The sequence below is a fragment of the Centruroides sculpturatus genome, unplaced genomic scaffold (assembly GCF_000671375.1).
Source record: "Centruroides sculpturatus isolate CEXI.00-Female unplaced genomic scaffold, Cexi_2.0 scaffold2040, whole genome shotgun sequence".
NCBI lineage: Eukaryota > Metazoa > Arthropoda > Arachnida > Scorpiones > Buthidae > Centruroides > Centruroides sculpturatus.
In genome coordinates, this window is record NW_019386188.1 from 15,201 (window position 1) to 82,824 (window position 67,624).

Here is a 67,624-nt window from a genome sequence, read left to right on the forward strand (position 1 = left end):
ATTAAGACTAAAAGTTATTCAAGTATAGCACTAATTTACTTAAAAAAAATGGAAAATATATTTTCGTGATTGGCAAAATTACTTGCAATTGAATGAAGAAATTTACCTGAGCCTTTTATTACTCGTTTCTCCTATCCTATGTGCACCTATTTCTAACAGTTAAAGTGATGAGACCGTGCCTGAACTAAAAATTCATCTGGGTCGGAGCTACAGCCATGATTAAAATGCCAATTAAAAGACCTATTTTGTATTATTACTCAGATGGTTTATATAATACGAACTACACTATTACAACTTCATCCAATAAAAACAATTAACAAACAATTTACATTACTAAAGTTCGTAAATGTTTAGTTTTCTACATAAAAATTACTATTTTATGCAGAAAATAAATAATAAAAAAAACCAGTAAATAGTCATAATTCAATTTTTAATTGAAAATATCCTGGGTTTCTCATGTTATCATGTATGCTGTTATGAAAATAAATAAATATAAACGATGGAATAGAAAAGAAAGGTTGTCTTTCTGAATTTTTCTTCAGTATCCAATTTTTTTTTACCTGCCACACGACTTCTCTATTTAAAATAAAATTTTAAAACGAATGTATATTTTAAAAAAGTTTTGACTCGAGATCATATAAGGAAAAAGAAAACATTATTAAAAGAGAAAAGCCAATGCCTAAGTTAAATATAAACGCTTTAATAAAAAATTTGTTCGACATTTTGACGATAAAATGGCTCTGTAAATGCATAAAAATGCAAAAATTGTTTTGTTGGCTCGCCTACTATTTTCAAATGAAATTGATGTGGAATAAGAATGGCTTTGACGATTTAGCTGGCAAAAGACACGAAAAATCGTCGATTCTTTCGTATTTGAAGCAATTTGGAATAGAATTTAACATTAGTAAATAATATAAAATAAATATTGAAAATTATAACGAGATAGTTACGGTTTATAGATATATTATATCTAAATAAATAGATGTTATATGTTTTTATCAAAGCGAGAATTGGCATTTAGCGGGCATAGGGAATCTATTGAAACTAATAACAGAGGTAATTATATTGAACTTGTTTGTTTATTAAGTACGTCAGATAAATAATCTATTAAAAATACATTTAAAGAAAGAATTAACTGATTGCCCCTGGAAGTCGGCTTCTTATAGAAACACAGCTTCCCTATCATGAAATGTCACGGCACTCCCCTGCTTTCTAGTCACTATTTTTGTCATCAGTTATCGAGTGAATACGATTATTTATAAAAGTTACTTTTAATATCATAAACTGATGTCACTTGATTTACCGATGATATTGATGCAGTCAGGCGTTACTTCAATAAGCGGAAACTCTTAGGGACTCTTAGCTTGGTTCCCAGTTACATGATGATAAGTTAAATTAAACTAGACTAGGGTTGTTAGCTTTAGTCGTCTGGTTAGGTTCGTCCTACGTTATGGTAGGTTAGTTTAGCTATTGAGTAATATAATGTTAAATAAAAAGATAATAAATAAATAAAAAATTGCAGTTTTGCTCGTTTGTCTTGTCTAGTTTGTCGTTGTGTTTGTTTGTTTTCACAGTCTTCCTAGCTGTTATCAATAATAGTATTGAGATTTGCACTCGTGTTCAGTTTTATTAGTATTAAGTAGATATAAGTCTTCCCACTAACAGCCAGTTGGCACTAACTTCTACACTTAACTATTCGTGGCGGCACTCAATGATTGGTGTTCGCTATACTCAGGCTTTCTTTTAGACCAGTGTTTCCCAACGTGGGGCCCACGTTGCCCCACAAGGGGGCAATTTGAAAATGAGTTGTTGACGTTTTTTTTTTCTTTTTAGGCATCAGAATTTTTCATCGAGCTATTCGGACTTCAGTAGCTAATATTGGAAGATTAATCGCGTGCCACATAAATTCATTAGACACGCCGTATGTTGGCCATGCCTGGTATAGCCACTGTATATGTTAGGGGGGCATGAGAATTTTAGAAAGGCTTAGGTGGGGCATAGCACAAAAAAGGTTGGGAAACACCGTTTTAGACCCTTCGGGGACTACGGCCTTGTAGCCTAAAAGCTGCATGCCAACAACAAACGTAGAAAGTACAGTAGATATATGTATGTCGTTCAGAAGAATTTTACTTATCTCTACTCTCTATTTTCTCTTCCTCCTTTTTTCTTTACCTTTCCCTTACCTTCTTTTCCACCGGCTGAACACCTTGTGTATGGCCGTTGTCTTTCATGTATGTATGCATGTTTATTTCGCTATAGCACAATATATATATATATATATCAAATCTTATCTTTCTGAAATAAACGGGTATTTGTTTGTTCAACTGGTATTGAAGTGAGTCACTTCCACCTCGCTGTCTAGCCGACCGCCTCCAATCGGAATCCGATCGCGAAAGCACGCGACCGCTCGCGTGATCCAGTTAGTAACCAAACCCAATTTCCCGTCGCGACTTGTGTGACACAGTGGTGTGATTCTGACGTAGCGTCGAAGAGGTGCCGACCCTCCGATCACAGCTAAATTTTCCTCGGATAAACAACTTCGTTGCTCTTCGTTGCTCAAAGTCGTTTAAAAATCCTTCTATTATCCGCGACTTTTACTTCCGGGATGTTAAAATAGAGGAAAAGTATGGCAATCAGATAAAATTGACACCCAGACTTTTTACATTTTTGGACTTTTTGAACAGCTTGAACGTCGAGTAATGAAAAAAATATTCGGGGGTAATTTCTGAATGTATGGATGTTAGTGCTTGTGTGGCACAATTATGTTCACCCTGTTTGTCTTTGAAAACGAAAAAAAAAAAAATAGAGTCGAAAAATTATATAATGGTTTGTAATCTTCTGAATAAGAATAGTAAATGGAGATTAACAATACATTAAAACAAACAGATTATTCTTATCCAGAAATATTATTGTTGTTGTTGTTTATACGAGAGGCGTACCATATTAATTTACACTTTCGAATATACCGTAAACCACGTCTTGCCATTTGGCTTGTTATAAAGTTCACGGTTAGCTAGGACACAGGTATGCCACCAGTGACAAAACTAGCCATGGGGGTGAAATCCGTGAACGCCACAACACATTTATTCAGCCCATGGAACTATAATATCTAACTGAAGCGGCAATTCTCTGTCGCTACCAGCGGCGTACTCGAAGCCGCAAGTGTTTTCACTGTGGAACAATCCGCCATATTGCGAGGGAAAGACAGTTTGTTTAGTGGGTACTCTCAGACGCCACCATAAACTGGAAACTCAACGACAATATCCCCGACTCTTCCTACTACACTCTGTACCTTTGTCACCATTAACATAGATTTAAATCGAGTGCGAAATCCTGTTTTGAAATTCGATGCAATGTTCATTACTTTGAATGTTAATATTAAAATGTAAACAGGAAACTTTAAGAGTATATTCTTAGAAGAATGACAGAAATGCTGGATTAAATAATTTATTAAAAATATATTAACGATGACACAGAAAAAACTAATAAAGATCACTGTAAATGAAAGCAGTTATATGGTTGTGCAGGCCGTTGTAGTATATGTGGTTTAAAAAATCTCGGGTACATTGAATTGGCTGCATTATTACATGTAATAAGGTTATATATTGTTGGGTAGTATCTTCGTATAAGACCAGATCTTTTTCATTCTGTTGTTGAGTTTAGTCACTGGTTAATAACGTAATTACATACTTTCTAAAAGTCCTGACTTGAAATATTATTTTTATGATGCACATCTACACAACGTGATTTCCGGTTAAAAGTTAATTTTCAAAACCAATTTCCGTGTATAAAACGTAGAGTTATATCATATAAGTATTGTTTAGCCTTTATATCTATACAATATGTACAGACTGCAATAATACTACAGTATTAAAAAATTACTTATGTCCATCGGTGCAACAGAATTCGACTATTATAACCTCTTGCATATGAAGACCTATATACCTGGAGTTATATTCAAGTGTTATAATATGGTAAATCGTTATATGTAAAATTTAAAATCATATTTCAATACATTCGAAGTAAAAAACGAACACTAGCCGATGACTAGGGTCGTACGCGAGTGGGTAGTGGTGGCGGATACAGAGATGACAAGTGTTTTACAAAGAAAATTATTTATTGAGACTGAAGAATGCTTACACTTATGACAAGTACAAAGGTATAGGTATCTGCTCTTGTATGACAAGTGTAGCCCCGGAGCAGGGGAGAAGAGTTCGTCGGTCTTCCGCCTTGGCGTTGACGAGCGGTTGATGGAGGTGCGATATTTGTTCGGATGGAGTTGTATGTGGCGCTACGTATTACCATATTTTGTTATAAAAACTTCATATATTTCATATGTATTTTTTTAAATTTCAAACAGAAAGCTTTATAACTATCTTTTATAACAAAAAAGTCTGTTAAATATAACACTTAGTTGACCCTACGGGTTATTTAAAGTTTTTCGTTTCATAAATAAAAATAAATTTTCTTACAGATAAGTCTTGAAACTTCCTGTTACTTTTGGGACTAAATTTTTTATAGAGCCTAATATATATATACAGTAGACCCCATACAACACGGAATTCATATAACATAAAACGTATCTACCGTGTTATGATGGGGTCTACTGTATATAGGCCTATATAAAAGTTTCTTATTAAAAGAATTTACAACTTGTGATAAACTACTGTAATATTTGACTCCCTTGATGTTATCTAATTTTTTGAGAATACGAGTGTCATTGGGCTTCAATTTGATAAAATTATAGACAAATTCCCACTGTTCGTCATACCTTAATTTCGAGAAGTGTTAGGTAGATAAAAGTCGATTCCAGATGTAAAAACAATTGGGACGAGAGGCCCCAATTAACTATATAAGAACGTCAGATTAAAACCGAAAGTCACGTTTTTTCAATTGATATATTTTTTTCCTTCAAAATGTTACAAAGATCACTGGTCAAAGGAAAAGTCAGTTTATAATTATATATTTAAGAAACAGAAAAAATCTAATTAATATTGCTCTTTATTTATTTATTTTATTTGTAAAAATAAATAGCTATATCACTTCTGCTGCATATAGAATTTAATATCGACCACTTACAGCAATCATACATTGGAGCTCCCTCCTGGTTGGATTGTCCTTTTCTTAATCTTTAAGGAAGCTGTAAGATTTTATATTGTTTTCAAATTAGTTACTCAGTTTTATTACAAAAAACTTTTTACTTGTTACAAAATAGAATACCATATTTACATCACTTTTTTATAGTCTGCAGTCGCCGCTGTATAACATACAGTAAATATAACTTCCATTATTAATATAGAAATATTGATAAGAACAATCATTTTTCTAGTGTATGATAGTTGTGTCGATAACACTTCTGTAAAAAACCTGTACACAAAATTAACATTTCAGCTTGTTTACATCTTATTTACTGTTATCAATTTATATTTTCGCAGAATATTACTAATACACGGAAACAATTAACAGTAAAACCTGTCAGGTATTAAAGTACAGTGTTCTTTTAGAATTACGTAAAACTACTTCCTTTAATATCTGGGTGTAGTATTTTTCTGCTGTCACTGCAGTTAGAACGACGTGATCAGTAGACCCACTTAGTACAATAAATTGACAGGGATAAAGGTAAGACTTTCTAGTCACTATTTATGTCGTCGAATTGGTGTTATAGGTTTTCGAATAGGTAAAATTATTTATGTTGAATATTGTTTTGTGCATGTGACATTTAGCGAATTTCTTTCGGCTTTATTAATGTACCTCGGTTATGTTTCATTCCCATATCAGAGATATGGAATAATCATTTGTATTGGGACTTTTATAAGCATATACCTTTACCTAAAATCTTTTTTAGATCTATACTCGATAGTTCTCGCTTAAATTCATGCTTCGCGCTGGTAAAGAAATCAAAACTTAATACAAATTATGAACAATTTTTGTCTCATTCGAAAGTGATATTTTATTCGTGGAAAGAGAAATAATTTGCACATTGGACATGAGTTTTAATCTGTCATTGCCGCAATACGAGACTTTACGTGTACTTTACGTATCATATTTCAGTCTACGAATAAACAGAATTGAAAATATGTAATTATGTAGAAGGCTTTAAACAGGAATATTAGGTCTTTCTAGGAAACAATATCGTCCGATTTTTATTTACGATAATTACAAGAATTTTTGAGTGACGAAAATCTAATTATTGTAATGGATAAAACGTTACGTAAGACAATATTTGTAGTTATATGCATCAAATACTATAATATAATATAATAGAAGGGTTAAAATTATGAAATAATCTAATAATCGTAACCTTTTCTTGTTATTTTTTGCCCGGGCAACTCCAGGCTTACCTGTTACTTTTTATATATTTATGAAAAGTAACATATTTATAATCATTTATTGTCACATCGTCACAATGCCGGGTTGAAAATTTTAATTATATTTTTAATTTACTTAATTTAAAATATATGCTTTCCATCTGAAATTATTAGTGTCTCCCCCCTGTTCCTCATACTTTTTCTGTTAGCAATAGAGTCACGCCGATCATCTATCTAACTTTATTCAGGGAGAATTTTTTTATGTAAATAACGTGACTTGTATTTCAAACAGGAAGATTGTTTATAGTTAACATTGGAGCCGGCTGTTGCAACTTTTTTCAAATTGCAGCCCAATAATTATTTTAAAGATAAATACATTTTAAAGTTTCGTTTTTGGTGTGACATTCGCGCAGTTTTGACAAAAACTAACGGAAGAATCCCTTTCATTTCTAACTTGTAAGACATAATAAAACTTATCGTAATGTAGAACTATCGATGTATTACAGAATGACGAAACAATCCTTGATTTTTTTCTGCACGTGTTATTTAAATACTATTTGATAAACTTGAACATAGATTAAATTCGAAATTAACACAATTGTGAAATCCTGGAGTTATTTAATAAGGTTAATTATGAAGTTAAAAAACTTCTCTCTTCTCCACCTGGTATTTCTGTTTCCCTCTGGTCAGATAAACAAGAGACGATCAAATATCGTAGCAATGTCAACAATCTCTTCCTTTGTTTTGAGGAAGTTTCGTAGATAAATCCCAACACGTCATTGTTGACACGTGAAAACTTCGACACTGTTTAAATTTTATGGTAATAAGATTTTTGCTTTTTTAAAGACACACTACGGTGACACTATTCAACACTTGGCAGATTATTCATCACTTTATTCAGTTGGATAAAGTGGTAAATAATCTGCCAAGTGTTTAATAATGTCACCGTAGTGTGTCTGTAAAAAAGCAAGGTAAACTACAACACGGTTTCATCAGAATCAAATGGTAATAAGAGTCACCTCACCTGGTGGAGAAATAAACAATCTGCCCGGTTCGTCACAACAGAACACAACGGAACACTTAGGACCACAACAACGGAAGTCATGATTAAATTTCCACACTCAGTGAGAATAAACAGAGCGCTCAACCGATCTTCGAAGACGGACTCACTTGTCAGTCATAGAAACAGGTGACAGAAGACTCCCGCCATTCTCCGGGCCGACTCGTCTCTCCGAACGTCTCTCCTCCGAAGTCCTCTCTGTATGCTTACAGACGGGGACGTTGCTCCAATAGAGGTATTATACTTAAAGATTTATGTAAACTCTCTCTCTCTCTCTCGGTGTTTGAAATATAAGATAGTTTGATAGTTGATATTGTACCCCTTTAGAAGTATTATCAAACGAACACGTTGATTGTAGTTGTATATAGATTAATATGTTAGATCAAAATACACAACTGTTGGTTTGATAGGAAGGCAGTAATTAATACAGATAAACTTTCGTAGTCACTATAATTTTCGAGTACTGTTTCCTGTTATCGAGTAGCTATTATTATTTAATACACTTGGTATATTCTAATGCTGTAGTCTCCAAAGTGGGGTAAGTCAAGTTTCCCTTCAAAATACCGTGTGTGTTCTGTCCGCAGTCTGTCTAATCTTACAGTCATACTCCCGAAGAACTAGGCTCAAGAAATTCAAATTTAGCATGAATTATGTATTTATAGTGAATATATTATATTATATTATATTATAGGGAATACAAATTATAATTATTTTCGTCTTTTTTAAAGTTATCGGTTAAAGCAAATGCGTTACTTTTAAGTACTTATAACATTCCTGGTTGTAATCACTTTGCTTTCACACATTTTCCGAAGATTCAGTATAGTTTAGGAGTATAATTATACAGGAGTACGACAGTTTCTTCTGTAAAATGTGTCCTTATTCTACTAAAATCTTCAATATTTTACAGCTACTAAAATTTACGCTATAACTTCAATGTGATCAAACAATTGCGAAACTTCTATCGCAACAGTTTGTTCACATTATTTTAAAATTGCAAGCATACACGCTGCTTAGCAATCATCTATAGACACATATCATTCATGATACGAAAACCTTCATATTGTCTCACCCCGGAATATTTACTATACCCGGCTTCCTATAAATAGTTCTTTAGAAATAAATGACTAATAAGATTAACAATTAAAGATAAAGAAGCTTTTTGCTCTTTGTTATGAAATATTTCATACTTGTGTAATAAAACATTTAAAAAAATTTCTATTATGTGCAATTACTGGAAAGTGTTGCCGCTCATAATGCGATTAATAATGTTGTCTGGCATCTAAAGGAGTCATAGAAAAGAGAGATACAAAGAAAATAAGAATTACATGACAAGGAAGAACATTATAGAGTAAAGCAGAGAGAAAGTTAGTGAGTGACAGAAGGAGAAGATAGACGACAGGGTGCGAGAAAAACAGAAAGATCTCACTATACAATTGTCTTAAAAATTCTCCACTTACGTGCCATTACTATGCTCGAGAAATGCTTCGATCTGTTTTTACGACTGGAAGCTGAAATAAGAAAACTTCTGTAAGTTTACTTAATGTCATTTGTTACAGTAGATATCAAAAAAATTTGTTTAATTCCTTTGAGACATTTGTTTCGATCCGAATGCCACTCAGAAATCCACAAAGCCTCAGTCTAAAACGATCTGAAAAAGAGCTGAAGTCAAGAATTTTTTGCAGGATATACCGTCTTTGAAACACCAATAACTCATAACGAATATTACAATTGAATAAGCTGGGTCATAATTGTGCAGGATCTCGAAGTGTGCATGTCTGAAAAATCCTGAAAACATCGAATTGGCTGTCTGTTACTCTTATAAGCTCATATATAATGGGACAGTCTACATTCCTGAAAAAAAATCTCGTATAAGACCTAATATTTTTCTCTCTGTTGCTGAGTTTAGTCAATGGTAAATCTAGGATGTAATTACATAATTATAGGAATTTTCGAAAAGGAAAGTCTTGCGCTGGTATGTGCATTATTAAGGTTAATAGTTATATCTTTACTTTAGAATCATATTTCCATAGAATTGAAGTGAAACGAAGAAATCTGTCAAATATTTATATTTTATGCAGAAACTATTTACGTATTGAATTAAGAAAATGGCAGAAGCAGAAGTTTCAAGTGAGGAGGAGAGTGTGGACGTTCGTCCAGTTAAATACAAAGAAGTTGCAAAGGTAAGTTGGCAAAATCCATTTTATTTTAATGTAAACTGTAGATAATTGATTTGTGACACAGCTATTATTTCGTAATGAATGAAAGGTTTTGTTTAATTTCGTCCAAGAAACTGTAATACGTTACTTAGTATCCGTATTGTTTTACGTTAGAAAAATTATTACGTATTGCAAAAGTAGGGTAAATCAGGGTTCGATGTATAAAATATAAAGTATAAATGAAAATTATCGCTACGTATCGGTATACTGTGTTAGTTGAAACCCATGCTTGCTGTGTTTGCTGTTTACGCGCATTTGTTTTAAAAATAAGTTAATATATGAAATGTTTGTCTTTCTGATTTACAGAATTCTTTACATGTGTTTACGTTTACTGTAGCTTCGACTTTGTTTCACGTAGTTGAATAATGATTCTAACTGTAATCGGTGAACAATAACACAGTAGATAGTAATGGAGGGATCACGGACGAACCACAGTTCTGTGGCTGAGATGGGGGTTTAAAGAAATATTTTCTATAAAAGAAAACTGTTATTTTGCTCGTTGTTGTTTGATTTGTTATATAATAAGAAGACACCAGTTGTGTCCGATTTTCTGAATAAAATTTATTTTTATACTTACAGCTTGCGAAACGTTTAGTCATCATCTAACCTTGGTTTATAAATGTTGATACTGTTGTCAATATACCAAACTTTTAATTGTTTATATGGAAAATTAATTGTTGTAATTCCAAACAGTGACAGTTACGAAGTTACGTATTTAACCTTTCTTCGTGCATTATAATAGATATCCCCACAATAGGACAGTGAAGTTACCAGGATTTATTTCAGACCTTCTAACTCAAATCGAGTGTCCTCATAACGTTATATTGATGCATTAATATAAAATACAGTTTATGTTGTTAATTAAGTTTTTATAAACTGTACTGTAGACTAGTTTAAAGAGTATGATAAACATAATACTTTAATTGCAGGCAATGGATGAAATGAGGCAAAATATAGACATGTTTAAGGAACTTTTAAACGGTAAATATTTTTGTGTGTTTTATTTTGTGAAATAAATTTATACTTTATTGTAACGAGAGGAGTTCTTAAAAACTCATTTATTTCTGGATATTTGTTTATCTTTGTGGTCAGTGAAAATGAATTACAGTAGAGAGTCGTTTATCCGAATCAATTGGGGACTGGGATTGTTCGTATAACTTATTTTTCGGATAACCGATCATGTACGAAAAAATATATTAATTTATCCCGTGTTGAAATTTTTCTCCATTGCGTGTCGCTTCGCGTTGAATTTTCGTCGATGTTAAGCCTAACGTAAACATTTTTAAACAATAATTGTGGTTATTGTATCGTTAAAAATGATTTCTTTATGTTTTACAAATGAAATAAATACATTGAAAAATATAAAAACAAATAAAAATTATACTTTAGTCAACTGGAATTCTTTCGGATAACCGACGTTTCGGATAAACGACGCTCTACTGTAGTTGTATTATTGATAAAATAAAAAATATGCTTAATCATTAAACTATCCGAAATGTGAAGAATTCTTTATTTTAGTTTTTTAAGGAGACGTTCCTTAAAATTAAAATAGACAGAAATGAATATTAAACACAAGTGATTATTTCATTTTTAAACACGAGGACAGAGTATTGAGAACAAATATGCAAAAACTGAATACAGAAAATCCAGGAAAATATTTTAAAAATTAAAATATAATAATTTATTGACATTAAATGCTTGTATTTTAATATTTCTAACGCCGATAATCGTTTATCGAAAGTTTTTCAAACACGAAAGTTATTAGTATTATATGTATAGAGATACACGTGCACAATTTTCATTATGATTTAAATGCATTTAATTATACTTAGAAAATAATTTAATAAAAATAAAATATTGATATGATATTAATTAATTTCAGTCGAGAATTGTAATCAATCTCCAACGATGCTGAAGGACTGTGAAAAAGTTCACTTTGGAACAAAAATTGAAATTCATTACGAAAAACCAAAAGCGAGTTTCATAGAGAAAATAGACAAAGAAAAAGACGGTAAGTGCGTGTTTTTACAATAAACGTACAGAGGAAACGTCATTGTAATTGTAATTTTTGTGTTTGTGTGCCGAGAATAAATATTTGGGTTAAAGTCCAGATACGTATACTGTCAATCGGCTCATCTCTGATTCCAGCAAACAGTGGGGACGCACGTTCTAACCTAACCTAACCTAACCTATTCTAATAATTTGGTTGGTAATAATTATGGTAATTTATTAAAATAGGTTAGGTTAGGTTAGAACGTGCGTCCCCACTGTTTCCTTTCTTTTGTTTGCTGGAATCAGAGATGAGTCGCCATGACGGTATAAGTATCTGGACACTAAGCAATATTTGATATTCACTTTTAATTTGTATCGTTTTAAGTTATTTAAAATTAAAATTTATATCTTAAAAATATCATAATATATTTTCATATAAAAATAATAGAATTCAGTTAATTTTTCAGTTTAATTTAATTAGAAAAACCAGCTTGAAAAAAGCATTATAAAGTCTTTTTTTTAATAAAATTTGTTAGAAACCTTTTCATCGATTTTAACAAATTTTTTTCTATTTTGTAAACTAAATTTTAAGTACAAAAATCAGTTACATTTGTATGTTTGTTCCTTATAAACAATAACATATATAATAAACATAGAAAGGGAAAGTCTGTGTTATTTTAATTTTTTAATTCTTTTGTGCCAAGAATCAATATCTTTAATTACTTTACTGTATTAATTAATTACGACATTATTATTTAATTATGTTACCACGTTACGTGAATATTTTTAATTATTTAAAATGCTTTATACAAAACATATATTAAGTAAATAAGTAATTTAGTTAGTTTTAATATATGCCTCAGGACTCTCCGAGTCCGTACCACTGGGTGTCCAGATACTTTTGGCCAGATAGTGTATATCCGGCTATACATTTTGCTCAACATTGTACTATATAATTCTATCTTTTAATTTCGTATAATTGGTATAATTCGTATTTCAAGTGATTTTTAATGTTTGAACGCACACTATGTGTCACTGAAAATTCTGAAGCACAGTTTATATTTTGCTTTGTCAACACAGTCACAACCTTCTTTAGAAAAAGACGATCTTCATTTGATTCATCAGTAAAAATTCAATTTCTTCCTCGCATTTTACAGATTAAATTAATTTAATTTACGGTACAAAATAATTGAAAATGCCATTTTTTGAACTGTACATTCAATTAAAGCAATTTGAACTCGACTAAGATAGGACGTGCTCAACAACGATGTGGCCAACGTAAATTTCAGTCTTGCCAACTCTAATTAAAGCAAAATATCTAAAAAAATGAAGTATAAATATTCGCATCTCATAGGCAACATGCTATTATAAATTCTATGAAAAAATATACGAATGAAAAAAATAAATATCCAAATTCATTAGGCCGCATGCTATAAATTTTGGGGAAAACACGTAGACAACATTAAATGTACTTAGAATAGATACAAGATATTTAGATTGGCAACAGTGAGTGTAACAGAAAGATAATATTTTAGTTAACAAATCACTATTTTACCAGAGGTTACACTATTTTTACTTGTTGTATATTTGGCACTTTTAACATTTTACTAAATCACCGGAACAAAATCACAAACTGGGACAGTCTGGGTTAAAGTGGGGCGTTTAATAAGCCTGTAATTAAGCATAGTTGATGGTCAAGTTTAATTATTTCTAATTTTACCGGTCCTCGATAGAGTAAAAGTTGAAAATAACACTGATATACATCAGAGTAAAATAAGAATTAAAGGAAACTTATTATACCGATAAACAGGAAATAAGCTTTATAATTAAAAATACTAAAATAAAATAAAAAAATTAACAAAATGTTTGATTAATTATAATGTTTTTACTTATAGAAATGTTCGACATGTGCAGCGATAAGATGAAGCAAAAATATGAAACTCATTTTTCCTACATGAGATCTTTCTTGTGGGAAAGTAAGAAAGACGATTTTTCATTAAAGGATTTCTTTGTAGAATTAACTGTAAGGAAAACAAATTTATTTGGAAACAGAATCGGAGAAAAAATAAGTCTAAATGAGATATTTGCCATAGCACAAGATAGACACCAAACTATTTTAGTGACAGGAGATCCTGGTTATGGTAAATCTACTTTATGCAAGAAAATTGCCTACGATTGGGCATCCGAGAATTATCTGCAACACTTCGATTTAACGTTACTTCTAGTTTTAAGAGAATTGAACGATAAAACTGTGAAAGATGCATTACTCGATAATGTTCATGAGTTAACTGATAAAAATTGGAAACTGCAAGATAAAAAACTGAACGTTTTGGTGATTTTGGATGGGTTCGATGAAATGGTAGATAAATCTAAAATTATAAAATTTATAAGGGACGAATCTTTCGACATTTCTCGAAATATGACTATTTTGGTAACGAGTCGACCTCAAGCAGCGGAAGACATCAGAGAGGATATGAAGATGAGAATAGTGATCAAAGGGTTCTCTCCAGAATATCAAGAAAAATATATTCAATTAATTTTTGAAGATGATGAAAGTAAAGCAAACGAACTTATTTCTGCACTGACAAAAAATGACTTTTTCAGAAAAATATCGGAATGTCCTCTGATGCTGCACATGTCGTGTTGCCTTCATCGAGATGGAAAAATGGAAAAGCTTGAAACGATGGCTGATTTATACATCAGAATATTTACTCTTATAACAGAACGTTACGTGAGAAAAACTAATCAAGAAGGTAAATTTAAAAGAGGAAAATATTTTGTGGGAGAAAATTTGCTACTGAAATTAACAAGATTAAACAAGGATATAATCGGTGTCACATCAAAAGATTTAATGGCTTGCTTCCGGAAGGAGGATGAATACAATTTTATTACTGGGCTGGACATTCTTACACTGGGTTCCTTTTATGAATGCGATAATATCATTTGTTACAGATTTGTTCATCAGACATTTGGCGAATTTCTTTCAGCTTTTTCTATATATATCGGTTATATTTCGTTTCCATATTATACTCGTGATATGGAGTTGTTATTTTTAATGGGATTATATAAGGATGAACCTTTATCCAAAAAGTTTTTAACATATGTAAACAAAGAAATGTTCACGCCTCAATTCATGCTCCGCGCTCACAGACAAATCAAACTGAAAAGAAATTGGCAACAATTTTGTTCTCATTCAAAAGTAATATTTCGTTATTGGAAATTACTGATTAAGTTTCCAGAGCTGTTTGACTTGTATGAATTCAAAGAATTGTATTTATATTTCCTCGAGGCCAATAAAGAACAGGAAGGACGGAAGGATTACGAACATTACTTCTCGAAATACAAGGGTTTTATGCAGAATTTTAAGATTTATCTTATTCTTTCACTTCGGGGAGAGTTTTCAAATAACTTATACGATATAAGAGAACCTGTTTCACGCATTATCGATTTCCTTCAAGTAATGAAAGTAATTAACGTAGACATTCATTTTATTGGCGTAAAATATCTTGTGGGTGATTATTTCAATAAGTTCACTAATGTAAAATACAATTTGTATTTGTCTGACATCCGGAAATTATTTAATATAAGTGAAGACGAGAAGTTGGTTACATTGAAAACTATCGACAGTTTCAAACATTCTAAAAGTTGCATTCTGTCATTGGAGCAATACGAAACTTTACGCGATTATATCTTATTATAGTCATCCAGTAAACAGAATTTAAAATGTGTTATGACGTAAAATTCTTTTGAAATATATTATTATTATTATTATTAAACACTGTATTTCGAAATAGATTGTTTTTCAAATTTTGAATTAAATGACAAGTGCGGTGAAATTTGAAAGTGCTCGGGATTTTCTGAATATTTTAGCTTTGAACGAGTCTGACTCGAGTGTGGTCCTTAGCGTTACAAAAAACCGGTCCTTAAGGCTATTTTTGAAAAAAAGTTATTTTTTTGGATGTTTTTTGTCTCCAAATTTTTTCAAAACTTTTTGCCCGCGCGAAAAAATTTTATCGCGATTTTAATGACGCGTGATTAACAATTAATTGTTTTTTAATGGGACTTTTTTATCAAATTTCATTCATGGTTCCTAAGTTGTAGTGCACGGATTTTACTTCGGTAAAGTTATTTAAAGCTAGTTTTTGATGTCAAAAACGACCTCCAATAGTTTCTTAATTTTTTTAATTAATCGTTTTTTTATATATTAATTTAATTAATTAGGGGGGTCGGAAATCGCAATTAAAATTTTAATTTTTTAAAAATATTTAAAAATATAGGCGTCGCTCATATTCACCCTTCTTTAAACCCTTGTCCTCCCGAGACGTCTATGAGAATGCCCCGGGAAATCCGACTCCAACTGTGTTCAAGGTCACCCAGCTGCATAAACAATGACTCATAGGTGTTAAATTTCGCAGAAAGGCGAGACAAAGGAACATAAACATCGCAGCTTTTTCTTCAAAATTAACGCATTTCTTTCGTGTTTTTCAGTTTTAAGTATTTTTTTATGCTTAATTAAAAATTTTATAAAAAGTGCGCGGGTCAAAAGGGGTTAATTAATTAATTAATAGAGTTTTGTTCTTAGTGCAAAAGCCAGAAAAAATTTATAGATTTACGAAAGTATTAAATTTGAGATAAAGATGGTCAATTTGGTCTCGTAATTAAATACAATTAGCAAATACTACTTTAATTGATGTTTCGACAATACGTTAAATATAAGATGATTATCAAATATATACGAAAACAAAGAATAAAATACACCAAATTACCGGTAGAAGAAAGTATAAATTTTACTCAAATCAAGTGTGATAAGTTCAGTCGGTTTCGTTTAATTGGGCCGCCGATTAATTGGGGCAGCTGTTTAATTTAATTGGGCCAAATCTCGAAACCAAACTAATAAACTAGTACATAATTTAAACGCTTAATTGGGCCATGTTTTTGCTTAATTCGGACAGTAGCAGAAAAGAAATTTAGCAAATTGTGACGTATTTTAATGATCTGAAAATATATCAACACTACATACACTAATGTCATGTATGTCTAATGATTAGCGGAGACAAAATGATTTAGTCATTCGCTCGTGTTGTTCGGTTTTTCCGGAGGGGGTAGGCATACAGGAAAATATTACATAGGGGTCCCATCTGAGGCGGATTTGAATGCGAGCTACTGACTCTACTCTGGATTGGAACAGGACAATCTTCTTAAAAGTAAAGAGAGAAAGACTCCTCGAGGTCTCTCGACCAAGCTGGAAGACAGCTAGAGTTTCCTTGGAAGGTCTTGAGTGCATGATGACATCTATACTTGGACAGCAGCCACCTGATCATTGGAACCAGTATCCTGAGCTGGCGAATTCTACGAACGCTGCCGCCGAAGTGGCTCATCTCCAAGTAAAGGAAACTGTCTCGAAGAAAGACCGTAAGGTGACTTTTAGACAAACTGTTCGATGAGAGAGATGACATAGAAATAGTATAGGTTTGAAACACTCTAATCACAAAAATTAATTTTTAAAATAAATTGTGGTGTTTATATAAACTTACTTTTTTACAATACTTGAATTGATTATATAAGAAATGTGAATTGCTGGTTTTTTATATATATATTAAATTTAAGATACTTTAGAATTTATTTTAACGCCAGGATCAGTCATGGAAGCATACGGTTTTATTATTACCTGCGACGGCGACAGAAATTAATAGAGCTGTTGCGGCCGAAGCTTTTATCTCTAAAACGTGAACGTCGAACGTCAAGCGCCACATACAAGATAGCGGCACTCGACGGTCGATGTTCACGTTTTAAAAATTATTCGCCGTAAACTTTATGTAAAATTAAAAAAGAAAGTTTTATGGCGCTATTCTGTATATTTACCATTTTTTCGCGACGTAAAAGATATTACATTCATGTACGACTTACCCAAATCTGTGCAAGGATTGGATTTAATAATAATTGATGATTTAATGCACAAACATAGTTCAAAAACTGCATTTCTGTTTACGATAGAGTCTCATCATTATAGTGTAAGCGTGATCCTGATAATGCGAAGTCTGTTTCCGAAAAATAGAATTATGAGAGATATAACTTTAAAAATAAACAAACTTTCGGTGTGCGATCCGTGTTTTCCGGATAAACAAGGTATTTTTTGGGTATACTTACTAATAAAATGAAGAACGTAAAGAAAAATTACTATATGCTGGCACTTTTAGCAAAAACTACTCCTTCTCATGGAAGAACAATATGGAAAGAAGCTACTCCCGATCAAATTAAAGTTCTGTGCAAAATATGCGATAATTTGCGGAGAGAGGAAATATACCTGCCAATGTTCATAAATTACGAAAATATAAAAATATTATTAGGATATTAAGTGAAAAACACGTTCCTTTAAATACCAGGAAAAAATTTTTGATTAATCAATCTGATAGATTTCTTCCTCTTCTGCTGGCGCCGTTATTGTCGATGGCAGAAGGACTAATTGGTAAAGTAATAGGAAAATGAATTTAATGGCAAACCAAATGGTTCTGGTCGCTCCCGAATTGTTAGCAAGATATCAAAGAAAACCTGAAATAAGAATTGGTAATACAAGGTAATATCGAAGAATTACTCGAGAGTACTGATTTATCGGACGATAGTAAAGTCAATTTATTAAGCCAATTGATTTCGAGATATCAGAGAACAGTTCATAAACCGAAAGAACCGGTCAGAATGTCTGTTGTACCTGACGAAAAAGAAGAAGCATCTGAAGAAAAACCCGACGGCGACGACAAAGGCGAAGATGCATTTATTAAACAAATAATCATATTTGTGCCACAAAAATACAGTCCGCATTTAATCGACAAACTGAGACAAAATCATTACCGATGGGATACGAAGGCAAATTAACAGTCAGCAGTAACCCAGTTGTAGGAAGTCATATGGTGGATTTAATATCTCATTTAATGAGAAATAGAAAAATGCCATTAGCCCCGGTTGATTTTAACGAATTTTGAGAACAATTAAAAAAATATAATAAATACAGTAGAGCGTCGATTATCCGAATCAATTGGGGACTGGGGTTGGTCAGAAAAAAATTCGATATTTCGGATAACCGATTATGCACGAAAACATATATTAACCAATCCTGTGTTGAAATTTTTCTCCGTTGCTTGTCGCTTCGCGTTGAATTTTCGTTGTTGTTGAGACTAAAGAAGACTATTGTATCGCTAAAAATTATTTTTTTATTTTGTACAAACAAAATAAATATATTGAAAAATATAAAAACAATAAAAAATTATACTTCAGAAGTTAATATAGTATCAAAAACGTAAAACATTTGAGTAGCCCAAGACATAGCCAAAGATTGAAGCGCCACAGCACTAGAGAAAATTTAAATTTGCCGACTGGAATTCTTACCGATAATTGACGTTTTGGATGATTGACTTTTGGATAATCGACGCTCTATTGTATTCTCAAAGAGTGGATCGGAAATAAAAGTTTGGCGACTTTATTAGAAATCGGCGAAAAGCCAAAATATCAACGTACACCTGTTGAAAGTCTGGAAGAAATTTTTTCTTCAATTTCTCCAAGAGTATTTTACCAGTGGAAAAAATTTACGAAAAAGAGGAAGACGTGTTCCGAATGGAAAAACTATTGAAATCGATATATTATAACCCTAAATCTTCGACATCGTTTGGAGGAGTGAGTAAACTAGCTAAGGCTTGTAATTTACCGAGATCTGTGTACGAAAAATGGTTGTCTTCTCAACCAGTTTATTTGCTTCATATACTGATAAGAGTTAAATATTCGCGAAGAAAAACTAAAACTTTTTATCCTAACGACTTGTGGCAAGCCTATTTAATTATGTTAAAGCAATTTTCTAGATATAATAATGGTATTAAATATTTATTAACAGTAACTGATGCTTTTGAATTTCTGTCGTATGAATAATTAATTCTGTACAAATTAAAAACAAAGTCGCTCTAAAAATTATTTCAAATCATCATTTTTATTTAGTGTTCTAGAACAAATCATAGACAGCTGGACCTTCCCTTTTAGGCTACATAACTGCTTACATTTAAAAACGTTCCTTAGAAACACAAGAAACCAATAAAGATTAAAATAATTCTTTTTTAAAATAGGAATGGTAGATCTTACAATGTCTTGTTAGTTCATCCTTGTCCGTTCAGGTTTCTGGTTCCTTTTATCTGCTGACAATAGATAAAATATCCTCATTAGATAAAAGGTGTTAACGTCGTTAAGGCGTAGGCTCGTTCATAGCCTATGCCTTAACAACGACCCCTCTCACCTCCTCCCCTCGACCTGACAGAAAAAAAAAATCTCGACCCCTCTGGATTATAAAATGTAAACCAGCCATTTTCTGGCAAGTGGGCGTGTTTAACCAACCTATTGCCGACGAAAAGAGGCTCGTCCTACCTCTGGCAGGCTACGCACAAATTAATTTTTCAGGAGTGGGGTTTGACTTTTTCAACTATCGATAAAGCGAAAAAGGGCTATATTGGAGAAAAAAAAGGTCGATTCGAGTCGAATTAGGGACTTTAAAATTAAAAGAATTGTTAGAGTCTTCATAGGAGGTAGATTTTAATATTAGTAGAAATAATGGAGGATGATCCCCGTCATGCAGCTGGGCCAAGCAATCCAAACCCAAATCCTACTCCAAACCTTATTACGTTGGCAGGATTATTAATCAAAATAAACAACTAAAATTGTTTGTGGCGCCATCTTTTATGAGATTTTGTAATATAAATTTTATATATTTTTTTATTATTATAAAATAGCAGAGACTTAACTGTGAGGTAGAAATGAGTTTAATGAAACAATGTAAATGCTAACAAGTAAAATTTTCATTAAGTGTAACCCCTCGCAACATATGACGCGTGACCACTTTCTATCTTTCTATTCCCTTGACCTTTCACAACCAATATTTAATAGAATCAATGCCCCTTACATACAGGCTACCGTGCAAAATTTCGTTTCTTTATCTTTTCCCCATGCTGAGATATTAAATAATTAATTAAGCTAAGTAGACACCGACACACGCAAACATACATATATATCCACGGAATTTTTTTCTGTTTTGTTACACTTTTTTGGAAGGTTCAAAGGTTCTCAAACTCCACGTTTGAGACATTTGCAAAAACTCGAAGGGTGAAATTTGATACGATTCCAATACTTTATTTATGTATACATAACAGCTGAGAAAGTAAAAATAAAATTGTAGTAATTTATCTGTTACAAATCTAAATTGGCCTGAACCACTTGACAGAAATGTTCTTGCTAATACATTTCACACGTTTAAGTTATTATCAATAATAAATAATTTTATTTTGTTGTATGATATAGAATGACTAGTTTACTAGGATATTTTAAAATTTTATATTAAAAACGTTTGGGTAACGTCAGAAAAATTTGAATAATACTGGCTTAATCACTAAATATGATTAATACTTATAGCCAAATATTTAATATTTGTTTTATTTACTTGACATTTTCACGTGGACAACGTCAAATTGAAAATCCATGTATATTTCTTCGCATAAAAGGTCTTCTAAAAGTCAAAATAACTGCATATTTTCAAAACAATTATTCTAATTTTTAAATTGGCGGTTAATAAAATATACAATAGTCACAAAATCCAGACACTTTGAAATTTAACTGTACCTGTAGCCTATTTCCTATATTAAATTTAGAAGTATTTGGAACAAAATATAGTATTTCCAACAGAAAACGTTCGTGGTTACCGTATTTTTTAAGAAACAATAGAAGATTCATTACCGTTTCAATTATTGAAGAGAAAAAGACTTGAATTTATTATATATTTTGTTATTAAAAAACAAAAAACACGAGGCATTATTTGAGTGGAAAACGACTATATACAACAATATAACACTGCAAAACGTGCATAAATATTTCAAGAAAAATAAATTAATTACATTCGACTTTACCACTGAAACTACACTTTATTTTATAAATAGAGTTTATACTATCTTACATTTATTTTATACTCGTCTACATTACCATACACCTTGAATTCTGTTTACTGACAGATTCAAATATTATATGACGACGTAAAGTTTCGTATTGCTTCAATGTAAGAATGTAACTGAAAAAAACTTTTGAGTCGTCTCTACTTTCCAATGCAACCAGTTTTTCGTCTTTATTTACTTTTAATAATTTCAGCTTATCGTTAGACAAATTTAAATTGACATTTACATTTGTGAATCTTTTTAACCACTTCGGCATACAAGGGACATCCAAAAGCTTCTTAGCACCAACAAGAAAAATGTCGAACTTTCTTGTATTCATTTTATGAAGTAAATAGATAATCCGTGAAACAGGCTCTCTGATGTCGTATTTATTTTCGAAAAGCTCTCTCTCAAGTGTGAGGATGAGATAAATCTTTACTTTCTTCGGAAAACTATAGTCGTTCATGGAAGAAATCACGAAATCCTCTGATCCAACGCACTCATTTATAATCTCATAAAAATATACATATAATTCTTTGAATTCGTACCATTTCCAAAAGTGGTGAATCCGAAAAAGGTAGTCCCAAGTATCACATACCACTCTTAAATGAGAACAAAATTGTTCCCTATTTTTTTTTTACTTTCATATACCGGTAAACGAGCCGCAAAGAATTGGAATCAAAAGTATTTTTCTCTACACATTTTAAGAACTTTTTAGGTAAAGGTTTATCGTTATAAAACCCCAATAAAAATTGTAGTTCCACATCACCAATACGGATAAATGGGAAAAAATTGAAATATCTTAATAAAGCTGTAAGAAATTCGCCAAATGTGCGATGTACAAAATTGTATTCAATTATAATATGATATTGAGAAAAAGAATTCAGAGTAAGAATGTCCAGACCCATAATAAAATTGTATTCATCTTTTTTCGGAAAATAGTATCTCAAGCATTCTGATGTTATAATATAACGCTGTCTACATATTTCTCCTAATTTCAGTAACAAATTTTCTCCCACAAAAAATTTTCCTCTTTTAAACTTATCTTGCTGATTTGTTTTTCTAACATAACGTTCAGTTATCAAAGAGAATATTCGGATGTATAAATCTGTCATCGTATCAAGTTTTTCCATTTCTCCATTCTGACAGAGACAACACAACATACGCAGCATCAGAGGACATTCACCTATTTTTCGGAGAAAGTCGTTTGCTATCAATGCATGGTAAAATAATCTTGCTTTTCTCTCGTCTTCTCTCAACATTAAATAAATGTATTTTTCTTGATATTTTAGAGAAAATCCTTCTATGGAAAACCTCATGTTCATATCTTCCCTGATGTCTTCTGCTGCTTTAGGTCGACTGGTAACCACAATCGTCATTCGACGAGAAATATAAAAAGATTCCTGTCTTATAAATGTTATAATTTTAGATTTTTCTACAATCTCGTCGAAACCATCCAAAATCACTAAAATATTCAGCTGTTTGTCCTGTAGATTCCAATTCTTATTTTTTGGTGAGTATTCGTGTATGTCATCGAGTAATGCATCCTTTACACTTCTATCACTTAATTCTCGTAAAATTACAATAAAAGTTAAATCAAAGTGTTTGAGGTAATTCGTGGTTGCCCAGTCGTACACATTTTTTTTACACAGAGTTGATTTGCCATAACCGGGATCTCCTGTAACTAAAATAGTTTGGTGTCCCTCTTGTTCTATAGAAAATATCTCATTCAAGCTTATTTTCTCTCCTATTTTCTTTCCAAATAAATCTGCCTTTTCTACAGTCAATTCTACGAAATAATCCTTTAATGGAAAATCGTTCCTCTTGCCTTCCCACAAGAAGGACCTCATGTAGGAAAAGTAAGTCTTGTATTTGTTTTTCAACACCTGGCAGCAAGTCTTCAAAATTTCTATAAAAAAAAACAATTAAATAATAATTTACAGGTCTTCAGAAGCCAGTTCTTCGCGACTGTTGAAATAAATTTACTCTTAACGAGCGATTATTTATTGTTCCATCGTCACAGAGCCGGGCTATAATTTTTAATCATGTTTTTAATAATGTTTTTAATTTAAAATATATGCTTTCCACCTCAAATTAATAGCCCCTGTACATCATACTTTTCCGTTAGCAACGGATTCGTACCGGTCATCTAACTCAGTTCTTGAGATTAAGAAAGACATTCAGAAAAACGGCAAGAATGGGAATTTATAGGTGTGCAATTTTTCAAATTTCAGCTCAAAGAACAGCTTTGCTGTATAAAACCGTTATTCGGAAATTTCCTTTCGTGTTGCAGTGTAGCAGCGACCGAGAATGATATATCATGCCATAATGCATTCGAAAGTTAAGGAAAATGCATCTGAAGTCCTTTCGAAGCTATTAAACTTACTGAAAGTATTAATATTAATACTTTAATGGTAATATAGTATTAATGGGCATATTTATGTAAAATTAGGCACAGTTTGTTTCTTCTCTGAACAAGAAGTGAGAATTCAGTCGAAGCGACAGCGATCGCGAAAAGGATTTGCAAATGCTCAGCCTCAATTAATTATAGAATTATTGTTCAGTAATGAACAATATATGTATTTTGTATGTTTATTGTAAAGACAAACACTTACCATTCCTTTTCTTCATCTTCTTTGTTTGAGCAACTTGCGTTCGATTCATCGGAATGAATTTCTATTTTTGGTCCAACGTGAACTTGTGTACAGTTCTTGAGCATCGTCGGATATTGATACAATTCTCAACTAGAATTAATATTTAATATATATTACATTTTTTTATTACAGTATTTGTAAGTTTAAATTAAATGCAGTTAAATAATAACGAAAACTGTGCGCGCGTAACTTTATATAATATAAAAGAATTTTTGTGCTTAAGAAAATCTGTAAAAAGTATTATTAAAAGATAACTTAATGTCAGTAAATTATTGTCTTTTAATATTTAACAAAATGTATTTTATAAGAATATCTTCTATTATAACAACGTATAAATTTCATACTTAAAGTAAGAAATAGAAAAACGTTTACCGTTTAATAGTTTTTTAAACATATTTTCATTTTGTCTCAGTCCATCCATTGCCTGTTAAATAATTTACATGTATACATTATACTCTATAAACTAGTATACATTACACTTTATATACAGTTAAATTAAGAATATAAACTGTATTTAATATTAATGCACCTCTATGATGTTATGAAGGCACTCAATTTCAGTAAGATTGACTGAATTGTTACTACATCGACCTATTCATAAACCATGAAGAGAGGTTAAATATAATTGTTGTTTGTCTTATTATTATGCAGTTAAATAAAACGTAAAAAGTAGCGTTTATCCGGAAACAGATCCGAAATAAACAAATATATTTTTCTGGTAAATAATTATCTCACTCTTAGAAGTGTGAGTCAGTTGGTGAACCTTCTATTAGAGACCACTTTGACCACTCCGCTATTTTAAATTGATTACAGTTAGACTCATTATTCAATTATCTACAGTATTACGTATAGGAAACAAAGTCGTCCTCTGATTCTAAACACAATTATATGTAATTTAAATTAAAATAAAATTCATTTCGTTGACTTACTTTCTCGACTTGTTTGTAATCAACTGGACAAACTGTCGTACTCTCCTCCTCACTTGAAACTTCTGCCTCTGCCATTTCTTTAATTCAACTGTTATAATTTACAAACGAGATAAAACATTGAGAAATTTCTTCGTTTTACTCAAAATTTATTATAAATATAATGTTAAAGTAAACGTATTGCTATTTATTTTACGTGTAACACCTTAATGTAACGATAAGCACACGAGTCTTCACGTGCCAAATGGTGTAGCTGAATTCTTCTGCATTACTAAACAAATAAATTTTAATAAGTACTATATTATTGTAGTCTGCATATAACGCCCCTGCAAAAAAATATAGAATGTACCCAGAGTATGTACATTAAGTAATAATTTAACGTGCATAACTCTGTAATCGTTGGGAGGTAAATCAATAAAATCTTTAAACAATCAATTCCTAGTAAAATTTTAACACTAAATTATGTGTCACATGATTCCCTTCCCATTTACAGTTTCGGAGTTGTCTTCGAAAGGTTACTATATTGATGGCGGCCAGGCGTATAAGACACATCAATCTGCTCACCCCTTGATTTGATGTGTTTATGAAGTACGAAGGATATGACAGTAACTAAAACCCCATATTAACCATGGCCAGAATTGGAACGAGCATTTTCAATTTGCAGGAGCACACCTTTCGCCCACTTCGCATGTGCTACCAATCACCTTGTGAGTAGCAGCAATTTTAAATAATCTAATATAATAGAAAGACTTTTAACTAATTCATTACATAAAAATTTATTACTGTATATCAGACTATTGCGCATAAAGTTCTTTATCTGCGAAATTTTTAACTGATAAGATTATTTTCATTTATTCCTAAAAATCTATTCATGGGGAAGGTCGAGCATATTAAATATGTAGTATGATTTTTGTGAAAACTTTCAGGTATTGCAACAAACTTTTTGTATGCAGCTGTGTGCATGCAATATCAATAGAATGTGATTTGATACCTGCAATGTAACTTTCGTAAAAGTGAGTTAGAAGGTGAATTTGATATTCTGATGTCAGACATTTTTCAGATAAACAGATATATTTTGTATACTTAAAATCCTAAATTGTAGAGAACAATGGAAAACTTATAAGTAATTAAACTTAACATATTTGATATGCCGATATTCCCTTATGTAACAAAAGGAATTTATAATATATAACGAGAGACTTCCTATATATTTTGGCTGTCGTTCCTATAAATATAAGAACATTGTTCTTAAATTAATTTAAAAAGACACAGTTTAATGAATTCATTTAAAAAATATCGAAAAAATCTTACTTTCTTAATGTAAACTGAAGTCGTAAAGTGAAGATTTTTGCCTTGTCCGATTAATGTATAAACTTTTCATACAATAAAAGGCATACAAAATGAACGTCTAAGCTGACTGAAGTGACTGCATCAACGTCATCGCTAAATTCAGTGATATCACTTTATGATATTGAAAGTAACTTTGATTGGAGAATTACAATATTTTTTAAATCCTGTAATCTTATCCACTCGAAAACGATAACACCACTTCGTCGACATAAGGAGTGACTAGAAGGTCTACCTTTGTCCCTGTCAAATAATTTCACTAAGAAAGCGGTTGATCATGTTGTCCTAACTGTGGTAAAAGAAGACAAACACTACACTCACACATTCAACGAAGTTGTTTCACGTAACTCTAAAAAAAACAAAACTATATTTTAACCTTGAGAGATTTTACCATGGTTACTAGATAAACTGGTAGGGATAATGCTATTGTTTTCGCCCTTTGTTTTCCTTCTAGAGATAACTGCTCCCGATCGTCTGATGGGCTAAAATGGCGAGAGTTGCGTTAACACGTGTCTATTTTCAAAGGGATATTTGTATCGATTTTAGTTATTTCAGTTTTATTTTTCGAGTTTTTCTAACATACGGTTATCGATACAACTTCAGATCGTCTGCTTTTGAAGACAGAAAGCCGAATGGCCTCCTCTGTTCAAAAGATTTGTATTTGTTTATTCGATCACTATATATCAATAACACTTATAACCAAATACTTAATACAGTGGTACCTCAGGATACGAAATTAATCCGTTCCGAAACTGAGATCGTATCATGAAAATGTCGTAAGGTGGATCATCTTTTCCCATACGATTACATGTAAAACCAAATAATTCGTTCCAACGCGAAAAACATACTCAAAAACAGATTGGATAAAACAACATACATTTATTTGCTAAGTCATAAATAATCTCACCCTTAAAATTGTTGGTTAGTTGGTAAACAGGGCCTGACTGGATTCACTATTAGAACCTAAACTCTTATTTTTAACCGATTACAGTTAAACTTATTATTAAAATACATTAAGTATTACACGAAAAAAACATAATTTTTCTGCTGGTTTTAAGTTAAGATGTTTGCGGCTACAATAGACGTAAATATGTGTAAAGAATTTTGCAAGTCAATAAAGAAACATTGCATATATTCGCCTAATAACAATGCAGTAGCATATTTCAGTTTCTTGCACAAAATTAAACAAAATCTTTTAGTCATTATAAAATAATCACTGTTATTTAATATAATTTAAGTATATCCACAATTTATATTGAAATAAAATGTATTTTATGGACTTACATTTGCAACTTGTTTATAATTAACAAGACTAACGACGCCATTATTCTCCTCACTTGGAGCTTCTGCTTCTGCCATTTCTCTAATTCAACCTCAATGATTTCTGTATAAAATATAAACGTTTGACACATTCGTTCGTTTCACTTCAAATCTATTAAAATATGATTTTAATGTTAACATATACCTATTTACCTTACTATAACAATTTAATATAACACCAGGCATTTAGGTCTTCGTATGCAAGATGTATTCGAATTTCTCGATAGACACAATAAATGTTTTAATACTATAGTATTATTGTAATCTGTACATATTATATAAATGTAAACGTACAAAAAATACTTACGTGATACAAAATACGTTTTATACATAGAAATAGGTCTTTGAATTGAGTCTTCCAGTTTTTATTGCAGCCATTTCATCCTTGACATATAAAACTCACTAAGACCTAAAATGTATTATATAATAAATAATTTATAGGAGTAACAAAAGACAATTAATACTGCATATTATACAGTAAAATTCCCTTGTGTATGTTTATTATAAGTTGTAAATACATAATTACGTTAATTAACTAGTGACTAAACTCAGCAACAGCAAGAAAAAGATTTGGTCTTATACGAAGTTTTTTCTGAAATATATAGGCCTACTACCCAATAATATAAAATCTTATTACAACTAACAATACAGCCAATTTAATTTATCCGAGATTTTTTAAACCGGAGATACTACAACGGTCTGTACATAAAACTGATTTAACCTACAATGACCTCAATTAGATTTTCTGTATCATCGTCAATATATTTTGTAAAAAATTCTTCTATTCAGCTAACTTCCACATTGTTTTAGGCTTAACTGTTATATATATTTATACGCGTTATTATGTAAATATTTAAAAAATGCTCTGAATGTAACCAACTAAAAAAATTACGTATCTGACATATTCCCAACAGTATACTGTACTTTTGAAATTCCCTGGTTAGATTTTAATATTAACATTTGTAGTAATCAACAAAGCATCGAATCACAAAAAGAGGGTCTCGTATTCGACTGAAATCTCTGTTAATGGTGGCAATGGTACAGAGAATGGTGGGAAGAGTCCCGGACATAGTCGTTGAGTTTCCATTTTATCCTGGGCTCTGAGACTATCCACTAAGTCTAGTAAAATTTATACATCATAATACATCTCGTAATTTTATATTAGGCATCGAAAAGTTAAATCCAAATGTTACCACATTTAATCCCACTGGAAGGCACTCCACGTAAAGAAACACTAATCTTAATCGATAGAAATGGCTTTTATTAAAAGCAGATAATTTACAAAGAATTCGCATTTCTAAACTTCAACCACAAAATAATTATAAATGTTAGTATAAAGCAGTTAACATTTTTTGGAATACTCACCACGTTTCCACTCCTTAAGGAATTCATTTCTGTTTGTACTATAATTATGTGATATATAATTAGACACATAACTAATATTTTATGCATTTTGGGTTTGAGGAAAGTTAGATCAAAGCTTTTCTTCAAAGTGAGAGCTAAACGGATAAATCATATTGCAGGAAATGCGGCTGAACTGTCTATAATAAATAAACTTAACTTTGTTTATTAACTTTGTAAACTTAACACTGTTTTCTTTGTCGTTTTTATGTTATTTTTTAAACTTTAACTTCTCTTTTTCAACTTTGAGTTCAAATGATAAACAAACCTTCTACACCACTTTATGTATCACATTATGTGCAGCTAGTTTAAATAAACCAGCAACGAGTTGCTTAACTTTCCCGGCAACATTTAAAACTTTACTGTCGAAATCTGTTATCATGTTTCATTTAAAAAACATCTTTTTATTTTTAAATTAACTGTTATAAAATGGCAAAATGCTTAATTTTAAGCGTAGGGATGAGTTTTATAAACAAAAAATTCTANAAATTCACCTAATTCCATTAGTTATTTTGCCTTAGTTTCTCTCCTGCAGTCTAAGCGGCTATCCTACTGTCAACCCCATCATGACAGAAATTATATGTAATTCTCCTAATTTCAGTAGCAAATTTTCTCCAAGAAAATATTTTCCTCTTTCAAACTTACCGTTCTGATTTGTTTTTCTAACATAACGTTCAGTTATCAAAGAGAATACTCGAATGTATAAATCTGTCATCGTATCAAGTTTTTTCATTTGTTCGCTCTGATGAAGGCAACACAGCATGTGCAGCATCAGAGGACATTTCGATAATTTTGCATAAAAGTCGTCTTTATACAGTTTAGAAAACAGTTCGTTTGCTTTTCTCTCCTCTTCTCTAAATATTGATTTAATATATTTCTTTTGATATTCTGGAGAAAACCCTTCTATGGAAAACCTCATGTTCATGTCTTCTCTGATGTCTTCTGCGGCTTGAGGTCGACTGGTAACCACAATCGTCATTCGACGAGAAATATAAAAAGATTCCTGTCTTATAAATCTTATAATTTTAGATTTATCTACAATCTCGTCGAAACCATCCAAAAACACCAAGATATTCAGCTGCATGTCCTGTAGATTCCAATCCTTATTAGTTGGCGAGTATTCGTGTATGTCATCGAGTAATGCATCCTTCACGCTTTTATTACCTAATTCTCTTAAAATTACAATAAAAGTTAAATCAAAATGTTTGAGATAATTCGTGATTGCCCAATCGTACACAATTTTCTTGCACAGAGTTGATTTGCCATAACCGGGATCCCCTGTAAATAAAATAGTTTGATGTCCGTCTTGTTGTATGGAAAATATCTCATTCAGACTTATCTTTTCTCCTCTTTTCTTCCCAAATAAATCTGCCTTATTTACAGTCAGTTCTTCGAAATAATCCTTTAATGGAAAATCGTTCCTTTTGCCTTCCCACAAAAAAGACCTCATGTAGGAAAAGTATGTCTTGTATTTGTTTTTCAACATTTGGTGGAAACTCTTCAATATTTCTATAAAAAATGTAACAACAGTTAATGAAATTTCGTGTACTTTATATTTTGTTTGTTAATTGAGAATTAGAAACAAAATGATGGCTTGATGAAAGTACTGTTTTTATTTCTTTCTATTTTATAAATTTCATTTAATAATGATCTCGTAGAATATAAAACAAGTAAATATGCAAATTAACGTAACATTTTTCTCTTATAAAAAGAAATAAAAAAGTGTAAAGGCTTAAATAATACATACAACGCTTCACAATACATCTCTTAAAGAACTTTTGAAATTAATTTACCATTAAATAGTTATTAATATATGGCCCTTCGTGTTCCTCCGCTTACAATACGTAGTTAATAGTAAAATCATCGACGCAAATACAACTATATTCCTGAAGGTAAATTCTGAATAAAGCCCTTTATGTATTTAAGCCATTCAGTAGTAAGGTAATATAATAAACTAATTTTTAATAATTTTAATAATTAAAGCATTTATAATGTAATTAATATGATGGCTGAATTACAGATATTGACATCATAAAATAACTCAGAAAGTAAAACTATAATGATGATGCTCTTGTAATGTTATTGTAAAGATACGAAATTACCATTCCTTTCTTCATCTTCTTTCTTTAGTAAACTTTTTTTCAATTCTTCGGTATGAATTTCAAATTTTGGTCCAACTTGAACTTGTGTACAGTTCTTGAGCATCGTTAAAGATTCATTACTGTTCTCAACTGTAATTAATATCTAATAAATATTTTATTTTTATTTAATTATTTTTTAAAGTTTAACCTAATAACAGTTACATGATAGTAAAAATTAAGCTGTGTAAGTATATGATATAAAACATTTTCGTCCTTCAAATAAGTTCTGTAAAAATGTAGTAAAACATAACAATTTAATGTCAGTAAATTATTGTTTTTTTTATATTTACAACTTATGTGAATTTCGGTATTTTTATTTATGGCATATTTATTTTCAATGCGCTGTCTTGATACATAAAAATTAAAAATAATACTTTTTTCTATTATTTTCTATGACGAATCTTTAACACGTGTAACCATTAAAAATATTGTTTATTCTATCAACAATACAACTAATTCAGTCAGTTTCTTTTCAGTTTCTAATAGAACCTAACAGAAACTGACAAAGAAAAGCGAATAGCCAGAAATTATTTAATTTTTTAGAATATATATATCAATATATTACAAAAAAAAACTTACCCTTTAATAGTTCTTTAAGTATATTTTCATTTTGCGTCTGTCCAAACGTTGCCTGTCAAGTAATACATATATATACATTATTCTTTTCAAATTAGTCTACAGTACAGTTTACAGAAAGTTAAATTAAGAATATAAACTGTATTTAATATTAATGCACCATTGTAACGTGTTACCGTATAAGGAAACACTCTGATTATTTAACAGTTGATAACAGATCTTATTTTTTTAAATCACACCTAATAATTTACTCGCATAAGAAGATCATTTTAATAGCCTTTGTTTCAAATTACAAGAGATCAACAATTGAAATCATATATATGCCAACACTACTTTTAGTTTATCATTCTTATATGATAATACAATGTTAAATGTTTTATAAGAGTTCTTCAGGTTGTGAGTTTGAAAACAATTTAAAAAAAACCTGGCTAAACTGTTATTTATACAAAGCAAGGGTATAAAGGGAATCGTGTCGAATTCGACCGAGTTTTTGCAAATCTTCACGTTTTGAGAGAACTAAACCTAAAAATAGTCAAACAAAACGAAAAAAAATATCCGTGAGTATGTATGTATATGTATGTGTGTTGGTGTCTAATTCCGTAATATCTCAGGATGCTACGAAGACAAAGAAACGAAATATGGCATGGTAGCGTGAATATAAGGGGCATTGATTCTATTAAATTTCGGTTGTGAAAGGTCAAGGGGATGGAGAGATAGAGAGTGGGCACGTGTCATATCTCGCGAGGAGTCAGACTTATTGAAAATTTCACTTGTTATAATTTACAGTGTTTTATTAAACTCACTTCTACTTTCAAAATCAAGTTTCTTTTTCTATTTTATAATAATTAAAAACATATGAAGTTTTTATAAGAAAATCTCATACTACATGACGCCTTATACAATTTTAGTTATTTATTTTGACTAATAAATACAAATGTTTATTTTAAAATAATATATCACAAAAGCCGTGAAAGTTGTGCAATTCGTTGATAGATTTTTTTTTTATCATAGCAGAAAATCAATGTAAAGCGACGGAAAACAGATTGGATAAAACAACATACATTTATTTGCTAAGTCATAAATAATCTCACCCTTAAAATTGTTGGTTAGTTGGTAAACAGGGCCTGACTGGATTCACTATTAGAACCTAAACTCTTATTTTTAACCGATTACAGTTAAACTTATTATTAAAATACATTAAGTATTACACGAAAAAAACATAATTTTTCTGCTGGTTTTAAGTTAAGATGTTTGCGGCTACAATAGACGTAAATATGTGTAAAGAATTTTGCAAGTCAATAAAGAAACATTGCATATATTCGCCTAATAACAATGCAGTAGCATATTTCAGTTTCTTGCACAAAATTAAACAAAATCTTTTAGTCATTATAAAATAATCACTGTTATTTAATATAATTTAAGTATATCCACAATTTATATTGAAATAAAATGTATTTTATGGACTTACATTTGCAACTTGTTTATAATTAACAAGACTAACGACGCCATTATTCTCCTCACTTGGAGCTTCTGCTTCTGCCATTTCTCTAATTCAACCTCAATGATTTCTGTATAAAATATAAACGTTTGACACATTCGTTCGTTTCACTTCAAATCTATTAAAATATGATTTTAATGTTAACATATACCTATTTACCTTACTATAACAATTTAATATAACACCAGGCATTTAGGTCTTCGTATGCAAGATGTATTCGAATTTCTCGATAGACACAATAAATGTTTTAATACTATAGTATTATTGTAATCTGTACATATTATATAAATGTAAACGTACAAAAAATACTTACGTGATACAAAATACGTTTTATACATAGAAATAGGTCTTTGAATTGAGTCTTCCAGTTTTTATTGCAGCCATTTCATCCTTGACATATAAAACTCACTAAGACCTAAAATGTATTATATAATAAATAATTTATAGGAGTAACAAAAGACAATTAATACTGCATATTATACAGTAAAATTCCCTTGTGTATGTTTATTATAAGTTGTAAATACATAATTACGTTAATTAACTAGTGACTAAACTCAGCAACAGCAAGAAAAAGATTTGGTCTTATACGAAGTTTTTTCTGAAATATATAGGCCTACTACCCAATAATATAAAATCTTATTACAACTAACAATACAGCCAATTTAATTTATCCGAGATTTTTTAAACCGGAGATACTACAACGGTCTGTACATAAAACTGATTTAACCTACAATGACCTCAATTAGATTTTCTGTATCATCGTCAATATATTTTGTAAAAAATTCTTCTATTCAGCTAACTTCCACATTGTTTTAGGCTTAACTGTTATATATATTTATACGCGTTATTATGTAAATATTTAAAAAATGCTCTGAATGTAACCAACTAAAAAAATTACGTATCTGACATATTCCCAACAGTATACTGTACTTTTGAAATTCCCTGGTTAGATTTTAATATTAACATTTGTAGTAATCAACAAAGCATCGAATCACAAAAAGAGGGTCTCGTATTCGACTGAAATNTTCATGTCGTATCCTGAAAATTTCGTATGCTGGGGCGTTCGTAACCTGAGGTACCACTGTATATGTTTTATTTACTTTATAGATTTCATGCGAAACCGGCCGAACAGATTTAAAAAAGGAAAATTAAAGACGAAACGTTTATAAAATCGTGATACATTTAACTATAACTACCCTTTGGCTGTAGGAAACAGTGTAGTTTGTTATTTACAGTGTTTCCTACATGAAATTCGAAAGTATTTCGAAATACATTAGTCTATTTGAAACTATACAGATTTCTGTTACTGCTTTTTGTACTGTTAAACAAACTATACAAATTTCATTCAATGACTTATCAATCAAAAATATGTATTGAATTAACCATAGATATTGTCACTTGAAACAAAATATGGGACGATATTTGAATTGAAACGAATCTAAACTACACAATACCACTGAAAAACTTGCATATCTATTTTCAATAAAAACAATTCATAACCGTAATACAATGTGCATAAATACATTTATTTTACAATTAATATACATTGTAAACTTTCAAAATTTCTTTACCTGTCGACTGTCATCGTTTAAAATTACAACTTACTCATTTCATCACATTAAACTTCGTTTCTGAAAACCGGACGTCATTTATAAATACAGTTTATACTATTTAAGTAAAAGCAATAAGTTTAACATGGCCAATCGTTATTTACGTTTAATAATACAATAAATATAAGTAAAACTTTTAACAAAGATAAAATTTTTGTTCAATCATTTGACTGAAATGAACTGAAAAAAAGGTTTTATCTTTCTTAAAACTTGTACTTATATTTATTGTATTATTAAACAGTTTATACTATTTTGTTATTTCAATACTCTGTCATTTATTTTACACTCGTCTACATCATCACACATTGTGAATTTTATGTACTCGCAGATTTAAGTACGATACGATCACGTAAAGTTTCGTATTGCTCCAAAGAAATAACATATCTGTCAGAAATTCCTCGGAATACTTCAACTTCCAATGCAACCAATTCTTCATTTTTACTGACTTTTAATAATTTCAGCTGGTCGTCAGACAAATTCAAATTGAGTTTTACATTCGTGAATCTACTGATTTCTGTAGACGTACGCGATATTAATCCAATAAGAAAAATGTCCAAGTTTTTTGTGGTCATTACATTAATGAAATCGATCATGTGTGAAACAGTTTCTCTGATATCGTATACATTTCTTGTAAACGTAATCTCAAGATGTACGTTCTCCTCAAGTGTGAGGAGAACGTACATCTTCGTCTTATTTTTTAAAGTATACCTGATTAAACAGAACAGAGGGTCATACTCAGTGTTGTCATCCAGTTCTTTCCAAATAAACACAAATGGCTCACTGAAATGAAAATATAACGTTGTGAATTCATACCGCTCCAATAACCTTGGGAGATAACAAAAACAGTTCCAATAACGAATAATTACTTTGGCATTACAACAGAATTGTTCCCAATTTCTTTTAAGTTTGATTTCTTTATGAGCGCGAAACAGGAATTTAAGAGAAAACATTTTCCCTTCTATATATGTTAAGACCTTTTTGGGTAAAGGATTATCATTATAAAATCCTAATAAAAATAATAACTCCGTTTCTTCAATATTATCTGGAAATGAAACAATTCCGATATACATAAATAAAGCTGACAGAAATTCGCCGAATGTGCGATGTACAAAACTGTATCGAATTATATTATCGTATTGAGAAAAGGAATCCAGAGTAAGAATGTCCAGACCCATAACAAAATTGTATTCATCTTCTTTAGGAAAAGAGCACCTCAATTGTTCTGATGTGATAGAGCTTGAGTGTGTATGTAATTCTCCTAATTTCAGTAGCAAATTTTCTCCAAGAAAATATTTTCCTCTTTCAAACTTACCGTTCTGATTTGTTTTTCTAACATAACGTTCAGTTATCAAAGAGAATACTCGAATGTATAAATCTGTCATCGTATCAAGTTTTTTCATTTGTTCGCTCTGATGAAGGCAACACAGCATGTGCAGCATCAGAGGACATTTCGATAATTTTGCATAAAAGTCGTCTTTATACAGTTTAGAAAACAGTTCGTTTGCTTTTCTCTCCTCTTCTCTAAATATTGATTTAATATATTTCTTTTGATATTCTGGAGAAAACCCTTCTATGGAAAACCTCATGTTCATGTCTTCTCTGATGTCTTCTGCGGCTTGAGGTCGACTGGTAACCACAATCGTCATTCGACGAGAAATATAAAAAGATTCCTGTCTTATAAATCTTATAATTTTAGATTTATCTACAATCTCGTCGAAACCATCCAAAAACACCAAGATATTCAGCTGCATGTCCTGTAGATTCCAATCCTTATTAGTTGGCGAGTATTCGTGTATGTCATCGAGTAATGCATCCTTCACGCTTTTATTACCTAATTCTCTTAAAATTACAATAAAAGTTAAATCAAAATGTTTGAGATAATTCGTGATTGCCCAATCGTACACAATTTTCTTGCACAGAGTTGATTTGCCATAACCGGGATCCCCTGTAAATAAAATAGTTTGATGTCCGTCTTGTTGTATGGAAAATATCTCATTCAGACTTATCTTTTCTCCTCTTTTCTTCCCAAATAAATCTGCCTTATTTACAGTCAGTTCTTCGAAATAATCCTTTAATGGAAAATCGTTCCTTTTGCCTTCCCACAAAAAAGACCTCATGTAGGAAAAGTATGTCTTGTATTTGTTTTTCAACATTTGGTGGAAACTCTTCAATATTTCTATAAAAAATGTAACAACAGTTAATGAAATTTCGTGTACTTTATATTTTGTTTGTTAATTGAGAATTAGAAACAAAATGATGGCTTGATGAAAGTACTGTTTTTATTTCTTTCTATTTTATAAATTTCATTTAATAATGATCTCGTAGAATATAAAACAAGTAAATATGCAAATTAACGTAACATTTTTCTCTTATAAAAAGAAATAAAAAAGTGTAAAGGCTTAAATAATACATACAACGCTTCACAATACATCTCTTAAAGAACTTTTGAAATTAATTTACCATTAAATAGTTATTAATATATGGCCCTTCGTGTTCCTCCGCTTACAATACGTAGTTAATAGTAAAATCATCGACGCAAATACAACTATATTCCTGAAGGTAAATTCTGAATAAAGCCCTTTATGTATTTAAGCCATTCAGTAGTAAGGTAATATAATAAACTAATTTTTAATAATTTTAATAATTAAAGCATTTATAATGTAATTAATATGATGGCTGAATTACAGATATTGACATCATAAAATAACTCAGAAAGTAAAACTATAATGATGATGCTCTTGTAATGTTATTGTAAAGATACGAAATTACCATTCCTTTCTTCATCTTCTTTCTTTAGTAAACTTTTTTTCAATTCTTCGGTATGAATTTCAAATTTTGGTCCAACTTGAACTTGTGTACAGTTCTTGAGCATCGTTAAAGATTCATTACTGTTCTCAACTGTAATTAATATCTAATAAATATTTTATTTTTATTTAATTATTTTTTAAAGTTTAACCTAATAACAGTTACATGATAGTAAAAATTAAGCTGTGTAAGTATATGATATAAAACATTTTCGTCCTTCAAATAAGTTCTGTAAAAATGTAGTAAAACATAACAATTTAATGTCAGTAAATTATTGTTTTTTTTATATTTACAACTTATGTGAATTTCGGTATTTTTATTTATGGCATATTTATTTTCAATGCGCTGTCTTGATACATAAAAATTAAAAATAATACTTTTTTCTATTATTTTCTATGACGNTCGATCACTATATATCAATAACACTTATAACCAAATACTTAATACAGTGGTACCTCAGGATACGAAATTAATCCGTTCCGAAACTGAGATCGTATCATGAAAATGTCGTAAGGTGGATCATCTTTTCCCATACGATTACATGTAAAACCAAATAATTCGTTCCAACGCGAAAAACATACTCAAAAACAGATTGGATAAAACAACATACATTTATTTGCTAAGTCATAAATAATCTCACCCTTAAAATTGTTGGTTAGTTGGTAAACAGGGCCTGACTGGATTCACTATTAGAACCTAAACTCTTATTTTTAACCGATTACAGTTAAACTTATTATTAAAATACATTAAGTATTACACGAAAAAAACATAATTTTTCTGCTGGTTTTAAGTTAAGATGTTTGCGGCTACAATAGACGTAAATATGTGTAAAGAATTTTGCAAGTCAATAAAGAAACATTGCATATATTCGCCTAATAACAATGCAGTAGCATATTTCAGTTTCTTGCACAAAATTAAACAAAATCTTTTAGTCATTATAAAATAATCACTGTTATTTAATATAATTTAAGTATATCCACAATTTATATTGAAATAAAATGTATTTTATGGACTTACATTTGCAACTTGTTTATAATTAACAAGACTAACGACGCCATTATTCTCCTCACTTGGAGCTTCTGCTTCTGCCATTTCTCTAATTCAACCTCAATGATTTCTGTATAAAATATAAACGTTTGACACATTCGTTCGTTTCACTTCAAATCTATTAAAATATGATTTTAATGTTAACATATACCTATTTACCTTACTATAACAATTTAATATAACACCAGGCATTTAGGTCTTCGTATGCAAGATGTATTCGAATTTCTCGATAGACACAATAAATGTTTTAATACTATAGTATTATTGTAATCTGTACATATTATATAAATGTAAACGCACAAAAAATACTTACGTGATACAAAATACGTTTTATACATAGAAATAGGTCTTTGAATTGAGTCTTCCAGTTTTTATTGCAGCCATTTCATCCTTGACATATAAAACTCACTAAGACCTAAAATGTATTATATAATAAATAATTTATAGGAGTAACAAAAGACAATTAATACTGCATATTATACAGTAAAATTCCCTTGTGTATGTTTATTATAAGTTGTAAATACATAATTACGTTAATTAACTAGTGACTAAACTCAGCAACAGCAAGAAAAAGATTTGGTCTTATACGAAGTTTTTTCTGAAATATATAGGCCTACTACCCAATAATATAAAATCTTATTACAACTAACAATACAGCCAATTTAATTTATCCGAGATTTTTTAAACCGGAGATACTACAACGGTCTGTACATAAAACTGATTTAACCTACAATGACCTCAATTAGATTTTCTGTATCATCGTCAATATATTTTGTAAAAAATTCTTCTATTCAGCTAACTTCCACATTGTTTTAGGCTTAACTGTTATATATATTTATACGCGTTATTATGTAAATATTTAAAAAATGCTCTGAATGTAACCAACTAAAAAAATTACGTATCTGACATATTCCCAACAGTATACTGTACTTTTGAAATTCCCTGGTTAGATTTTAATATTAACATTTGTAGTAATCAACAAAGCATCGAATCACAAAAAGAGGGTCTCGTATTCGACTGAAATCTCTGTTAATGGTGGCAATGGTACAGAGAATGGTGGGAAGAGTCCCGGACATAGTCGTTGAGTTTCCATTTTATCCTGGGCTCTGAGACTATCCACTAAGTCTAGTAAAATTTATACATCATAATACATCTCGTAATTTTATATTAGGCATCGAAAAGTTAAATCCAAATGTTACCACATTTAATCCCACTGGAAGGCACTCCACGTAAAGAAACACTAATCTTAATCGATAGAAATGGCTTTTATTAAAAGCAGATAATTTACAAAGAATTCGCATTTCTAAACTTCAACCACAAAATAATTATAAATGTTAGTATAAAGCAGTTAACATTTTTTGGAATACTCACCACGTTTCCACTCCTTAAGGAATTCATTTCTGTTTGTACTATAATTATGTGATATATAATTAGACACATAACTAATATTTTATGCATTTTGGGTTTGAGGAAAGTTAGATCAAAGCTTTTCTTCAAAGTGAGAGCTAAACGGATAAATCATATTGCAGGAAATGCGGCTGAACTGTCTATAATAAATAAACTTAACTTTGTTTATTAACTTTGTAAACTTAACACTGTTTTCTTTGTCGTTTTTATGTTATTTTTTAAACTTTAACTTCTCTTTTTCAACTTTGAGTTCAAATGATAAACAAACCTTCTACACCACTTTATGTATCACATTATGTGCAGCTAGTTTAAATAAACCAGCAACGAGTTGCTTAACTTTCCCGGCAACATTTAAAACTTTACTGTCGAAATCTGTTATCATGTTTCATTTAAAAAACATCTTTTTATTTTTAAATTAACTGTTATAAAATGGCAAAATGCTTAATTTTAAGCGTAGGAATGAGTTTTATAAACAAAAAATTCTAAATGCTAATAATGAGTAAAATCGTGATTATGTCCCACCCTACTGGAGATACACATGAGCCCCATTTTCTCCCTACCTCCTCGACCTTTATCCATCAAAATTTAACAATGTGAATCTTCCAAATAAACAAACCTTCTTGCAAAAGTTCAATAATTTTCGACACGAAGCACAGGACTTATTAAGCTTCAAACAGTGTGAACATATTTGAAGCTATAAAAGACTTAATAATAATATAATTTTTTGACACGATTTTTTTTATCGTTTTCACAGACCAACAGTGTGAACATACATGTGCCACACAAGCACTAACACCCATACATTCAGAAATTACTCCGAATATTTTTTTGCATTATTCGACGTTCAAGCTGTCCTATGTCCGAAAATGTATAAATCTGGAATATAAATTATGCCAGAGTCCCATACTGTCCTTCTGTTATAACAGCCGAAAGAGTAAAATCCGCGGAAAATAAAAGGATATTTAAACGTCTCATTGTAAACGAATAAACCATACGAAAGAGTAACAAAGTTGTTTATCAGAGGATAACTTATCTGTGATCGGAGAGTCAACACCGCTTCGATGCAACGTCACTGTGTCCCGTTCGACACAAGCCAATGGCGAATTGGGTTTAATTACTTACTAACTCGGTCACGCGAGCGGTCGCTGATCAGCCAGGCTAGACTTTTATCAATAATCGTATCCACTTGATAACCGATAACACCACTCCAACGACATAAGTAGAGAATAGTGAGGCCTACCTTTCTCCCTCTCGAAATATTTTAATAAGAAGCGGTTGATCTTCTCGTCCTAACTGTAGTAACACAGACAAACAGCATACACTTCACCCAGACATTAAAGGAAGTACTTTTACGCAATTCTAAAACGAAACTGTACATTAACCTTGAGAAGTTTTACTGTTAACTGCTTCCATCTATTGACAGTGTTCTGCGAAATTATAAATTGATAACTGTAAATAAGTAGTAAGCAAGCTGAAATGTTAATTTTGTGTACAGGTTTCCTAGAGAAGTGTTATCGACACAACTATCATACACTAGAAAAAGAATTGTTCTTATCAATATTTTTATATTAATAATAGAAGTTATATTTACTGTACGTATTGTATGTAATACAGCGGCGCTCCCAATAAGTAAGTGAAGTAAATACGGTATTTTATTTTGTAATCAGCAAAATGTTTTCTGTAATAAAACTGAGTAACTAATTTGAAAACAATATAAAACTTTACAGCTTACTTGGTGATTAAAGAAAGGACAAGGGGGCTGAATGTGCGATTGCTATAAGTGGTGGATATTATATTTTACATGCAGTAGAAGTGATATAGCTGTTTGTTTTTACAAATAAAAAAAAAATTAATAAACTGAAAAGCTTTATTAATTTGCATCTTTCTGTTTCTTCAAAATATAATTACAAACTTGTTTCTCACAAATAATTATTTATAATCGTTTATATTTAAGATCGTACTGTTGTTAAAAATTACGAATAGATTTTGTAAACATGCGTTAAAAATTTGTTGATGTTGTCGAAACCGTGTTGTATTTGCTTATTGTGTACTGGCACAATGAAGTGACGTTTTTCTCAACACTGTGCTAGTTGAATCTTTTATTTAGTTAGAACGTTTTTTCCATACATCAACGTTTCGGGCATTAGCCCCTCATGCGTTAAAAAGTTTTCCATTCATTAGCTAAGCATATGGATCAGCAGCTACGTAAAAGAATTTCTGTAGAAAATGGCTATTGCTCTTCTTTCCCTGCTGTTATGTAAACTTAAACAAGGGAAAATATAGAAATCTTGTCGAGTTTGTCGCTTAAATTTTGCAATTTCGAACTTTGTGCATGAGTTTGTGTGAAATTATAACGTTTATTTCTGTTTATATTTTAGGATGGAGTAAATATTGATAATAAAAAATCGAAATTGTGTATAAAAAGCATTAATGCTATTAAATTATGGTTAATAAAGGTCGAGAGACTGTGTAAAGATACTGAATTTGTGTCATATCATATAACATATGGCGCCATAAACAATTTTATTTATCATGATCAGTAATCAGTACATCATACTTTTCCTTTAAGGATAGACATGGGCCAGTGACGGTTGACGGACAGACGACAATGGAAATTTGTCTACGTTTTTTCAAATTGCAGCCCACTGTTGTTAAAAAATTAGATAACTTCATGTGAGTCAAATATTACAGCAGTTTACCACAAGTTATAAATAGTCTTTACAAAACAACTATTGAATTCGCAGTGCTTTCTGAATAGTTTTACAAAGCATTGCGAATTCTATAGTTCACTTTCTTTACTACGTTTAACGTTTGCATGCTGTAGCTTTACTAGTTGTTCAGGTAAACACTTGAAACACAACAATTTGCAAGTTCAGTACAATAAACAAGAGTTTATAAATGTTATTAGTCAGAGAATGTTGTGAATATTAGAAGCCCCAACATTATAGTTCAAATTTAACATTTTTTACTTTAACTTTCGAACAACACATTACTTTCTATGTTTTAAAACTATCGGAGAGATTAAAGATTTGATTATGTTTAACTTAAACGAATAACAGAAAACGTGTTTTCCTTTAAGTTGCTTATCTTTATTCATACTTACTTCTTACTCTACTTATGAATATTTGTTTATTCGAGTACTAAATATCATTATTAAATATCTGAACATCAGTATTGATAATTGTTTTATTTACTTTATAGATTTCATGCGAAATCGATCAACGGATTTAACGGAGACCAATGAAAGATATGAAACGGTCACGAAATCCTTACACTTAAATATAAATGTGACCCGTAGGCTTTAAGAAATAGTGTAATTTGTTATTTACAGTTTTTCCTATAAGAAATTCGAAAGTAATTTGAAATAAAGTAGTCTGTTTGAAAAAGCCAACGTTCCTGTCGTTCGTAATGTTTAATTAACAAACTATACTAATTTCATTGTCTTGTCTGTCAATGAAAAAAACATGAATTAGACTCACTATACGTTTTGTTATTTGAAACCAAAAAAATGTAGAAATAATTTACTTTAAAACGACTGTATACTACACTAAAAACGTAAATTACTATTTTAAAGGAAAATAACTTAAAACATAACCGTAATACTATGTGCTTAAAAACATTTATTTTACAATTAAACTACGTTGTAAACTAACAAAATTTCATTACCTAACGACTCATATCGTTTAAAGTTTCAACTCACTTATTTCTTCACAGTTAACTTCGTTACTGAAAAATACACGCCATTTTATAAACAGAGTTTATACTTTCCTGTTATTTCAAAACTCTGTCGTATATTTAACACTCGTCTACATCATCACACATTTTGAATTTTGTTTACTCGCAGATTTAAGTACAATACGATCACGTAAAGTCTCGTATTGCTCCAAAGAAATAACATATCTGTCAGAAATTCCTCGGAATACTTCAACTTCCAATGCAACCAATTCTTCATTTTTACTGACTTTTAATAATTTCAGCTGGTCGTCAGACAAATTCAAATTGAGTTTTACATTCGTGAATCTACTGATTTCTGTAGACGTACGCGATATTAATCCAATAAGAAAAATGTCCAAGTTTTTTGTGGTCATTACATCAATGAAATCGATCATGTGTGAAACAGTTTCTCTGATATCGTATACATTTCTTGTAAACGTAATCTCAAGATGTACGTTCTCCTCAAGTGTGAGGAGAACGTACATCTTCGTCTTATTTTTTAAAGTATACCTGATTAAACAGAACAGAGGGTCATACTCAGTGTTGTCATCCAGTTCTTCCCAAATAAATACAAATGTCTCACTGAAATGAAAATATAACGTTGTGAATTCATACCGCTCCAATAACCTTGGGAGATAACAAAAACAGTTCCAATAACGAATAATTACTTTGGCATTACAACAGAATTGTTGCCAGTTTCTTTTCAGTTTGATTTCCTTATGAGCGCGAAACAGGAATTTAAGAGAAAACATTTTCCCTTCTATATCTGTTAAGACCTTTTTGGGTAAAGGATCATCATTATAAAATCCCAATAAAAATAATAACTCCGTTTCTTCAATATTATTTGGAAATGAAACAATTCCGATATACATAAATAAAGCTGACAGAAATTCGCCAAATGTGCAATGTACAAAACTGTATCGAATTATATTATCGCATTGAGAAAAGGAATCCAGAGTAAGAATGTCCAGACCCATAACAAAATTGTATTCATCTTCTTTAGGAAAAGAGCACCTCAATTGTTCTGATGTGATAGAGCTTGAGTGTGTATGTAATTCTCCTAATTTCAGTAGCAAATTTTCTCCAAGAAAATATTTTCCTCTTTCAAACTTACCGTTCTGATTTGTTTTTCTAACATAACGTTCAGTTATCAAAGAGAATACTCGAATGTATAAATCTGTCATCGTTTGAAGTTTCTTTATTTCTTCATTTTGATGAAGACAACACAACATGTGCAGCATCAGAGGACATTCGGATATTTCGTTGTAAAAATCGTTATCTTTCGCAGAAGAAATGAGTTCATTTGGTTCACTCTTATCTTCTTTAAACGTTAATTGAACATATTTATTTTGAAGAACTATTTCTTTTGGAGAATAGGTTTCTTCCAGTAAAGAAATAAGTTCATTTGCTTTACTCTGGTCTTTTTTAAACATTAATTGAACATATTTCTTCCGATATTCTGGAGAAAACCCTTCTATAGAAAACCTCATGTTCATATGTTCCCTGATGTCTTCTGCTGCTTCAAGTCGACTCGTAACCATAATCGTCATTCGACGAGAAATATATAAAGATTCCTGTCTTATAAATGTTATAATTTTAGATTTATCTACAATCTCATCCAACCCATCCAAAATCACTAAAATATTCCGTTGTCTGTCTTGAAATTTCCAATCTTTATTAATTGACGAGTATTCGTGCATATTATTGAGTAATGCATCATTTACACTTCTATCGCCCAATTCTCTTAAAATTACAATAAAAGTTAAATCAAAGTGTTTGAGGTAATTCGTGGTTGCCCAGTCGTACACAATTTTTTTACAAAGAGTGGTTTTGCCATAACCGGGATCTCCAGTCACTAAAATAGTTTGGTGTCCATCTTGTTCTATAGAAAATATCTCATTTAAGCTTATTTTCTCCCCGCTTTTCTTGCCAAATAAATCTGCCTTTTCTACTCTCAATTCTATGAAATAATCCTTTAATGGAAAATCGTGCCTCTTGCCTTCCCACAAAAAGGATCTCATGTAGGAAAAGTAGGTCATGTATTTGTTTTTCAACATCTGGCAGCAACTGTTGAACATTTCTGGAGGAAAAAAAAACAAAAAAAATCATTATTTAATGAAATAACATGATAGCTGTTTTTAGTTTACTTAGAAATATTCAAAAATTTAATCCGTTTTTACTAAAAAAAATTCCAGACAATATGAAGGGTATACCATATCATATGCCACTAATCATTCGAAATGAATTTTGTTCTTTCGCTGCTTCCTAGTAATAAAAGCATATGAAAATTTGCTTGAAATGCTCTGAATGTAACCAACTAAAAAAATTACGTATCTGACATATTCCCAACAGTATACTGTACTTTTGAAATTCCCTGGTTAGATTTTAATATTAACATTTGTAGTAATCAACAAAGCATCGAATCACAAAAAGAGGGTCTCGTATTCGACTGAAATCTCTGTTAATGGTGGCAATGGTACAGAGAATGGTGGGAAGAGTCCCGGACATAGTCGTTGAGTTTCCATTTTATCCTGGGCTCTGAGACTATCCACTAAGTCTAGTAAAATTTATACATCATAATACATCTCGTAATTTTATATTAGGCATCGAAAAGTTAAATCCAAATGTTACCACATTTAATCCCACTGGAAGGCACTCCACGTAAAGAAACACTAATCTTAATCGATAGAAATGGCTTTTATTAAAAGCAGATAATTTACAAAGAATTCGCATTTCTAAACTTCAACCACAAAATAATTATAAATGTTAGTATAAAGCAGTTAACATTTTTTGGAATACTCACCACGTTTCCACTCCTTAAGGAATTCATTTCTGTTTGTACTATAATTATGTGATATATAATTAGACACATAACTAATATTTTATGCATTTTGGGTTTGAGGAAAGTTAGATCAAAGCTTTTCTTCAAAGTGAGAGCTAAACGGATAAATCATATTGCAGGAAATGCGGCTGAACTGTCTATAATAAATAAACTTAACTTTGTTTATTAACTTTGTAAACTTAACACTGTTTTCTTTGTCGTTTTTATGTTATTTTTTAAACTTTAACTTCTCTTTTTCAACTTTGAGTTCAAATGATAAACAAACCTTCTACACCACTTTATGTATCACATTATGTGCAGCTAGTTTAAATAAACCAGCAACGAGTTGCTTAACTTTCCCGGCAACATTTAAAACTTTACTGTCGAAATCTGTTATCATGTTTCATTTAAAAAACATCTTTTTATTTTTAAATTAACTGTTATAAAATGGCAAAATGCTTAATTTTAAGCGTAGGAATGAGTTTTATAAACAAAAAATTCTAAATGCTAATAATGAGTAAAATCGTGATTATGTCCCACCCTACTGGAGATACACATGAGCCCCATTTTCTCCCTACCTCCTCGACCTTTATCCATCAAAATTTAACAATGTGAATCTTCCAAATAAACAAACCTTCTTGCAAAAGTTCAATAATTTTCGACACGAAGCACAGGACTTATTAAGCTTCAAACAGTGTGAACATATTTGAAGCTATAAAAGACTTAATAATAATATAATTTTTTGACACGATTTTTTTTATCGTTTTCACAGACCAACAGTGTGAACATACATGTGCCACACAAGCACTAACACCCATACATTCAGAAATTACTCCGAATATTTTTTTGCATTATTCGACGTTCAAGCTGTCCTATGTCCGAAAATGTATAAATCTGGAATATAAATTATGCCAGAGTCCCATACTGTCCTTCTGTTATAACAGCCGAAAGAGTAAAATCCGCGGAAAATAAAAGGATATTTAAACGTCTCATTGTAAACGAATAAACCATACGAAAGAGTAACAAAGTTGTTTATCAGAGGATAACTTATCTGTGATCGGAGAGTCAACACCGCTTCGATGCAACGTCACTGTGTCCCGTTCGACACAAGCCAATGGCGAATTGGGTTTAATTACTTACTAACTCGGTCACGCGAGCGGTCGCTGATCAGCCAGGCTAGACTTTTATCAATAATCGTATCCACTTGATAACCGATAACACCACTCCAACGACATAAGTAGAGAGTAGTGAGGCCTACCTTTCTCCCTCTCGAAATATTTTAATAAGAAGCGGTTGATCTTCTCGTCCTAACTGTAGTAACACAGACAAACAGCATACACTTCACCCAGACATTAAAGGAAGTACTTTTACGCAATTCTAAAACGAAACTGTACATTAACCTTGAGAAGTTTTACTGTTAACTGCTTCCATCTATTGACAGTGTTCTGCGAAATTATAAATTGATAACTGTAAATAAGTAGTAAGCAAGCTGAAATGTTAATTTTGTGTACAGGTTTCCTAGAGAAGTGTTATCGACACAACTATCATACACTAGAAAAAGAATTGTTCTTATCAATATTTTTATATTAATAATAGAAGTTATATTTACTGTACGTATTGTATGTAATACAGCGGCGCTCCCAATAAGTAAGTGAAGTAAATACGGTATTTTATTTTGTAATCAGCAAAATGTTTTCTGTAATAAAACTGAGTAACTAATTTGAAAACAATATAAAACTTTACAGCTTACTTGGTGATTAAAGAAAGGACAAGGGGGCTCAATGTGCGATTGCTATAAGTGGTGGATATTATATTTTACATGCAGTAGAAGTGATATAGCTGTTTGTTTTTACAAATAAAAAAAAAATTAATAAACTGAAAAGCTTTATTAATTTGCATCTTTCTGTTTCTTCAAAATATAATTACAAACTTGTTTCTCACAAATAATTATTTATAATCGTTTATATTTAAGATCGTACTGTTGTTAAAAATTACGAATAGATTTTGTAAACATGCGTTAAAAATTTGTTGATGTTGTCGAAACCGTGTTGTATTTGCTTATTGTGTACTGGCACAATGAAGTGACGTTTTTCTCAACACTGTGCTAGTTGAATCTTTTATTTAGTTAGAACGTTTTTTCCATACATCAACGTTTCGGGCATTAGCCCCTCATGCGTTAAAAAGTTTTCCATTCATTAGCTAAGCATATGGATCAGCAGCTACGTAAAAGAATTTCTGTAGAAAATGGCTATTGCTCTTCTTTCCCTGCTGTTATGTAAACTTAAACAAGGGAAAATATAGAAATCTTGTCGAGTTTGTCGCTTAAATTTTGCAATTTCGAACTTTGTGCATGAGTTTGTGTGAAATTATAACGTTTATTTCTGTTTATATTTTAGGATGGAGTAAATATTGATAATAAAAAATCGAAATTGTGTATAAAAAGCATTAATGCTATTAAATTATGGTTAATAAAGGTCGAGAGACTGTGTAAAGATACTGAATTTGTGTCATATCATATAACATATGGCGCCATAAACAATTTTATTTATCATGATCAGTAATCAGTACATCATACTTTTCCTTTAAGGATAGACATGGGCCAGTGACGGTTGACGGACAGACGACAATGGAAATTTGTCTACGTTTTTTCAAATTGCAGCCCACTGTTGTTAAAAAATTAGATAACTTCATGTGAGTCAAATATTACAGCAGTTTACCACAAGTTATAAATAGTCTTTACAAAACAACTATTGAATTCGCAGTGCTTTCTGAATAGTTTTACAAAGCATTGCGAATTCTATAGTTCACTTTCTTTACTACGTTTAACGTTTGCATGCTGTAGCTTTACTAGTTGTTCAGGTAAACACTTGAAACACAACAATTTGCAAGTTCAGTACAATAAACAAGAGTTTATAAATGTTATTAGTCAGAGAATGTTGTGAATATTAGAAGCCCCAACATTATAGTTCAAATTTAACATTTTTTACTTTAACTTTCGAACAACACATTACTTTCTATGTTTTAAAACTATCGGAGAGATTAAAGATTTGATTATGTTTAACTTAAACGAATAACAGAAAACGTGTTTTCCTTTAAGTTGCTTATCTTTATTCATACTTACTTCTTACTCTACTTATGAATATTTGTTTATTCGAGTACTAAATATCATTATTAAATATCTGAACATCAGTATTGATAATTGTTTTATTTACTTTATAGATTTCATGCGAAATCGATCAACGGATTTAACGGAGACCAATGAAAGATATGAAACGGTCACGAAATCCTTACACTTAAATATAAATGTGACCCGTAGGCTTTAAGAAATAGTGTAATTTGTTATTTACAGTTTTTCCTATAAGAAATTCGAAAGTAATTTGAAATAAAGTAGTCTGTTTGAAAAAGCCAACGTTCCTGTCGTTCGTAATGTTTAATTAACAAACTATACTAATTTCATTGTCTTGTCTGTCAATGAAAAAAACATGAATTAGACTCACTATACGTTTTGTTATTTGAAACCAAAAAAATGTAGAAATAATTTACTTTAAAACGACTGTATACTACACTAAAAACGTAAATTACTATTTTAAAGGAAAATAACTTAAAACATAACCGTAATACTATGTGCTTAAAAACATTTATTTTACAATTAAACTACGTTGTAAACTAACAAAATTTCATTACCTAACGACTCATATCGTTTAAAGTTTCAACTCACTTATTTCTTCACAGTTAACTTCGTTACTGAAAAATACACGCCATTTTATAAACAGAGTTTATACTTTCCTGTTATTTCAAAACTCTGTCGTATATTTAACACTCGTCTACATCATCACACATTTTGAATTTTGTTTACTCGCAGATTTAAGTACAATACGATCACGTAAAGTCTCGTATTGCTCCAAAGAAATAACATATCTGTCAGAAATTCCTCGGAATACTTCAACTTCCAATGCAACCAATTCTTCATTTTTACTGACTTTTAATAATTTCAGCTGATCGTCGGACAAATTCAAATTGAGATTTACATTCGTAAATTTATCGATTTTTGTAGTCGTAGGAAATATTAGTCCAATAAGAAAAATGTCCAAGTTTTTTGTGGTCATTACATCAATGAAATCGATCATGTGTGAAACAGTTTCTCTGATATCATATACATTTCCTGTAAACGTAATCTCAAGTGTGAGGAGAACGTACATTTTCGTCTTATTTCTTAAAGTAGACCTGATTAAACGGAACAGAGGGTCATGCTCAGTGTTGTCATCCAGTTCTTCCCAAATAAATACAAATGTCTCACTGAAATGAAAATATAACGTTGTGAATTCATACCGCTCCAATAACCTTGGGAGATAACAAAAACAGTTCCAATAACGAATAATTACTTTGGCATTACAACAGAATTGTTGCCAGTTTCTTTTCAGTTTGATTTCCTTATGAGCGCGAAGCAGGAATTTAGGAGAAAACATTTTCCCTTCTATATCTGTTAAGACCTTTTTGGGTAAAGGTTCCTCGTTATAAAATCCCAATAAAAATAATAACTCCGTTTCTTCAATATTATTTGGAAATGAAACAATTCCGATATACATAAATAAAGCTGATAGAAATTCGCCAAATGTGCGATGTACAAAACTGTATCGAATTATATTATCGCTTTGAGAAATGGAATCGGGAGTAAGAATGTCTAGACCCATAACAAAATTGTATTCATCTTCTTTTGGAAAAGAGCACCTCAATTGTTCTGATGTGATAGAGCTTGAGTGTGTATGTAATTCTCCTAATTTCAGTAGCAAATTTTCTCCAAGAAAATATTTTCCTCTTTCAAACTTACCGTTCTGATTTGTTTTTCTAACATAACGTTCAGTTATCAAAGAGAATACTCGAATGTATAAATCTGTCATCGTTTGAAGTTTCTTTATTTCTTCATTTTGATGAAGACAACACAACATGTGCAGCATCAGAGGACATTCGGATATTTCGTTGTAAAAATCGTTATCTTTCGCAGAAGAAATGAGTTCATTTGGTTCACTCTTATCTTCTTTAAACGTTAATTGAACATATTTATTTTGAAGAACTATTTCTTTTGGAGAATAGGTTTCTTCCAGTAAAGAAATAAGTTCATTTGCTTTACTCTGGTCTTTTTTAAACATTAATTGAACATATTTCTTCCGATATTCTGGAGAAAACCCTTCTATAGAAAACCTCATGTTCATATGTTCCCTGATGTCTTCTGCTGCTTCAAGTCGACTCGTAACCATAATCGTCATTCGACGAGAAATATATAAAGATTCCTGTCTTATAAATGTTATAATTTTAGATTTATCTACAATCTCATCCAACCCATCCAAAATCACTAAAATATTCCGTTGTCTGTCTTGAAATTTCCAATCTTTATTAATTGACGAGTATTCGTGCATATTATTGAGTAATGCATCATTTACACTTCTATCGCCCAATTCTCTTAAAATTACAATAAAAGTTAAATCAAAGTGTTTGAGGTAATTCGTGGTTGCCCAGTCGTACACAATTTTTTTACAAAGAGTGGTTTTGCCATAACCGGGATCTCCAGTCACTAAAATAGTTTGGTGTCCATCTTGTTCTATAGAAAATATCTCATTTAAGCTTATTTTCTCCCCGCTTTTCTTGCCAAATAAATCTGCCTTTTCTACTCTCAATTCTATGAAATAATCCTTTAATGGAAAATCGTGCCTCTTGCCTTCCCACAAAAAGGATCTCATGTAGGAAAAGTAGGTCATGTATTTGTTTTTCAACATCTGGCAGCAACTGTTGAACATTTCTGGAGGAAAAAAAAACAAAAAAAATCATTATTTAATGAAATAACATGATAGCTGTTTTTAGTTTACTTAGAAATATTCAAAAATTTAATCCGTTTTTACTAAAAAAAATTCCAGACAATATGAAGGGTATACCATATCATATGCCACTAATCATTCGAAATGAATATTGATCCTTCGCTGCTTCCTAATGTAATAAGCATATGAAAATTTGCTTGAATCAGCCTTCATATTAGTTTGCTCACAATATTATTTCGGGGTCCAACTACAACGATCATTTGCCACTACTATAAAAAATAACGTACAAAAATATTGCGGTTTCTGCTGATAGCTTCCTTGAATGTCCAAAACGAAATCGTGGAAGAACTTCTTTTATTTCACATTTTATCGTGTCATAATATGTAAAATTAAAAAGTGTTTCTTAAATTCGACTAATCAATTCTATTAGAAACTGCGAACAGCTTTTGATCGCGCATCGTCTTAATTAATGATTGAATGGGCATTATCCTACCGGTAGAGTAGATCATCTTCCGGGTTTATAATTTCAATGGCTTTATTGTACAATATTGGAGTATACTAGAAAGACGATGTATAGTCTCATAAAGCAACTCCTTCCCTGCCCCGCCTAACGGCAATACAGGGTTAAAGAGACTATGCCTTGTTCATCGACTGGTCGGTACCTGACACGGTAGACAGGGACGACATAGCTGGGCCCTATGATACTTCTTTCGGGCTCCCGTCCATACCCCGGCCCAGCTCTCTAACTTGGCATAACTTTTATTTTGTGCAGCCTGTACTGCACTATGGTCCACAATACTAAACCTTTTCCAGCTATACTTACAGCTCAGACACATATATATGTATATAGATACACGGACAGCGGGGACCATGTCCCTATTAGAAGAGGGGACCCATCATATCAATTACATTAGGCTTATAGATCGAAAAGATCTATAATTATTCCCATCAATTCCTTTAGTTTCTTTAAGTTCCTTTTACTAGCTGCTAGCGTTCGAAGTACTTGTTCAGAGGGCTTAGTCCAGTCAACTTGGTCAGCCCCTAGGCGGAAGTCCCTTGTAAGGGGACAGTCAAGTACGTAATGCCTCGCGTCTCTGCGAGGACTACCACAGGGGCAGCTACCATCTCCTTGTCCAAACTTGGACTTGAAGTGGGGGAACCTCCCATGGCCAGTTAAGATTTGAGTCGACATCGAACAACAACTTATCGGAGTAAGACCAACTACAGGCACGAAGGCATAGGATGGCCTACCTACTGTACTATGAGTCCAGCGCTCGCGCCAGTATGTCATTAATCTTTGCAGTAGTGTACCTTTTATGTAAGTAGTCGAAGGTTCTACCGTCCTCGTAGACGATCTATACGTCGTCTTGTAGAACAAGTTTTGAAGCAACAGCAAAATTCTCAATTTCGCCATCCGGCCGTTAGGAATCGCAGAATAAAACATGGCAGTTTCTTTGCGGCAAGTAGACCACGTTTCGGCCACCTATTTTCACACTTAAAAAACAGATAATCAGAGAAACAACTTTATTACCTGGTAGTTCCTACTTGTATGGACCATCGACTCATCTCTCAGTTCTAGAAATGTCAGTCAACGCGTGAAGAGATTTTCTGCTGTTTTCATTCACATTCCCCATATAAAGAAAGATCAAGTTTGTTCTTTCAGGTGTGTGACTCAGATGCCATTATTCTGCACCAGAAACTGGCCGAAATTGTTTTTTATATCGTGTCACTCATGGTCTGCATAATGCTAATACATACGCCAGTGTTATCAGTTCAGAAACACGATTTCGCATTTTATACATTTCATACAGATTATTTCTAGATTAGTAAAACAGTTGATCTTTTTCTACTTGTAGAATTTATTATCAATAAGTTACGTAACCTCTAATTCAAATAGCAGCAAATTACACTCCTCCATGTCGACTGGTAAAAAAAGGATTTTCTTATAACACTTTTTCACTGTACGATACGTTTTCATATATTTAGAATATGCCAAAATTCACCTAATTCCATTAGTTATTTTGCCTTAGTTTCTCTCCTGCAGTCTAAGCGGCTATCCTACTGTCAACCCCATCATGACAGAAATTATAGAATATTGGTATGTTGCTGGTAGTATCATTCTACACGCGCAGTTATCCTGCCCTAGCCCCTACCAGCAGGATACCTTGTTGTTCATAAATTCATTAAACTTCTATGAGTGTATACGTTTCGAATGCACTTCATTAGCCCTATTTTGTTTACTACAAGAGAGATAATAAAACCATGCAATTCAAAATATGTTTTACTTTAGATAAGTATTTGCCTTTCAGAAAATTCAATTTCATAATCCTAAATTAATGAAAACTGAAACCTATTGTATGAATTTTTTAAGTTACTGTAAATATTTTCACAATTAAACAATTTACGTAATTTTTAATGTGGTAAATTAATTACAAATATTTATTCTCAGCACAAAAGAACACTGAAATTAAAATTATAATGATGTTTTCTTTTGTATTTTTATTGTAAAGACACGCACTTACCATTCCTTTCTTCATCTTCTTTTTTTACGCAACTTGCATTCGGTTCTTCAAAATGAATTTCTATTCTCGGTCCAATATGAACTTCTGTACAGTTCTTCAGCATCACCGGATATTGATTACCATTTTCCACTGAAATTATTATCCAATCAATATATTTTTATCTAATTATCTTGTAATTCGGTTAAATGATAATGAAAATAGTGCGCGTGAAACTATTTAATATATATAATAATAATTTTCTGCAATAATTTTCAGCTAATAATTTACTTGAATAATCATGAAATAATAGTTTTGTCACAGAACAATTTTCCATAATTTAAATTACAATAAAATGCATTTTTCGGACTTATTTTGCAACTTGTTTGTAATTAACTCAGCAAGAGAAAGCAGTTTTGGTGATATACGAGGTTTCCTCAGGAATGTAGACTGCCGCAAGGAAGCTGCCGTGTTTAATTTTGTCATTCCTAGCTGCCGGATCGAGAAGTTGAGAATTTCGCAGTTGCTTAAAAGCTTGTTCTGTAAGGAGATCCATAGATCCTCTTCCTACTGTAAATAAAGCGATTGAAATTATCACACCGGGCGGATGATCTACTCTACTGGTATCTGTGTCCTGTGACCGGAGGGGCGGCACCTCTTTAGTGCCTCGTTTTGCACGGAAGCCAAGACGTCGTTTTGATTCTGATTATTCAGCGTAGTAACGGTAAAAAACTGGAGTTGTTTTAGTTAATTGATTAGTAAGTTCTCTCTCCTCTCTCTGTCTCACTCACTCACTTTCTCTGTTTTTCTTTCTCGTGCTCTTTCTTCTTGTGTAATTGAATTTCTTCTCTGTGTTTCTCTTTCTCTCTCTCTTTCCCCTCACTTTCAGTCTCTTTCCTTTCTATAGTTTTCACTTCTTTAGTTGTCAAAAAATGGCTTAAACTTCTCTTAAAACTACAAATTAAGTTCTAACGACCAAAATCCATTATTGGTCTTAGCATTCAGAAAGAAAACGTTTCAAATCTTAATAAATATCTGCAAATAATTGAGCTGTTTTGAAGTTAAGACACCACTTAAATATTTTTTATTACTTTTTCTTTATAATTTCTAATCTTGATTGTGACGAATGCAAAATTAAATTAGAAAATCGTTTCTTCTCTTTTCCTGTACAGATATAAATGGGATAAATTAAATGAGGATATATCAAATACACCAGCAAAATGAATTGCATCAGCCTAGTATTTTTAAATAATAAAATTTACTTTTCAATTAACAGTTATAAGCAGAAATAACCAACATTTGTCCTAACATTATTAAAAAAATTTTATATATATGTTCATACTCTGTTATCAAATATCGTATATATCTGTAAAATATTTTATTATAAATTACAAATAGAGAATTTCTAGTAATGCTAATATATTTTTGAAATGGGAAACCAAACGTTTTTATTGTTCATAATTTTCGATATTGGGGTGAAAGTAAATGGGGATGAGACAATCACACAACACGTCATTATAATGTATATACACACACCCACGTTATTATATTGTACATTTGGTTATGTTTACCGAGTACCCAGATAGAAAATATTGTAAGATGAAACTACCCCCAAAAACATTCTTAATCTTATATAAAATCCACATAAAGCAATGTTTCTTAACATTTTTAGTAATTTACACCGCGGTGAATCACAAAACAGTCTCACTCCCCTTTTGACAATTGTATTCAAAATGGAAAAGATACAGAGGATAATAGGAAGGGTCGTAGATTTTCCAGTTTATCGTAGGCTCAGGTCATTATCGTATTTTATTTAATAATCTTTTTATATTCTTAACTGTTATAATGACAAAAATCTGAATTTTGAGGGTAGGAATGAGTTTTATAAAAAAAAAAAATGTATGTGCTAATAACGTGTAAAATCGTCATTATGGTCCCCGTTTCTCCTTACCCTTCGACCTTTAACAGCATCAATCCCCCTCATGAGTAAACCACCCTGAAAATTTCAGAAAGTTTCGACAAAAAGCACAGGAGTTATTAAGCTTCAAACAGGGTGAATATAATCGTACCACATACATACACTAAAGCATTCATACATATAGAAATTACCCCCGAATTTGTTTGCATTTCTCAACCTTTCAAGGCATCCAAGTCCGAAAATGTAAACATCTGGGGGGTCAACTTTTGCCTCATTGCCATACTTTTCCTCTGTTATAATAGCCGGAAAAGTTAAAAAAATATATTAATTCATTTACATTTTTATTGTCTATAATAAACCTTTCTATTGTTTCGAAATAATTTAAAACGCACGATCCATGACGAAATCAACTTCTGAAACACATACAAAACAGACCGTACCTGTGTATTTTATGCTTATTATATGGCACGCGCACTCAAAATAGTCTAACACCCTTGGTATAGCATATAAATAATTTATTCATTTTTAAATATTTTTTGCGACTAATAATAAGGGAAATGTTACCCTATATAAGGTAATTTATCTTTAACAAGATAAGGAACTAATTAAGTTACATCTTAAAAAGATGTTTGTTTATTTTGATTAGTTTATAATTAATTTAAAATATCAATTTATTTTTTTAAGATAATTTAGATAATTAAGATACAAACAATAAATTTAGTCTCAAAATTTATAAGAATTTAGCCTGGTATTTTAAACAATTGAAAAAAAAATAAAATAAAATAAAACACAAAATAATTTCCAGCTTTTCTCTGACTTTTTGTTTGCTGATAATAATTGAATTTTCAAGCCATATTTAGTATATAAATCTATTTTTACTAAAATTTTATTCAGGATTATTCTAGATTTAACTTTAAATCAAAATTTTGTAGAAGCTAAAATAACATGATCATATTTATTTCGTAATTTTTTAATATTAAATTATCAGTTTAGTCGAGTCATCTCATAAGTGCCAGAACTACTTGGTTCGTGCCTCATGTTTAGATCTCAAAATCATTTATTACAAATTATTCATTCCATTCCATTTCTTGTGTATTAAGAAAAAATACATTTTTTTTAAATATAATGCAATTTTAACACTTTTTTTAATATACTAGGGGCTTTAAAAAGATAAACGGAGAGGATTCTCTCGATATTTGAAATTAAAAAAAAAAAGTTACATAAATTTAGCGGTTTTTTTAACTCTTTGCATATAAAAATTCTCTAATTACTTTCCGGAAACTGTTGCAGTGATTAATGTAAAGTAAAAAGTTTGCTTTAAATATGAAAATGATTGAGATAAAGCTCAGCTTTGTCATTACAAAAATTATCTCGAAAAATTGCATAATTTAAAACATTTAAATTTTTTTCTTTTTCTCTTTCCAGGACAAATATTATTTATATTAGAAAAATACAAAACTGAAAAATAGAATGAATTTAATTAAATGAATTTCATAATGTAAACTTAATTATTTTCATTTATTTTTTTAAAGTACAGTAATTAAATATAATTTTTTAATTACATTTATNTCAGGTCACCGAAGTTAGTGATAATGCCGATGTATATGTGTGTTACTCGAATGGAGTAAAATGTGCATTTCGTACTCCATGTTTATCAATTGTATGAGATGTTAAGAAAAAACTGGGAGGTGAGATGAAACTTTACGAATTTACTTCACTTCGGGAAAGTAAGATATTTTTCTTATTTTTTAAAATGAATTCATTACACTATATTATATTTTAAACGATCGAAATTTACTCGCGTGTGAACGTTATGAGAACATTTTTGGGATGTACTAGATTAGAACATTACAGGAATACAATACGGGATAAATTGGGAGTAGAATATATAGAGGATTAGACAGAGGCTTATCGGAAGAAATTGTTATAACAAATCTCCGAACTGATTTTTATAACCGACCAAAAGTAAACGTGACAAAAGATGTGGGTCGAACTGAGATACGTTCGAAACTGAGTGATAGAAAGAAAGGACATGAGATTCCGAAGATGGATTGTTTTATTACGATAATGAGGACGATTTTTCTTCACTTGTATAGGTGTAACTGCAACTGCAACATTTGTGATGCAGTTGTCGAAGAGACATGTTACGTAAAGAATTCGTTTTACGCTCGTAATGAATTTACAATTTTTGAGAGTAACTTTGTTAACATTCACTACGTACTGTACACTCGTTTTCGTTAACACTTCGCTCAGCATTGATGCTAGCATTTGGAATTAAACAAGGGTTTATAAAAAATACTGTATTGATAAAAAATGCAAATATCGCTCAAAGAACATAAAATGCAATTCGAAATATCACAGTTTTTGTAAAAATAAGTAACTTTGCAACATTCTTGATTCTCATAAAAATAGTGATTTATTAATAATAGTTCTGTTGTTTCAGTTTCAGGTGAATTGTTTGTAAATTGTCATACCCTTTAATATCTCTTTGAATATATTTTCATTTTGTGTCATTCCATACGTTGCCTGTCAAGTAATACTATACATTATTCTTTTGTAATTAGTCTACAGTATAGTTTATACAAAGTTAAATTAACAATATAAACTGTATTTAATATTAATGCACTACTGTAACGTGTTGTCGTTTAAGGAAGCATTCTGATTATTTAGATTTACTATATACATTACTATATTCTGCATTAATTTGTGTTCTATTTACTCCTAATTTCGCGGGATAGAAAGAGAGAGTTGACATAAATATCTGTAGAGTTAGTTCCTTTGTAGATACATGTCAGAAGAAATGCGTATTTATTTAGTTGAATCAAACATTCTCAGTACGATAAGAGGAAGCAGAATCTTCTCAAGGTAACAAAGGGCTTTCTGACTAAATTGGTCTGCTATCTTTTTTGACCATTGGTTTCGTCTTTTCTCTGAGTTGGCATGTAAAATCGGATGGACCGACCTGAAATTTCTTTCCTATTTTTCTGGGAAGAGATGTCGTTCGAAAGAAAGTGTGTCACTAATGGGATCTTGCTACTTTCTTTTCTATTCTCCCAGATTTATGCTTTTCGTTAAACTTTATTTAACAGGTTATTTACATAAAATATATGAAATTATCAAAATTTCAAAAATAGTATCTCGTGCAGTGCTTAAGTTGTTTAAACCTAAAAGTGGAAATTACATATTCTATCTCACAGATTCTGTAAATTGTCAGGGAAATTCCCTAATGTTAAGCATTAGATATGATACTTTATTATTAATAAAATATCTCTTATATACTGTATACATATTTTACATAAAAATAAGCAGAAAATATACAATATGAGGGCCCGGACTTGAAAAAATGTTAAAGGATATGATTATATCTTTTACCCCGGAGTAACTTCTCTTCCAAGGTGACGCATCTTCCGAATGTGTCACCACGAACTTCACGACCGAAATCCATCTATTTCTCTTAACCTTTAACATTACCAAAGATGGGCATGATTAAAAAGCGGGACGACCCCCAAAATAAAAGAGAAATCCCGGTGACGAGAAGGCNGTTAAACTTTATTTAACAGGTTATTTACATAAAATATATGAAATTATCAAAATTTCAAAAATAGTATCTCGTGCAGTGCTTAAGTTGTTTAAACCCAAAGAAACATGGTCTCTTTTTTGAAAGGAGTAATGTGTGATACAGGCATACTCATGAATAATGTTAAGCATTAGATATGATACTTTATTATTAATAAAATATCTCTTATATACTGTATACATATTTTACATAAAAATAAGCAGAAAATATACAATATGAGGGCCCGGACTTGAAAAAATGTTAAAGGATATGATTATATCTTTTACCCCGGAGTAACTTCTCTTCCAAGGTGACGCATCTTCCGAATGTGTCACCACGAACTTCACGACCGAAATCCATCTATTTCTCTTAACCTTTAACATTACCAAAGATGGGCATGATTAAAAAGCGGGACGACCCCCAAAATAAAAGAGAAATCCCGGTGACGAGAAGGCCATTCGTCGTCATCGGGAGTTCATTACCACCTCGTCGCAGATCAAGGATTTCGTCGTACTTCAACATTATTTACCAGTTCTGCGCTGTTAATAACAAAATACCCAGAATAATTTTGCAAAAAAAAATGTCAAAATTACCTGCGCTAATTGAATAATAAATGAATGGGTGTGTCGAAAATAGTAATTTCTTATTGCAAAGGGTACTTATATTAACATTTCAGTTTGCTTACTGCTTATTTACAGTTATTAATTTATAATTTCGCAGAACACTGTCAATAGATGGAAGCAGTTAACAGTAAAACTTCTCAAGGTTAAAATACAGTTTCCTTTTAGAATTACTTAAAAGTACTTCCTTTAATGTCTGGGTGAAGTGTTTGTCTGCTGTTACTACGGTTAGGACGACGGGATCAACTGCTTCTTAGTAAAATAATTTGACAGGGATAAAGGTAGACCTTTCTAGTCACTCCTTGTGTCATCGAGTGGTGTTCTTTGTGTCATCGGTTTTTGATTAGATACGTTCTATCAAAGTACTTTCAACATTATAAAGTGATGTCACTGAATTTACCGATGGTGTTGAGGCAGTCACGCGCTACTATTGTAAACAGAGACATTTATTTCTCGTGTCATATTTTCAATTGTATGAAAAGTTAATACAAAAATCGGATACGGCAGGAACTTTACTACTTCAGTTCACATTAAGAAAGTAAGATTTTTTTTCGATATTTTTTAAAATGAAATTATTAAATAAAATAAAATAAAATAAAATAAAATTATTAATCTAAAAATTATTCTATTATCAGCGATTTTTACTTACCGGCCTGTTATAACAAAAGAAAAGTATGGCGATCAGGCAAAATTAACCCGCATATTTTTACATTTCGACACTTAGGACAGCTTGAACGTCGAGAAATGCCAAAACATTTGGCAGTAATTTCTGTATGTATCGATTTCAGTGTCTGTTAGGCACAATTATGTTCACCCTGTTTGAAGCTTAATAACTCTTGTGTTTTCTGTCGAAAATTATTGAAATTTTACCGGAAGGTTTGTCTATCAGGGTGATTGAATTCATTACATTTTGGTGGCAGAAGAGGACGGGAAAGAATCGGGATGGGCGTATCTCTAGAAGGGTCGGACGTAATCACAATTTTACTCGTTATTAGCATTTAGAATTCTTTATAAAACCCATTCCTACCCTCAACCTTAAGCGTTTTGCCATTTTATAATAGTTTAAAATATAAAGATGTTTTTTAAACAAAATATAATAACAAATGGCGCCACCAAATTTTTAAATGTTGCTGGTTTATTTAAACTAATTTCTCATAATGGACCCGTAAGGCTGTGAGTAAGAATATTAAATGTAGATTAAACAATACATTAAGAGACACGGATTATACTTATCGAGAAATATTATTATTACTGTTGTTTTTACAAGAGGTATACCATATTAATTTACAGTTTCGAATATACCGCAACCCACATTCTGTTATTTGCCTTGTTATAAAGTTGTGAGGCTTCCGGGGTGAAATTTTTTTCATCCCGGAAGTATGCCTAAAAAAGAAGAAACTTCATGTGTGTACAGGAAAATTTAAACTGCTTTATACAATCGTTTATATTTACTTTATGGCTAAAGTTATATTCAAGTGTTATAGTAAGGTAAATACAAGGTCTGTTCAAAAAGTATCGGACCTTATTTTTTTCCGCGTAAACCAATGATGCGCGAGAGGCCTCCTTTGGTGGAGTTGTGGAGGGGACAGTCATGCACATCTCTGAATTTTTTCCCGCCTGCAGGAAGCGTCAGTCGTTGGCAATCGGCCTATGAGTGAGGTCATGTAGAGCGCTCTCGTCGGANTTCCAGCAATGGCAGGAACGCTGGGAGAAGTGTATACATTACCAAGGAGACTACTTTGAAGGGGATTAGGGTTTTGTACCTCAAAGTCAATAAATTTATTTTTGCCGACCAAAGGTCCGATACTTTTTGAACAGACCTTGTACGTCAATAGATTTCAAATGAAACGAACGAATGTGTCAAACGTTTATATTTTATACAGAAGTAATTGAGGTTGAATTAGAGAAATAGCAGAAGCAGAAGGTCCAAGTGAGGAGAATAGTGTCGTTAATTAAAAACAAGTTGCAAATGTTAGTTGGCTAAATTTATTTAGTTTTAATCTAAATTATAGGTTTACTTAAAGTAAATTATATTAAATTACAATGATAATTTCATAATGACTTAAAAGTTTTGTTTAATTTCGTGCAAGAAACAGAAATATGTAACTTCGTAATTATTAGATTTTTAATATAAGAAATTATTTACAAGCACTAAAATTTAAGTAGGGTAAATCAGAGTTTCATGATGAGTACGTGTAATTAATACATAAACTGAAAATAATCTGCACTTATAAATATTTTTTATTACATAAAAGTTAGGTTTGCTCTGTCTGCTGTTTACGTGCATTTGCTTTAAAAACAGGCGAATAGATGGAATGTTTCTCTTTCTTACTTAAAAATTCTTTACTCATGTTTACGTCTATTGCAGCCTCGAACATCTAAGTTAATATTAGCAGACGAATTTTGTTTATTGCATTTAATATTTCGTGTATTTTAATAATAAATTAAACTGTAATCTGTCAAAAATAACAGATCAGGTTCTGATACCGAGGCCAGTCATCATGCCCTGTTTACCAACTGACCAACACTTGTAAGGGTGAGATTATGATTTAGCAAAAAATTATATGTTGTTTTATGAAATCTATTGATATTTTTCAAGAATCATTATTACGTCGCTTTGATTTTCTGTTATGATAAGAAAAAATTCAAGCAAGGAGTTATGCAACTATTTCGTCTTTGGTGAGATAATATTTTAAAATTAACATTTGTATTATTAATCAAAACAAATAAGTAAAATCGTACGTAGAGACATATGATATAAAAATTTTGTTATAAAAACTTCATTTATTATTGATTATTATAAAATAGCAAAGGACTTAATTTTGTAGGTATAAATAATTTTAATAAAACACTATAAATGCTAACAAGTGAAATCTTCAATGAGTCTGGCCTTTTGCGAGGTATGACAAATGTGCACTCTCTGTCTCTCTATCTCCTTGACCTTTCACAACCAAAATTTAATAGAATTAATGCCCCGTATATACAGGATATACAAATTACGTTTCTGTATTTTTGCCCCATCCTGAGATATTAAGTGAAATAGACACCAACACATACATTTGTTTGACTTGTTTGGGCTTTGGGAGTGTCGAAACGTGAAGATTTGCAAAAACTCGGAGGGACAATTTGACACGATTCCCACTTTTATCTTGATATATATATACATAGTAGCCGAGAAAATTACAACAGTTCAGTCAGTTTATTTAAATAAAATTTATTTTTAAACTCACAGTTTCTAGAACTTTTATTCGCCATTTAACCCTGGTTTATCGTATAAGAATGATAAACTAAAAGTAATGTTGGTGTATACATGATTTCAATTGTTGATCTGTTGTAATTTCAAACGGTGTATGTTAAAATGATCCGTGTCGAAAATATGTTAAGCAAGTAAATTATTAGCCGAAACATAATAAACAAGTCTTTTTTATGAACTGTTAAATAATCAGATTATCCCGTATAATCGGCTTATGCTAAATTAAATGTATATTGTTCAATTGTTTTTGAGTGTTAAAGTGCATCACTTCCGGAGTTCTCTATCTCTGTTTTTCCCTCCTCTTTCTATAGGCTATTTACTGATCGTATTCGCCTTCGAAAGGTATCCTGTATACCTTGTCACAGATGGTTCAGATCCTATAAATTGAATTAAATTTTTTAATATTACTTTTATTCACAGTAAATTTTATATGTCGAATACATCTTACTACACGAAATGTAAATTTGATGGCATAAAAGTTGTTTAAAATATAAAATACCATTCAAATTTTCAAAAAACTTTATTAAGGTAAAAAAAAATCCCGAAAAATTTCAAATTTGGTGACTTAATTCCTAATTTAATATAGGAACAGTATATTTCGCAATACAGTATTTGCAATAGCAAACGTTCGTGTTTACCGTACTGTTTAACAGACAATAGAAATTTCATTTCCATTTCTACCCTTAAATGGAACAATAATTCAATACACTACATTTTTTTTATTATTAAAAATCATGCCGCATGATTTGACCGTAAAACGACACTGAATAATGTGCATAAATATTTTGAAAATGAAAACAATTTAAAATTTAAAGTTTTTCGTGTACACAATTACATTTATTTAATATATACGCCTAATGTATTGTATGACGAGTGTGATATATTAAGCTTTCAGCCCCCATATCATTACATTGAACTTCGCCATTACATGAAAAATACATGTAATTTTTTAAATAGAGTTTATACTATTCTCTTATTTCAATACTCGTCTACATCATGACACATTTTGAGTTGTGTTTACTCGCAGATTTACATAGAATATGACGACGTATACTTTCGTATTGTTTCAAAGAAAGAATGTAACTGCCGGTAACTTTTAATTCGTCCCCAGTTTCTAATGCAACCAATTTTTCGCGTTTACTTACTTTTAATAATTTCCGCATGTCGTCAGATAAATTTAAATTGAAATTTACATTCGTGAATGTATCGAATGAATCATCCAAAGGTTTACTTACGCCAATAAGAAAAACGTCCACATTACTTGTGTCCATTTCATAATACAATTCGAGAATGCGTGAAATAGGTCCTCTGATGTCGTATATATTTTCCCTAGGCAATCTTTCAAGCGAGAGTATAAGATAAATCTTCATACTATGCTGTAAACTATCCTTAATTAAGTAGTAAATTGAGTAATTATGATCTTCAAAACGTCCACTGTCTCTCTCAAGGAAATAAAAATATATTTCTTTCAATTTACAGAACTTTAATAGTTCTTCTAAAGAACGACGATCTTTCCAAGAATAAAATATCACTTTTGCATGAGAACAAAATTGTTTCCAGTTCGTTCTCAGTTTCATTTGTTTGTGAACTTCAAGCATGAATTGAGGCTTAAACATTTCTTTCTCTACGTATGTTAAAAACCTTTCGGGTAAAGGTTCATCCTTATAAAATCCTAATAAAAATAAGAATTTCATACCAATTATACTATTTGCAGGTGAGATCATACATAGATTAGTAGATTGAAAACTAACGTACATTGATAATGCTGATAGAAATTCGGCAAATGTGCGATGTACAAACCTATATCGAATTATATTATCGCATTCAGAAAAGGAATCGAGAGTCAAAATATCAAGTCCGATAATAAAATTATATTCATCTTCATTTGGAAAATAATTCCTCAATCGTTCTGAGGTGATAAAGTGAACTTCTCCCAATTTCATTAGCAAATTTTCTCCCACAAAAAATTTTCCTCTTTTAAACTTGTTCTGCTGATTTGTTTTTCTAACATAACGTTCGGTTATGAGAGAAAATATTTGGATGTATAAATCTGTCATCTTTTCAATCTCTGTTATCTTTCCATTCTGATGAAGGCAACAAAACATGTGCAACATCAGAGGACATTCTGCCATTTTACTGTAAAACTCGTTTTCTTTCAGTACAGAATAAAGTATATACGCTTTACTCTTGTCTTCTCTGAACATTAATTGAATGTATTTTTCTTGGTATTCTGGAGAAAATCCTTCTATGGAAAACCTCATGTTCATATCTTCCCTGATGTCTTCTGCTGCTTCGGGTCGACTGGAAACCACAATCGTCGTTCGACGAGAAATAAAAAATGATTCCTCTCTTATAAATTTTAGAATTTTAGATTTATCTACAATCTCATCTAACCCATCCAAAATCACTAAAATATTCCGCTGTCTGTCTTGAAATTTCCAATCTTTATTAATTGACGAGTATTCATGCATATTATCGAGTAATGCATCCTTTACACTTCTATCGCCCAATTCTCTTAAAATTACAATAAAAGTTAAATCAAAGTGTTTGAGGTAATTCGTGGTTGCCCAGTCGTACACAATTTTTTTACAAATAGTGGTTTTGCCATAACCGGGATCTCCTGTTACTAAAATAGTTTGGTGTCCATCTTGTTTTATAGAAAATATCTCATTTAAGCTTATTTTCTCTCCGCTTTTCTTGCCAAATAAATCTGCCTTTTCTACTCTCAATTCTATGAAATAATCCTTTAATGGAAAATCGTTCCTCTTGCCTTCCCACAAATAGGATCTCATGTAAGAAAAGTAGGTCTTGTATTTGTTTTTCAACATATGGCAGCAACTGTTGAACATTTCTAGAGGAGGAAAAAACAAAAAAAATTCATTATTTAATGAAATAACATGATAGCTTCTTTTAGTTTACTTTCAAATTAGGAATATTCAAAAATTTAATCCCTTTTTACTAAAAATTTCCAGTTAATACGAAGGGTATACCATATCATATGCCACTAATCATTCGAAATGAATTTTGTTCTTTCGCTGCTTCCTAGTAATAAGCATATGAAAATTCGCTTGAATCAGCCTTCTTCACGACCGAAATCCATCTATTTCTCTTAACCTTTAACATTACCAAAGATGGGCATGATTAAAAAGCGGGACGACCCCCAAAATAAAAGAGAA

General features: G+C 31.1%; 6 protein-coding genes and 2 long non-coding RNA genes across 18 annotated transcripts in view; 2 read left to right on the top strand and 6 right to left on the bottom strand.

Annotated features, from left to right (window-relative positions):
• Positions 1-597, top strand: part of LOC111613995 — a 7,809-nt gene extending 7,212 nt beyond the window's left edge. For both annotated transcript variants that reach the window (XM_023355359.1, XM_023355360.1), the window contains one exon: positions 1-597. This exon is cut by the window's left edge and continues 192 nt beyond it. The gene's annotated coding sequence lies outside the window, so the exon portion shown is untranslated.
• A 4,926-nt stretch (positions 598-5,523) lies between these two features.
• On the top strand, positions 5,524-15,447 carry LOC111613997. Of its 2 annotated transcripts, none has more exons than XM_023355365.1 (5): positions 5,524-5,619; positions 9,447-9,548; positions 10,514-10,565; positions 11,467-11,595; positions 13,472-15,447. In XM_023355365.1, exons 2-5 carry the CDS (start codon positions 9,474-9,476, stop codon positions 15,274-15,276), a joined length of 2,061 nt encoding a protein of 686 aa, XP_023211133.1. In that variant the 5' UTR covers positions 5,524-5,619; positions 9,447-9,473; the 3' UTR covers positions 15,277-15,447. The 2 variants fall into 2 exon arrangements, with proteins under 2 accessions (XP_023211133.1, XP_023211131.1); XM_023355363.1 differs by lacking the exon at positions 5,524-5,619 and adding an exon at positions 5,639-7,603.
• LOC111614002 lies at positions 11,010-27,895 on the bottom strand. Its single transcript, XR_002754860.1, has 3 exons — positions 27,771-27,895; positions 19,587-19,591; positions 11,010-11,020 (listed from the first exon to the last, which is right to left on the bottom strand). It is a non-coding gene; the product is annotated as an uncharacterized LOC111614002 (long non-coding RNA).
• Positions 21,513-29,606, bottom strand: LOC111613999 (NACHT, LRR and PYD domains-containing protein 2-like). 7 transcript variants are annotated; one of them, XM_023355368.1, is made up of 7 exons: positions 28,081-29,606; positions 27,927-27,930; positions 27,738-27,837; positions 25,110-25,197; positions 24,553-24,604; positions 24,142-24,270; positions 21,513-23,435 (listed from the first exon to the last, which is right to left on the bottom strand). In XM_023355368.1, the coding sequence occupies exons 6-7, from the start codon at positions 24,188-24,190 to the stop codon at positions 22,153-22,155; spliced, it is 1,332 nt and encodes a 443-aa protein (XP_023211136.1). In that variant the 5' UTR covers positions 24,191-24,270; positions 24,553-24,604; positions 25,110-25,197; positions 27,738-27,837; positions 27,927-27,930; positions 28,081-29,606; the 3' UTR covers positions 21,513-22,152. The 7 variants fall into 7 exon arrangements, with proteins under 7 accessions (XP_023211136.1, XP_023211139.1, XP_023211138.1 ...); XM_023355371.1 differs by having other exon boundaries at positions 27,927-27,992; XM_023355370.1 differs by lacking the exon at positions 27,927-27,930.
• A 112-nt stretch (positions 29,607-29,718) lies between these two features.
• On the bottom strand, positions 29,719-33,690 carry LOC111613994 (NACHT, LRR and PYD domains-containing protein 10-like). Its single transcript, XM_023355358.1, has 4 exons — positions 33,360-33,690; positions 31,895-31,946; positions 31,277-31,405; positions 29,719-30,683 (listed from the first exon to the last, which is right to left on the bottom strand). Exons 1-4 carry the CDS (start codon positions 33,432-33,434, stop codon positions 29,719-29,721), a joined length of 1,221 nt encoding a protein of 406 aa, XP_023211126.1. The 5' UTR covers positions 33,435-33,690.
• A 1,557-nt stretch (positions 33,691-35,247) lies between these two features.
• On the bottom strand, positions 35,248-38,121 carry LOC111613998. 2 transcript variants are annotated; one of them, XM_023355367.1, is made up of 3 exons: positions 37,769-38,121; positions 35,691-37,175; positions 35,248-35,657 (listed from the first exon to the last, which is right to left on the bottom strand). In XM_023355367.1, the coding sequence occupies exons 1-3, from the start codon at positions 37,869-37,871 to the stop codon at positions 35,314-35,316; spliced, it is 1,932 nt and encodes a 643-aa protein (XP_023211135.1). In that variant the 5' UTR covers positions 37,872-38,121; the 3' UTR covers positions 35,248-35,313. The 2 variants fall into 2 exon arrangements, with proteins under 2 accessions (XP_023211135.1, XP_023211134.1); XM_023355366.1 differs by having other exon boundaries at positions 35,248-37,175; positions 37,769-38,120.
• A 317-nt stretch (positions 38,122-38,438) lies between these two features.
• On the bottom strand, positions 38,439-41,877 carry LOC111614001. The gene is made up of 4 exons (XR_002754859.1): positions 41,499-41,877; positions 39,165-39,266; positions 39,011-39,014; positions 38,439-38,921 (listed from the first exon to the last, which is right to left on the bottom strand). It is a non-coding gene; the product is annotated as an uncharacterized LOC111614001 (long non-coding RNA).
• Positions 41,878-42,135: 258 nt separating this feature from the next.
• On the bottom strand, positions 42,136-56,392 carry LOC111613996. 2 transcript variants are annotated; one of them, XM_023355361.1, is made up of 4 exons: positions 55,475-56,392; positions 55,126-55,254; positions 50,903-52,587; positions 42,136-44,349 (listed from the first exon to the last, which is right to left on the bottom strand). In XM_023355361.1, coding segments are annotated over exons 1-4 (2,100 nt in total). In that variant the 5' UTR covers positions 55,476-56,392; the 3' UTR covers positions 42,136-44,064. The 2 variants fall into 2 exon arrangements, with proteins under 2 accessions (XP_023211129.1, XP_023211130.1); XM_023355362.1 differs by lacking the exons at positions 42,136-44,349; positions 55,475-56,392 and having other exon boundaries at positions 48,451-52,587; positions 55,122-55,252.
• Positions 56,393-67,624: the final 11,232 nt, after the last annotated feature.

What these genes read in the sequence shown, in the direction of transcription:
- LOC111613998 (XM_023355366.1), bottom strand. Translation starts at nt 37,871, where the DNA reads ATGCTCAAGAACTGTACACAAGTTCAAGTTGGACCAAAATTTGAAATT. An exon ending in AGAAGATGAAGAAAGGAATG is followed by an intron (nt 37,176 to 37,768) that starts GTAATTTCGTAT and finishes CATTTTTTATAG; the next exon opens with AAATATTGAAGAGTTTCCAC.
- LOC111613999 (XM_023355370.1), bottom strand. Translation starts at nt 24,190, where the DNA reads ATGAATCGAACGCAAGTTGCTCAAACAAAGAAGATGAAGAAAAGGAAT. An exon ending in GAAGATGAAGAAAAGGAATG is followed by an intron (nt 23,436 to 24,141) that starts GTAAGTGTTTGT and finishes TTTTTTTTATAG; the next exon opens with AAATTTTGAAGACTTGCTGC.
- LOC111613994 (XM_023355358.1), bottom strand. Translation starts at nt 33,434, where the DNA reads ATGGCAGAAGCAGAAGCTCCAAGTGAGGAGAATAATGGCGTCGTTAGT. An exon ending in ATTATAAACAAGTTGCAAAT is followed by an intron (nt 31,947 to 33,359) that starts GTAAGTCCATAA and finishes ATTACTTGACAG; the next exon opens with GCAACGTTTGGACAGACGCA. An exon ending in ACTTAAAGAACTATTAAAGG is followed by an intron (nt 31,406 to 31,894) that starts GTAAGTTTTTTT and finishes TATTAATTACAG; the next exon opens with TTGAGAACAGTAATGAATCT.
- LOC111613996 (XM_023355361.1), bottom strand. An exon ending in AGAAGATGAAGAAAGGAATG is followed by an intron (nt 52,588 to 55,125) that starts GTAAGTGCGTGT and finishes TTTTTCCTCCAG; the next exon opens with AAATGTTCAACAGTTGCTGC. An exon ending in ACATGATCGATTTCATTGAT is followed by an intron (nt 44,350 to 50,902) that starts GTAATGACCACA and finishes GATTTCATTGAT; the next exon opens with GTAATGACCACAAAAAACTT.
- LOC111613997 (XM_023355365.1), top strand. Translation starts at nt 9,474, where the DNA reads ATGGCAGAAGCAGAAGTTTCAAGTGAGGAGGAGAGTGTGGACGTTCGT. An exon ending in GTTTAAGGAACTTTTAAACG is followed by an intron (nt 10,566 to 11,466) that starts GTAAATATTTTT and finishes AATTAATTTCAG; the next exon opens with TCGAGAATTGTAATCAATCT. An exon ending in AATAGACAAAGAAAAAGACG is followed by an intron (nt 11,596 to 13,471) that starts GTAAGTGCGTGT and finishes TTTTACTTATAG; the next exon opens with AAATGTTCGACATGTGCAGC.